A 72,089-nucleotide genomic window follows, 5' to 3' on the forward strand; every position below is an offset into this window, starting at 1 on the left:
CTTTCTGCAGCGTGCCTGATGGTAACAAGACATGCATTTTAAGATATTCTGTGCTCCCAAATCATAAATAATGCTCAAAATATTTGTTTACAACATATTAATGTCTAAGAAAGAGTGCTCACCAGGTGTACTTCTGCACTGGTTTTCTGATGAAATGTTGATGGATTTGTCTAGATTTTCAACATCAACACAAGACAGATCTTCAGGTACAGAATCCCTGAAACACAAGTGGTGATGCAACATCAGAATAAATTCTATTCAACAGTATTAACTAGTTAATATGGGTAAATTAGTGAGAATTGAATGGCTCTGCTGTGCTGTGCTAAATTTGTAACATAGCATGATGTCATCAAATAAAAGTTGAACTTTTAAAGTATTACTACAAGTTCATGATAGAAGATGAACTACTGCTAATATTATCCTCTCTTGATCTGTGTAGGGTCCAACCATACAAACAAAAAAAAAAGTGATAAAGTTCACAGTTCTAAAACACCACAGAGCAATTCAATTTGCACTAAACTTCCTATAATTAAGTGTGTACTTCTGCAAATTATTCTACTTCAGAAGGTACATGATTATCCTAAAAAATCAAGTATCTAAATCCCAAAGGTTAAGTTTGTACAAGAAAGAGTCATTCATCAGTTCGAATCTGGGTAGATCTTGAAGCTGGTAATTAGGCTGGTCACATGAGAATGCTGTCTGTTGAAAAGATTGTTCATGCAATCTTGCACATACATTTGAACTGCTAGACTGATCTTTATCATGCAGAGATGGTTCAAGCTCAATTTGATTATTGAATCTTTCTTCAAAGAAATCCATGATAAAAAATTGTTTAGGTGAATTACAACCTTCATTGGCACTTATTTCCCAGTTTGACCAATAGTCTGGTGAAGGATGTCTGTCCAATAAATCCTGATCTCTGGGTATATGATAATCATTAACCCCAACACCACTCCCATAGTACCAATCCATGATCTAGTATCTGCACATGGTGTTAAACAAAATGAAAATTAACTTGTATAAAATGACATTCATGCATAATTTTTGATTATACATGCATCAAAAGTGTTTGGCTAACATTGAAAGCGGTATATTCCAACATGCCTCTATAATCTTTCTACAAGATAAGCATGTCAAAATGTCACAGGCTGAAGAAAACAACAACATTCAATGTCAAGATCCTCCGAGAGAACCAAATTTTCCAACTAAAACTCATAGATTAATGAAATCTCGAATAAAACTTCAAACAAAAACAAGGCAAAAAGAAAAGTATGCAGATCAGTATTTTGTTTTATCTGTTTCACTTTCATTTCCAATATCATTGAAAGCTCTAATTCCGACCCCCTTTCCTAATTTCTCATTGAAACACCACAAAACAACCCCATTTGAAAAAGAACATGAAACCACGGGAAAACAAGAAACCGACTCAACATTACACACAAAACAACCTCATTTAAAAAGAACATGAAACCACAGAAAAGCAAGAAACCGACTCAACAATACACACAGTAAACCACAGATTCTTAAAAAAATCCACAAAAGATTGGAAACAGTAATCATGATCCAAAATAGTAAAACACTTAAAAGGATGAAAAGAGCATACCCTATTGAGAAAACTGAATTTGCAATTGACGAAAACAAATTAGAGAATACTGTGACACCCAGAATGAACAGAAATTGAGATTGGGTCGACAGCAGTTAGATAATATGATGAGAGGCTGCTACTGCGAGATTGCAATGAGAAACTGTGAAAAGAGTCTAAAATAGAGAGAGGGGGAGAAAAAGGTTGCAACTTGAAAGGTTTGTTGCACTAGAAATGAGAGTCACCAAAGAACAGAGTGTAAATAAAAAGGCAAAGGAGAAGAAACATATACACGTCATGAATTTGTGGTTGAGAATGTTCTGGTCCCAAACATTTGTGGCTTAAATTGGTCCATCAAAAGCAGCACCCTCATTGGTACATGTGTCAGTACGAGGTTTCGTTTTAAGATTTTCGTGCTTCATGGCCATCGCACCATGTGGCATCTGATGCCATTAAGATGGAAACCATGTGCATTGCCTACTATTAGGCCCCTGTTATTGACTCTTCCTTACTTTCTATTAATTATATTTTAAATCAAAATCATGCTTAATTTTTTTTTTAATTGAACTTCATTTTTAAATTTGATACTTATCAATAAGAGAAAACTAGTAGCAGTAGTACTCCCCCACCATATAACTTTTTAATTCAATAATGTATTTTTTTTAAATACTCTTAATTAGACATTTGAGATGATTGATGTAAAATTCCTCTGTGGAATCCAAATATTTATCAAAGGCACTTTCAATTATTTTAAATTTAAATATTTTCAGAACAATAATATAAATAACTGAAAAGTTTGTTACTTCTAATTAATTTAACCAATTTTTTAAATTATGTGAATTAATTAAAATAATGAATTTGAGAATACATTTAACATATTTACTCGTAAGCCATAACTATAAAAAAATAAAATATTTTTTAAATTGATTTAATTCTAAAAATTCAATATGTTACCATATTATATAAATTGTTTAGATATGTTTTTGATGCGAATCATATAATAATACAGCATTAAGTAATGTCGGTATGAATAAATGTTAAACAATATGTGTTTGACATTTGCTAAGGACATGTACCAAAAATAATTGTATTATATTTCTTTTCTAATTTTAGAATTAGAAATTTTATGTTTTAAAAATTGGGTCGTACTTCTAGACTAAATTAGAAAATCTATGAACCGATTATATGAGGGTTCAAATAAATATAATACTAATATGAAGAAATACAGCCAATGAATTGAAAAAACTAATAAAAAAAAAGCAGTTAAAATGTTTTAAAAAACAATAAAAACTGACTGAACACTTATTTAAAGCGAGTCATATAAAATATTTAATATAACATCTTTTTTAGGTTTTCTTTTAAATGACTTAAAATATATAAAAATTTTCTAATAATGGTTAACTTATTAAATCATCATTAATAAATTTAACTTGACAAATATTTCGATATATTTGCTTTGATATACTTTAAATGTAAAAAAAAAAAAAAAAAACTATAAAATTGTGTTAATTTGTAATATTTTGTGTTATTAAACTATACTTTTATTCTTAATATTATATTATGTATACTCTTTTAATTGTTATCATGATTTTAATTCTATCAATTTGATCATACTTAACAATGATTTAACTGTTGAGTTTAGTTTTTGTTTAAATTTTATTATTGTTCTTATTTTATGAGTGTTTGGTTTGATTTGTTATATTAAGTAAACACTTATTTCCATTCCAATAAGTGGTTATATTGATAGACTTTGTGACTATATTACTTTTTTTATAATCAGAACAAAACTAAAAAATATACTCTTTTTCTTTTTTGTTGTATAAAAATTTTAATAGTAGTTTCTATTAAGAAAAATTATGGACTAGAGAGAAAAAAAAAAGGTTAATATTTGTATACACATTATAATGTTATATGAAAGTTTATATATGAAAAATATATTAAAGCTAAACAAACTATAATTAACATAAACCATGGTAGAAAAAAATAAATGCATTGTTAATTTTTTACATCAAAGATAACTTTTAATTTTTCATTAGAAACATCAATAAGTGAATAAAGTAAAGCTAAATTTTATAAACACCAACAAATGAGTACTTTTTATCTAAAAATTAACACCAAATCAATGAAGTAATTAACATGTAATTGTTTACCATTAACTATTGAGTTCAATATTTTAATATGCACAATCTTTAAAGACTCAAAAGAAGAATTTTAAGTATGTTAATTAACAAAGTATTAGAATAATTAATACTCATTATTAAAATAGTTAAAATTATTCATAAATATACTAAATTTTAACTACTAACCTGTTTAAGAAAGACTCATACAGATTCATGATAAGAGATGCACAAAAAGCTTGAAACAAAGAAGAGGGTTTATAAATCTATAATGTTGATTTATTATTACACAGTAATTTTGCATGAATTTTACGACAGGTCATTACAAAAATATGAAAAAATAGATTAATAATGAATCATTCATGCGATAAATATTTCACTTTTTTTATCTTAAAATTGCATGATCGTCTAGATTATAATAAGCTGAAAATACTACGGGTTAAAGGACTTAAGAAAACAAAAATAAATCCAAAAAAAGAAGCTAACTTACGACATGTTTATTTTAATTATTGTAATTAAAATTAAAATATTAAAATTTAAAGTTCTGAAAGAGTATGTATTCAAATTGAAGTTGTATATTTGAAGCAAAATATTCTAATTTGAGTTTTCTAATAATTTATTTGATATATCTTTTTGGTCAAATATAATTTTTATTTTTCTGTTATATTGAATTACATTTATTTTTATATTAAGTGAATGTTGTCAAATGATTTTAATTATTACTTTAAACCGATAGGTTAAATTTATGATGAATCAAATTAGAATAAGAAAAATAAAACATATTCAGAAGAACTAAGATAGGATACAGCTGAAAAGTGATCTTAAAGGGAAAATAAGTATGCGACTTTATTGTCCATTACTTAATTTCGGTTTCATTGTACAACATTGCATTCAAAATCTATAACAATATACAACAGGTAGAAAAGGAAAAAGAAAAACATTAATGTTACTCTGAAGTTCAAGGTGATTCTGAATGCATTATGTACCTATTTGGTGAAACAAATCATTCTCCAAAATTATTGGAAGAATAATCAACCAAAATTATTTATATAGCCTAATCAATATAAAAAGTGAACATTGATTTTTAAAAATATGGGAAAAAGGTTTGAGATGGGTTTGATCTTAATCCATATCCATGTGGGTCGGATGAAAATAGTTTACAAAACCCATTTAATATAAGAAATTTTTTATTGGAACAAAATGTTAGCATGTCAATTTAAAGTAACAAAATATTTTAAAAATAAGATGAAAAATGAATATTTAAAAAATATTTAAAACAAAAATCATTTACATATTTTAAATCTAGATTCAATTTGAGGAAAGTCAGGTCAAATCGAATCCAGTTTAAGGTTAGTCAATTCAAATTAAGATGACTCATGTTAGGTCATGTTGGGTTCTGGTCAAGTTGAGTCTCGACAAAGTCACATGAATCAGATAGAGACCATGTTTGTTCAACCAATCCTAGGTGTGTATTTTCTTCTTCGAGAAACAAAAAAAAAATTCTCTCTAAAACCTAGTTTCTTCTTAAAACCTTTATTCTCTCTTCCAAAATTTTTTGATTCGTCTCTTATCCTTTTAAGATCCAACACTACGGGAGTAATCTACATGAAGAAATCTATCAAAGTCCCTTTCAATTTCTCTTAAGGTTGAGTTCGAATTCTGCTTTTTTCTAGTGAGCAATTTTGTTTTCTTTACATGCATGCCCCTTTTTAGGTTGCATGTTGTTTCTCCTCGTTTAGTGGCGGAGCACTGTTAGGGCAAGGAGGGGCCATGGCCCCTCCAAAAGTTTTAATTTTTTTTTATATTATATATTTTTTAATTTTTTTATATTATAGATATTAAAAAATATATTATAATTAAATCAAATATTTTATTTCTTTTATAAACATAATAATTAATGTTAATAAATAATAAAATTAAATATAATAAAAAATAAAGAATAAAAAGATTTATCAAGATATTTTTTATTTATTTATTTATTATGGTTTGAGTTTCTCACAAATTGTTTTCATATTCCATTCTCACATGTTTTTTTTTTTTGGTTTTGAAGAGAAAAAAATCTATTATTTTTGCTCTTATTTCTCCTTTGTCCTCTTCCATTCTCATGGGAGAAAAGAAGAAGGTAATTCTTTGTCTCAATTGATAGTGAAATATTAGTTTAATAATTTATTTAATGATCCTCTTTTATATTAATTGTTTATTTCATGAATAAATATTGTACTGTGTGTTTTTTTATAACCGAATTTAGTGGTTCCATTATATGTCTTGAGTTTTTCACAAATTGTCCTCATATCTCATTCTCAACTGTTTTCTTATGTTTTTGAAGAGAAAAAAATCTATCATTTTTTCTCTTATTTCTCCTCTATTCTCTTCCATACTCGAGGAAAAAAGAAGAAGGTAATTATTTGGTCTAATTGATAGTGAAATATTAGTTTAATAATTTATTTAATGAGCCTATTTTATATTAATTTTTTATTTTATGAACATAGAAGAAAAAATATTATACTGTGTGTTTTTTTATAACCGAATTTTAATTGTAGTTCCATTATATGTCTTGGGTTTCTCACAAATTGTTCTCACCTATCTTCTTTTGTTTCTAAAGAGAAAAATATCTATTATTTTTGCTCACATCTTTCAGCGGTTTTCTTCCATTCTTGTAGAAATAAAGAATAAGGTAATTTTCTCTTGTCTCACTTGATAATAAAATATTAGTTTAATCATTTATTTAATCAGCCTCTTGTATATTAATTTTTTATTTTATGAAAATAGAAAAAAATATTGTACTTTGTGTTTTTTATAACTGAATTTTAAGTGTGGTTTGATTATTATTGAATTTTCTTTTGACAATTTTTTAGATATGTGTGATTTCTTTTTTAGTTATTATTATACTAAATTATGTATTTATTTTTATTTTATTAGTGACAATAATTAAATATATAAATCTTTTATGTATTATTTTGGCTCCCCTAACAATTTTCGTCAAGATCCGCCATTGTCCTCATTCTTTATGAAACTCCATTTTTTTGGAGATTATCAAGTTTTGTCTTGATAGTTGTTTAGGTCTTTTTGTTGTGTAGATAGAGTGATTTGTATGTGCGAAGTTGCTAGGAGGAAAAGAGCAAGTCTAAGAAGAGTTTGTAAGGTAAGAAAAGCTAATTTAATTCAAAGTTTAACTTTTCATTATTGAATTTAAAGATACGTGTCATGAATGTTGTAGTTATATGTTTCTTGTAATTTGGGAATACTTTTAGGAGAAGGGTGATTTTCATGAATGTAGTTACTTGTGATAATAATTTGGATACTAGAATAGTTAAGAAATCTTGTGGAATGGTGATTTGATTTGAGTTGTGAAATTGTTATACATATGATGAAAAATTGTTGATTTAGATAGATTAATTGTGATTGGTACAATTATTCAAAATGAAGTGGGTATGAATGTAATTATAGGAGAGATTGACTTACGAGAAAATTTACAAATGAGTATGGTTTGATGATGGTATGGTGGAATTGTTGGACATGAGAAGTTTTATTGTGGTTGATAATGCATTAATGTGAAATTGAACAAGTATGTAGGAAGAGTTAGCATATAAGATAAAAAAAAAAATGAATGGTGTGAATTTGATGTTATTATGGTAAAGTTATTGTTTAGATTTTTAGGATTGAATGTTTTCTATGTTATATAATGATTTTCTTAAAGGCCTTAAAGTACTTGAATACCTTAATCTAAAGATATTAAAAACTTGTGAATTTGAAATATTGTTGCAAAAGTTATGAATATGTTTGACTAGATGTTTGTATTGTAATAAGGTAGTATTGCATGTGGCATTGTGTTTGAATTTTTAAGAATGTAGGATGATGAAAAATGCTCAAATTGCATAAAAACACATTTGTATGTTGCATTACCGATGGACGATAACTTTATGAAATCTCTCCATACTAGAAGTGGTTTATTTTTTGCTAAATGGTTTTCCTTGTTTTTCTCTATTATAATTATGTTTGTATTACTGTATGTTTGACAATGTATGTGTATGTGTGAAGATTTTAGTGTTGGGGTTGCCAGATTAGTTATTTCCAAGGGGAAAATGCTAATATAGGTTAAGTCCAAGTGTATTGAAAAGAATTTTGAGAGTGAGACTATCCTGACTCAATTAGTGTCTAACCCACATAGACTATGCCATCTAGGTGATGTGAGTTAAAAGAGACTCCATAGGGTAGACAATATGGTATGGAAAAGGATCATACTTCAGGAGCTAGTGGGGTTATCCCTGTTATGACTTGGTTTGGGGACATCAGTCATGAGTGTTGGACCATCAATGAAGGATTTGGTAACAAACATGTTAGGTGCAATGTTGTTGAGTTAAAGTAATGGATTGGTTTAAATGGGAAAACGGGAAGGACTAAGTGAAGGATTGATTTCCATCAAAGATTTGTTTTGACACTCTTTACCATAAGTTATTATCGCTTTTATATTAAGCTTTTTCTCTAAATGCATTTAGTGATTTTTTATGTTGACCTTTAAAAAGAATGCTCACTAAGTGGGCAATTTAGTAGTGATATATAAAAGAAATGAGACAAGATAATTTAAGAGTTTATTTTCCTCTAAAATATATTTTGATATTCTTCATATGTATTTTGATATGTTACTATTTCAAGCATATTATTTCTCATCATTTTTATTAATGCATTAGCTTACCCTTACTTTTACAAATTTTATTCTATTTCAAAATTTTAGTTGGACAACTTTTGTGATAAGATGAGATCTCTTTCTATTTGAGTTTATTCTTTTTAGAGTGAGCTTACACTTGCAATTATGTGTCTCTTGTTTCTTTTCTTATGCGATGATTGTATATTTGATATATATGGGAGCAGAGATAAGAGTTGATGGAGATAATGGCTTTGGAGTTAGACCAGGGATATAAAGAAATAATATAAGACTATCTTATATCATAGGTTTATCCTTTTGAAAAACTCCATTAAGTTCATAGTTATATTTTGAAGTACTTATGACTTTATTTTTGAATGTATTTCAAAAGACAAATTAATTTATCTAGTTATGAAGTGCAATGTAAATCATTTAAGTTTAATTGTTAATGTTATCAATAACATTGTGATATCAAGTACTTACTAATTGATATCTGTTAGAATTTTTTGGGTTGTTACACTAGGTCAAGGTGGACAACATTGGACTAGGGTCATGTTAAGTAAGTTGATCAAGTTAGGCCCAAGTCAAGCAGGGTCCAAGTCTAGCCAAGGTTAATAGAGTCTGCATTGTGTTGACTTGATTTAAGTTCACATTAGGTCATGTCGAACCGAGCACATCTTAGACTGAGTTAAGTAAAGCCGACATTCGGCCAAGTAAAGTTGAGCCCGCATTGAGCTAAGTTAATTTAATGTCAGATTGAGTTAAGTTAGGCCTACATTAGGCTGAGTAATTATCAGGCCCATGTTGGACCCATATCAAGTGGGGTCAAGTCAAACCCAAGTTGGGTTGGATGCTAAGTTTTCAATTAAGTTGCAAATAGTAAAAAACAATTAAGAACCAATTTATAATTAATGTAAAATATTTAGGAATCAATTTGCATTTTAGATTATTTCAAGTACTCATGTAATTTTGAAAAATATCTAAAAGTTAATTGAAGTCTTGTTGACCAAACTCACTTTGGCCATGACCCTAACCCATTTTATGTATACCGATATTCTCATTAGAATAGTGTTTTAGGAAAAAAAATGAGTATGCCTTGTGTTTGCAACGAGGAAGCTCTGACACTAATTAGCATGAACAAATTCATATAAGAAACTAGAATATCATCTTCAACCCAAAACCTTAAGGCAAATAGGTTTATGGGATCTTCTACATATATATTGTCCATCTTACTCATTTTTAATCAATGTAAAACTTTTAATTCACTGTAAATCCCTAACAATCTACCCATCAAGTGTGAGTCTCTTCAATATTAGAACACTTCTCTCTCAAGTACAAGTATCTTAGTGGTGACCCTTCTTTTGCATTATTGTTCTACAATGGGACACACTTTCTTGAAATGGAATACTTTCAATACATGAAAGCTGTAAACTTTAAGATTTTTCACATATTTTATATCATACTCGTTTGAGTTATCCTTAAGATGAACTTGACTATGATATCACTGTTAGGTTTCATAATAACAACATAAGAATGCATAACTATAACAAAAGATGAAAAAGAGAAACAAAAGAAACAATAGACCATGGTAGTTGAATCATGAATTGTATCGCGTATCGAAAAGCCAATATTTCGTATCGTGAATCGTAAGACACAAACATTTAAAAAATATAACATACAAACATGTAAAGTGTAATTAATATTTATTAAAAAAGAGTGGTTATATAGTAATAAGTTAAATTAATATTATAATGATTGAATTGGTTTAGGTTGGATGTCCAACTCCTTTGTTAAAAGAAAAAAAAATGGATTGATAAATATTTGACCCAAAAAATAAATTGGATGCAGTGACTATTTTCATAGTCACCTTTTTGTTTTGGGTGTAGAAGTAAAAGGAAGTTACTGTTATATTTTATATAATTTTATTATATAAAATTATTATTCTCTATGTTGTTATTATTTTGGATTAACATTAATAATAAATTAAGTTATTTGTTAATATTAATTATTGTATGGGTAATATATATATATATATATATATATATATATATATATATATATTTATATATAATTTTGGGTATTCTGATGAACGATCCGTGATGGGGTTGGATTGTTTAATAAACGGTCTGTGATGGGCTTGAATAATCAGATACATCGTGAGAGGTCCCTGGTATCTGCTGAGGGGTTATAAAACTGATACCCATTAGTCAGTTTTTAAGTAACAACGTAAAATACTCTTACGTTTGAAAATATCCATCAGAAAGAGAACAGTAACATCTCATACTACGTGCTTCCATGGATCCTTCATTAGTTTCAGGTACACAATTTTTAACTCATACTTGAATATATTGTATTATTGTATCTTATACATATTTTATTTCTATCAATTGATATCAGAGCCTATTAAGATACAAAATATAATTATTCATTATTCTTTTGGAAAGTGTATCATAATATTGGAAATTTAATAGAGGGGATTAATTACTGTTTAAAACCCTAATTATGTTTAAAACCCTAATTAAGGAAACCCCAATAATGATAATCTTCTCTCTCTCGGCAGACCCAATTTTGTGAGTTTTATGTTTGCACAGAAGAACCTCTTATATGTTTGCATAGTGCAAACCTAATTGTTCTTGAAAATCCTAATTGGTAGCCATGTGCAAATTGAGTTTCGGACCAATAAACTTTTTTTTGAACCCTTCTTCTTCCTACAATGGTGGACATGATTCGCGGTCAAAGTCTTGGTGACGCATTCTCAAGCGGCGTTGCAGTGGCTCCCAATTTGGGTGCGTTTTGGGGAGTTGCGATCTTGTTTGTGTCTAGTAATGTTGCAGGGAGGAAGATGAGGTGTTAGTCCCGTCTGCAAGGATCACGATGCTGCATCGGAGGTCGTTTTTGTTTGTGCACAGCGATGGTCATTTTTTGTTCGCGGCCGTGCGAAAGAATGATGATGGTCACTTTTGGTGGCACATATTTCGCACCTTAATGGCCACGTGCACTGTGCGTCAGTTTCTTTTTTGAATCTTTCAAAACATTAATTATCTATCAGTTCACCAGCCTCACTATAATGAGTGTGGCTAAAAATTGCAGCGGCACCTTAAAAAAATTAAATTAATAATAATAATAATAAAATAATTACATTTAATAATAATAAAATAAATAAATAAATAAATCATAATTAAATTAATAATAATAACGATTATTGTTATTATTATTATTATTGTTATTATTATTATTATTATGATTTCATGCATTATATAATTTATTATATTTTTGTTAAGCATGATATAATTTTATATAATTGTTAACTCACCTATCGTGGGTACACTTGTATGAAATTTTATGGAAATGATACAATTTAAATATTTTATTAATTAATTTGATATTACATTAATATTAATTATACCCTATTGGTATTTTATTATTAATGCATTTTACTTTTCTTGATACAATGTATTTTTTGAATTTTATTATGTTAATTATTTGTCTTGTACCCTATCGGTATTAGATTTCTTTTGACATGAGATGTGCATTGTATTTTATTATATTTTATATTTTATTTTATTTCTTATTTATTATGATTCGGGACCCTTAGGCGGGATCATAGTGAATGAGAAATAATTTGATATCATAGGCATATTTTGCTGTGTATTCAGAAACATTTATTTTGTTTATTTACACAATAAGTGTGTATTAAATGTTTCTTTGTTATTTTGATACCAGCTTCTTTGCCTATGCCATTGACTTCAGTCAAAACTTTAAATGGGACAAATTTTGAGGATTGGAAAGAATCTTTGGATTTGTATCTAGCAACTACCAACATGGATTTTTCCTTGAGAGAAGCAGAACCTTCAGCTCTTACGCTTGAGTCCACTATTGTCCAGAGAGCTTCTCGTGAAAAATGGGAACACTCGAACAGGGTGTGCCTGATGGTGATGAGATATACCATGGAGAAGTCTATTCGACAGAGCATTCCGGATAATGACAATGCTAAGGATTTTATGAGATCAGTTGGTGAGAAGTTTAAAACTTTTGCTAAAGCTCAAAAGGGTCAATATCTGTCACTTCTTGAGAAGACCAAATATGATGGTGTCAGTGGTGTTCATGAGCATATGATGAAGCTTGTGCACTATTATAACAAACTCAAATCTCTAAAGGTAGATCTTGGTGATAGTTACTTGATTTGGCAGGTTATGGAATCTCTTCCTTCTCAGTTTGATGTGTTGAAGACTTCTTACAACACTCAAAAAGGAGGAATGGACAATTGATGAAATGATAGCTATTATTTCTCAAGAGGAAGCATCGATTAAAAAGACCAAGTCTCATAGTGTGCAGTTTACAGCTACTACTTCAAGCACTAAACCTGTGAATAAGGGCTTCAAAGGTAAATCTCGTCTTGAAAAAGGGAACACAGGGAAAGCACCAGTGGTTTTGGAGCCTAAGAAGAAGTACTTCAAGGGAAATTGTGCCTATTATAAGAAATTTAGACACAAGATAGCTGATTGTTATATTCTTAAGAAGAAGAATGTTGATAAGGAAGGTATACTCCTATATGCTCTAGCTTGTTTTGAATCTAATGTTATTGATGTTCCTCCCAATTCTTGGTGGTTAGACTCGGGTGCTACTATTCATGTTGTGAATTCTTTACAGGGGTTCACAAGTCTGAGAAAACTAAGTGATGTCGAGTCCAAGATTATCATGGGAGATGGAGCTAGAGCACTAGTTGAAGACATAAGAGTAGTTTCTTTAAATTTACCTTCTGGACATGTTTTGTTATTAAAAGATGTTGTTTATGTACCTTCTATGAGAAGAAATTTGATTTCAGTTTCAATTTTGGACAAATGTGGCTACACTTTTGAATTTGGCAATGGTAAACTTGTTTATTTCAATTCAATTATTGTTGGCTCAGGAGTTTTATATGATGGACTTTACATGCTGAATATGAATGATATGTCTGTTAATTCTGTTATTGGACATAAACGTAGTAGAGTTGATGAAAATTCCTCTATGTTGTGGCATAGACGTCTAGGACATATTTCTAGACCTCTGATTGAGAGGTTGATTAAAGAGGGGATTCTGCATGATTTGGATTTTTCTGATTTTGATACTTGTGTTGATTGTGTTAAGGGTAAGCTTACCGCAAAAGTAAGGAATATAGGAGCAAACAGGAGTGATAATGTGTTGGAGCTTATTCATACTGATATATGTGGACCTATCACACCCACTTCCATGGGCGGATATAGGTATTTTATTACGTTTATAGACGATTATTCCTGTTTTGGCTGGATAGATCTCCTACAGGAAAAATCAAGTTCCTTGGATGCTTTTAAGTCTTTTAAAGCTGCTATTGAGTTGAAAACAGGAAAGAAGATAAAATGTGTAAGGTCTGACAGAGGTGGAGAGTATTATGGCAGATATGATGAGACTGGAAGAAATCCTGGACCTTTCGCTAGATTTCTTGATGAATGTGGTATTGAAGCTCAGTATACTATGCCTGGTACTCCTCAGCAAAATGGAGTTGCAGAAAGGAGGAATCACACTCTTTTAGAGATGGTGAGATGTATGTTGAGTCATTCCTCTTTATCGGATTTCCTTTGGGGAGATGTTTTAAGGACTGCTGTGTATATTCTTAATCAAGTACCTAGCAAGTCTGTTTCAAAGACTCCTTATGAACTCATGTCTGGGAAGAAGCCAAGTTTGAGACATTTCCATGTGTGGGGCTGTAAGGCGAAGGTGAGGCCTTATAATCCTCAGTTAAAAAAACTTGATCTCAAGACTGTCAGTGGGTTCTTTATTGGTTATTGTGTGGGTTCTCGTGGTACCAAGTTTTATTGTCCTTCTCACTCTATGCGGGTTATTGAGTCTGACCGTGCGGTATTCTTTGAGGATGATTTGGACAGTGGGAGCAATACACCACGACCAGTCACTTTTAGAGAAGACCATGTTGTTATTCCCGTGCCATCCATTTATCTCCCTGCAGATAATGTCGTTCCAGTTGTCCGTGATGAAAATGAATTTGTTCCAGATCTTGTGGATGCCACATCACCTGTAGTAGATGAACAAGTTCACGATGATGTTGTTGAAGAAATTTCTTTGAGGAGATCTCAAAGAGTACGCAAGTCTTCTATATCTGATGATTATCTAGTGTATCTTAAAGAGCATGAATATGATCTAAATAATGTTGATGATCCTACTACTTTTGAAGAGGCTATCTCTAGTTCTCATGGTGATAATTGGTTAAATGCTATGCATGACGAGTTAGCTTCTATGGCCCATAATGATGTTTGGGATCTTGTGGATTTGCCACTAGGTTGTAAACCAGTTGGGTGTAAATGGGTCTTCAAGACTAAGCGTAGTCCAGATGGAAAAGTTGAAAGGTATAAATCCAGACGTGTAGCAAAAGGCTATAGTCAGAGGGATGGCATTGATTATAAGGAGACTTTCTCACCGGTCTCTACTAAGGATGCTTTTTGTGTTGTTATGGCTTTAGTAGCTCATTTTGATTTGGAGTTTCATCAAATGGATGTCAAAACAGCTTTTTTGAATGGAGATCTATTTGAAGAAGTGTATATGGTTCAATCTGATGGTTTTGCTAAAAAAGGTAAGCAGCATTTGGTTTGCAGGTTGAAGAAGTCTATTTATGGACTAAGACAAGCTTCTAGGCAATGGTATTTGAAATTTGATCAGGTGGTCACTTCTTTTGGCTTCAAGGAAAATGCCTCAGATCAATGCATTTACTTGAAGAAAAATGGGAGCCATTTCATCATTCTTGTTTTATATGTTGATGATATTCTTCTTGCTAGTAGTAGTGTTGAACTTTTGATTGAGAAAAAATTTATACTAAATAGCCACTTTGATATGAAGGACTTGGTGATGCTTCTGTTGTTCTGGGCATTCAGATCTCTCGTGACAAGCATTCTTGGTTTGTCTCAAAGAGGATACATAGATAAAGTCCTCAAGAGGTTTAACATGCATTCTTGCTCCTCATGTGCAGCACCTGTTCAAAAAGGTGACAAACTCTCCAAATCTCAGTGTCCTCAAAATGATAATGACAGAGTTGAAATGAAAAAAATCCCATATGCTTCCGCTGTTGGTAGTTTAATGTATGCTCAAGTTTGTACTCATCCCGATATTGCTTTTGTTGTTAATGCTTTAGGGAGATACTTGAGTGATCCAAATGGATCACTGGAAAGCTGTTAAAAAGGTCTTTAGATATTTGCAGGGAACTAAGGATCATAAAAATACATAAGGTTAGATTGTGTCACCGTTAACCACCTGAAATCAATCCTAAAATATGAAACACCCTCCTGCACGTAACAAAAGCAACCCTTCCTACACGAAACAGAGGACCATTGCACCACCATGCGACCACCGCGTTGCAAGCGCGAGCACAAAGAGTCGTGAACGCATATAACTTGTGCACAGAGGCATGCGTGAATAAAAGAGGAGCAAAAATGAATCACAAATTTAATCGGATTCACTTGTTTCATGCGATTCAAACACGATTTGAGAGCAAAAACGATTCATCACATAATTCGTATCATAGTAAGACTGAATTGTATCGTACGATTTATATCATGAATCGTACAATGGACAACCTAAAGAAAAGAAAATCAAATAAATCCCATGGATCTCCATGAAAAAGAAATAACACTTGAAAAAATGAAAAAACAATTACAAGCTAAAACTTAAGAAAAAAATAATTTACTCAATTTTAATTTCAAGCACTAAAACAATAGAAAAAAAAGGAAGAGATTTTGATTTGTTGAACTAAGAAACCAATGTTTCTTTTGGGAGGAAATATATTTTGATCCCTCAAGTATTACGTAAAATTGAAAATAGTTTCTGGTCGAAATTTATATACTGTTTGCTCTCTTAAAATCTACTTTTAAGAATATTGATTTTAATTCCTATTTTTTGATGTCAAAGTTTATCTTACATGATAAAAGGTGTATCACGTGTTATTTTTTTTATAAAATAAAATACTTACGTTGATCTAACCCACCTTTTTACGATTAGTTAAAAAAAATTTAAAAAAAATTAAAAACCTGACATATTGAGGTGCAAATAGCAAAGATGGGAGTGCAAGAAAAGGAATGAGTTTACCCCAACCGCAATATTCCTATTATTATCATTATTTTAAATATATTATTATATTCTAGTAATAATAATACTAAAGTACAATAATAATATTATTAATATATAAATATTAATAATATTTTTATTATATATTGTTAGTAATAATGATATTAATAATAACAATAATAATATTATTATATTATTAATATGATCATTATTTTATATTATTAATATATAATATTATTATTAATATAGTTATTATTATTAATATTTTTACTAATATATTATTATTAATAATAATATAATTAAAATAATAACAATAACAATAATATTAACAAGATTCGGAGTGAAATAAAACCTTTCATTTTCTTGCACCTCTATATTCTCTCTTTGCACCTTCATTTGTTGAATATTTTAACTTTTTTTATTTTTTTAATTAAAAGCAACAGCTAGTTCAAAGCAAATATTTTATTTTATAAAAAAATTAAATATCACGTGACACATTTTCGGAACATAGGATAAACTTTGACACCTTTAAATAATAAAGACTAAAATCAATATTTCTAAAAATACAAAGACCAAATGGTATAAATTTCAACCAAGAACAATTTTCAATTTTACTTATAATAATTTTGAAGGACTAAAATCATATTTTTCTCTTATAACAAAAAGTCAGATTTAGTATATTTCATTCCTCTTTTGAGCCATATTCATTGAGAGAACCATTTTCAAATGACATTCAAACCAAAAGTCCACGTAATCTCCTTCCTGATATCAAATAATTAAAACAGCAAGTGTCTTTAACTATGTCAGGTGGTCAATGTTGTAGCTAGCTATCTTTGTCCAAAAAAACCATGATGCCAACATCATTCACAATGTTCATCATCCTTAACATGTCTACCCGCAAACTTGTCTGGCCTCAGCCAACAGTATCTAAATCAACATCTGCATCTGTCTCACCATCTATGATTCCGGCCTCGACTTCGGCATCTGCTTCTAATTGGCCGGCTTCCTGTCCTACATCAGTGTCTGAGCTATGCTTCTGAAGTTCTTCAGGTGTTGGGGTTCCACCTTGAGTACCAGGGACACTGGCACCATCAAATTCCATAGCTGCTGCTGTGTTATCTGTTCGAATGCCATCCCCATCCATCTCAGTTGCAGTTGTGGCAATCTATTATTTTAAGAGAGAAAAAAAAGGCATGAGCTAAAGTGATTTCAGGAACTCCTTTTAAGCATTGGATTTGTTACTACAGATGCAAAATAAAGACAAAAAGAGAAGAGTTGAGACTAAAAATTGATGTGTTACAATGTTTTTTGGTGTGTTTGATGTGTCATAAAACATAGAGCACTAACCCTTGTTTATTATACTAATTATGATCCTAACTAATAATTAAGGAAACAAATCATAAAGAATAATGTAAGATACAATAACATATTTTTTGATATTTTCATATATTCTAACACTCCTCCTAAACTTTAAGCTTGTTACAAATAAAACCTTTTAAATGAAAGCAATCAAACAGTATGTTTGTTATATTCATTATATTCATTATATGCTAGAGCGGTACCATCCTCCGTGACATGTTTTGTCACTAATCCTTTCAAAAAGGCTTTTGTGTGACACAAGAAAACCAACAAATTAGAATATGCTTAATTCCTAATGCATTAATCTCTGACATTAAAAGTGAATTGCGACCAACCGTAAATATGTTAGTTGAACTATAAAGAAATACAGAAAAATAGAAACTATTGAATTACAACCATCTAGCAACAATTGGAACCACCAAATTCTACAGTAATCTATGGTATTTCTCTTGAGCTGATGTAATTGAAAAAGAAATATTGAAAGGTGGATCTGAATCAAGAAACCTGATTTTCCTCAACTTGATGTGCAGAGCCTTTTGTTTCTTCCTTTTTGCTACGTTTACTTCTGTCGTTTGGTTTAGCTTGGTATTTAGATCGGACATCAGGTGGCAAAAGCTCTAGTGGGACAACCCCTTCAATGCCATGATCAGTAAACTGCAACCAAAATCTATGACTTTCACACAACTTAAAATAATAAACATACTGAATTGCAGATTAAAAAAACACTGTTACCTTAGAAAACCCCTCCAAGTCTTGTCGAGCAGCAAGCCGAAGACCTTTCCAACAATAAACCTGAATTGAAAAGGAAAATAAAACTTTTAAGATGTATATTTTCAAGTTATAGGCTAAAAAACCATCAGACAATAAATGTGCACCAACAAAATTTGGAAGAATTCTTCTGTTTAAATTCTATTCTGTTGCATGTTGCTATGTAAGCAGATGTTTTGAGACTTTGGCTACAACAAAATGCTTACATTTCTTAATGAAAATTGTTTCTTTTCAGACTCACTATAAGGATGCAGTTGTGATGCCACCCTTATCATCAAAGGGAGTTTCACAAGGATGTCTTTACTCTCTGAAGGATAATTGGAGAGCTCTTTAGTTTTAATTTTCTGTTTTTCCACTGGCTTTGCTTTATTTTTTCTTTTTCTTTTTCTTTTATATTCTTTCACCAGAGAGTACTCCTTACTCTCTTTATTTGCATTTTTTTCAGATAAATGTATTAGATGATTATTTTTTAATGCTTTTCAAGCTATACAACTTAACAACATAACGAATATGACTAATCTAAACGATTTGCAAGGTCCAAGTTACTTAACAGATGAAAAATTAAAGATATTTAAAAACCTTTAGTTCCTCTCTTAAATTCACATTCATGGTGACAAGGTTGTCAAGATCTTGGTTTGGGTTTTAAGATTTTTTAATACAACATGCAATTCTCATTACAGCCACTAGTGTTAGTGAGATCAGGGTCATATCATAGAGCAAGAGGATAGAAGTGGTCGAAATAGATAGCAACCAGACGTGTCTTTCGTAAAATAAGTATTAAGTAGCTTTGGACAGGCTTATATCTTCTGCTGTCTTCACTATTCTGCCCATGGCTGTTTCAATTGTCAAGGGAGTTTTCATTTCTAAAATGAAGAGAGAAATAGGCAGTCTAGCAGCATTAATTAATCCCCTTGTTCTTTATCACTTTTTATTGTTTGAAGTTTTTGAGGATACCTAATTCTCAAACTTTTACTTTCCTTATTTTTCTTAAATAAAACTTTTTTTTCCATTCAAAATAAAACTTTAATTAGAGGATTACCCTGTTATTCTTGTGATGATATTCAGCTTCTATTCCAGCAGAGGGATCCATCTGTAATTTCAAAAATGCAAAACAATTTTGATATTCAGTAAAATGGGAAAGGGGGGAAGGATAGGAACTCAACATCAAATTATAAGGAAAATTCATAACAACCAGTCTGGAAATATTAAACAGGGGTCTTGAAGACAGGAAGGGAAAATCAAGATGCTCACTGCAGAAGAATATGCAAGCTTACATCTTCAGCCAAGGGTTTCCAGTACTCCATAATTGAAGGTGTTTGAACACGTTGAGGATCAGTTAAAGCGTTCTGATTATAAAAAAATTGACAAATAGAAAAAATTCAGTCAATATTATATGACCAACGGAATGGAAATAAAGAAATGTCTTTTTACCATGAAAAAGAACACCAAGTAAAACATCAATGCAAACACAAGATAATTCATCTTAAGATTCTCATTCATAACAACCCACTCACGCTAGGGAATTTAATATAAAATGCTCAAAATTCTAGCTTCTTAATATAAAATGCTATCTCAGAAATACACTGTGTTAACTCCATATTTCTCTGTCCCCTAGAGCTTTGAGAATAATCTATACTGACAAGGTTACAAAATTGAGGGTTCAAATCATGAATCGTTAAGCTAAGTTTAAATTCTGAATCATAATGTGTGTCAAATAATAATATTTAGAGATAATGAAAAATCACTTCAAATATATGATAGAGATGCTTCATTTCCATCAGATAGATTTGACTTGAATGAATTGTCATTAGAAAAGGGGAATATCTACACAGATTGTGATGAGCTGACAAACTCAAAATATACAACCAGGGGCAAGGCCAATTTGATTATAAAGTACAGAATATCATGACAATATCTAAATAACCCTAGCGTTTAGCATCCACAATCATCAACTCCCGTAGAAAGACATTGCACGTTGAGAACTAGTCAAAATCTCTGTACAGAGTAACCTACCGGATTTTGATCTGCCCATTTCCATAACTGAGATAGCTCTTTATTACCCAGTCTCCATCTTGGCCTACTGAAAATAGCAACTCAGAACATGGTAAGCTAGACAATCATAGTATTGTGAAAAGAATCAGTATAAATTAGTAGCATAATAATAATAACAATGATAATAATAAAATAAATAAATAAATCTACAGTGGCTTATGGTCATATTTTTGTTTTCTAAATAAAAAGAATCTCACATGCCTGTCATTTTAGCCTAGTTGTATCCTGTCCACTTCTCACCTCTACACAGAAGTGGTTTTCTTTGTTGTGAGCAATATATATTTTATTTATCTTCTACCCAGAAGTATATTTTAAATTGACATGTACCTACCCAATGTTAACCTATGACCTTTAAGGATTTACAGAGTTCAGTTCCATGGCAGCTCAAAAGTAAACATTGACAGGTGTTTTTCCCCACAAAAGAAGTTTATGGACTTCTTTCAGTCAACGAGTGACATTGAAAATGACATCAGTAGTGGGACTGTATATTGCATGTAACCACAGTGCCGTGTTTCAATTAATCAGACATAAAATTCCCCAATTTAAACTGTCATTCAATTGGTTGTGTTAGATATAGTTTGATATTATTAAGATATTGTTAGAGCTTAAGTTTTTTTTTTCCGCTATCGCTGCCTCCACCTCTGCCGCCACCGCCGCTGCTGCCACCGGATCCGCCGGCGCCACTGCCGGCGCCGCCGCCGGCGTATTCGCCGGAGTAGTCGCCGGAGTAGTCGCCGGAGCCGTCGCCGGAGACGCTGCCGGAGCCGTCGCCGGAGACGCCGCCGAAGTCGCCACCACCGTTGTCGTCGCCGGAGTGTTAGTTCCGACCGGCGACCATACAGTTTTGATCATCCCTCACGCGCCATTCGAAGCCGCATTCGAAGCCGCGTGTCTTCCAGTTCCTCTATGGCGTCTTCCGCTGTCTCTTTCCGTTCTGAACTCTCTTTTGTTTCATCCGATATACTTGTTATGTACAACAAATTTCTCAAATGGTATAAGGATCAACAGTTTTCTAGTTCCACTGCATCTGTTGCTCACACAGGTACATCTTTTGTTGGTCTGACTCAATCTTCTTCTCCTGGTCCTTGGGTTTTTGATTCAGGAGCCACTGATCATATTACTGGTAACAAATCTTTGTTCTCTTCTTTATCCTCTACTAATCCTTTACCTTCTGTTACACTCGCTGATGGTTCTAGAGTCTCATCTCATGGTGTTGGCACTGTTAAACTTTTTCCTTCTTTAACCATTGATAATGTTCTTTATGTCCCTGGGTCTCCTTTTAACCTGTTGTCCATCAGTCGCCTAACTCGTTCTCTTGATTGTGTTGTTTCTTTTACCAACAATTTTGTCTGTTTACAGGATCGGAGTTCGAAACAGGTGATTGGCACAGGATATGAGTCTCATGGTCTTTATCATCTTCGTCCCTCTACACACATTGGTGCAGTTATGGAGTCTCCCTCTCTTATTCATGCTCAGTTTGGTCATCCAAGCCTTGCCAAGTTACAACAGCTTGTCCCTGCCTTGTCCAAGTTGTCTCGTTTGGATTGTGAGTCGTGTCAATTAGGCAAGCATACTCGTACTTCTTTTCCTCGTAGTGTCACACGTGATGCTTCGTCCCCTTTTGCCTTGGTTCACTCTGACATTTGGGGTCCTAGCCGCGTTAAGTCTACTTTAGGTTTTCAATACTTTGTTACTTTCATTGATGATTACTCCAGATGCACTTGGTTATTTCTAATGAAACATCGTTCGGAATTATTTCATATCTTTCAATCTTTTTTTAATGAAATTAAAACTCAGTTCGGTGTTTCTATTAGAGTTTTGCGTAGTGATAATGGCCGTGAATATCTTTCTCATTCTTTCAAACAATTTATGGCTTCTCACGGCATTCTGCATCAAACTTCTTGTGCTTATACCCCTCAACAAAATGGTGTAGCTGAACGTAAAAATAGACATCTTATGGAAACCACTCGCACTCTTTTAATTCATGGCGAGGTTCCTGAACATTTCTGGGGTGATGCCATTCTTACTGCCTGTTATCTCATTAATCGTATGCCTTCTTCGGTTTTAAAGAATAACATACCTCACTCCATTTTATTCCCTCATGAACCTCTTCATCCCTTACCTTTAAGAGTTTTCGGGTCTACATGTTTTGTTCATAATTTTAGTCCTGGTCTTGACAAGCTTTCTCCTAGATCACATAAGTGTGTTTTCTTAGGGTTTACAAGATCACAAAGAGGATACAAATGTTTTTCTCCTTTTCTTAACCGTTATTTTATGTCTGCAGATGTCACCTTTAATGAGTTCTCCCTTTATTTTAAGAGTCAATCTTCACCTCTGACTCCATCCAATCCTGACAACTCTTCTAATACCTTTAACGTTCCTATTGTTTGTGACCCTCTTACTGTGTCTTCTTCACCCTCGGTTCCTGCTCCACAGTCACCTGCTCCTCCACCACCTCTTCAGGTTTATAGTCGCCGTAATCGATCACAACCACCACCATGTGACTCCACTCCAGTGCCAACTACTCTGTCTCCTCCGGCTCTGACACCTGAGTCTGACCTTCCCATTGCCCTCCGAAAAGGTATGCGTTCTACCCGTAATCCCTCTCCCCATTATATTGCTTTGAGTTATCATCGCTTGTCATTACCTTTTTATACTTGTCTTTCCTCTCTTTCTTCTGTGACCATTCCAAAAACTGTTCGTGACGCTTTAGCCCATCCTGGTTGGCGTCAGGCCATGGCAGATGAATTAAGTGCTCTTCATAATAGTGGAACTTGGGAACTGGTCCCGTTGCCGTCTGGGAAATCTGTTGTTGGTTGCAGGTGGGTGTTTGCTATCAAAGTTGGACCTGATGGTACTATTGATCGCCTCAAAGCTCGTCTTGTAACCAAAGGTTATACTCAAATTTTTGGGTTGGATTATGGAGATACTTTTTCCCCCGTGGCAAAGATGGCTTCTGTTCGTTTATTTATCGCCATGGCCGCTCTTAAACAATGGCCTCTTTATCAACTGGATGTTAAGAATGCTTTCCTCAATGGTGATTTGCAAGAGGAAATTTATATGGAGCAACCTCCTGGGTTTGTTGCTCAGGGGGAGTCTTCTGGGATGGTATGTCGTCTTCGCAAATCACTATATGGCCTAAAACAATCTCCTAGGACCTGGTTTGGAAAGTTTAGCAATGTTGTTCAACAATTTGGTATGACTCGGTGTGAAACAGATCATTCTGTTTTTTATCAACACTCGAGTGCTGGATGTGTTTACTTGATAGTATATGTTGATGACATCGTTCTTACAGGGAGTAACAACCATGGCATCTCTCAGTTGAAACAACATATCTGTCACCATTTTCAGACCAAAGATCTTGGCAAACTCAGATATTTCTTGGGTATTGAGGTGGCATAGTCCAATGATGGTATTGTTATATCTCAAAGAAAGTATGCCATGGATATTCTGGAGGAAACTGGATTGATGAGTTCAAAGTCTGTTGATACACCCATGGATCCCAATACTAAACTTCTACCAAATCAGGGGGAGCCTATATCTGATCCTGAGCAGTATAGACGATTGGTTGGGAAATTGAATTATCTTACCGTTATTCGTCCTGACATTTCCTTTGCAGTCAGTGTGGTAAGCCAATTTCTTAATTCTCCATGTGAAGATCATTGGAATGCAGTCATTCGCATCTTGAAGTATATTAAAAAATCTCCTGGAAAAGGATTGTTATATGGTTCTAATAACCATACAAGAGTTGTTTGCTATTCAGATGCTGATTGGGCAGGATCTCCTTCTGATAGAAGATCTACATCTGGGTATTGTGTCTCCATTGGTGGTAACTTGATCTCGTGGAAAAGTAAGAAACAGAGTGTTGTAGCAAGATCTAGTGCAGAAGCAGAATATAGAGCTATGGCCTCAGCTGCCTGTGAACTTGTTTGGCTCAAGCAATTGCTTCAAGAGTTACAATTTGGAGATATTACTCAAATGACACTTGTATGTGACAATCAGACTGCCCTTCATATTAGCTCTAATCCTGTCTTTCATGAGAGGACTAAACACATTGAGATTGATTGTCATTTCATTCGGGAAAAGGTTATGTCTGGAGACATCAAGACTGAGTTTGTTAACTCAAGTGATCAGTTAGCAGATATTTTTACGAAGTCTTTACGGGGGCCTAGAATTGATTATATTTGTAACAAGCTTGGCACATACGATTTGTATGCTCCAGCTTGAGGGGGAGTGTTAGATATAGTTTGATATTATTAAGATATTGTTAGATATTGATAACCACAATATCAAACAATATCTTCTATTTAATCTTTTTATTTTCAGTTACTCTTTTTTACTTGTACCTCTCTCTATTATAAATAGATTACCCTATGTGTGGTTTATACACAAGGGAGATTAATCTCAATCCCTATCTTCTTTATTCTCAACAGGTTGTTTACTGCAACGTCCATGTATAGATAACAAGTTTTTAATTAATAAACAGTGACCTTAAGAAAATAAGGAAATAATTCTTCACATCTTCTTGGAGATTCTAAAATATTTCTATTCAATAATCTTAAACCATCATCACATCACATGCCAAACATTTTTGGTCAACAGCCATACCGCTTCTTGGATCCCTCTGGTACTGTTTTCTTCTCTATAGGTTGCTTTTCATATGGCAGACAGCCATCACGTTTCCACCAAACCTAAAAAGTACAGAATAGGATTATATGAAGCTAAATTCTAAACATAATCTTCACGTTTAATGGTAAAAATCAAGCAAGTGTTTATAGGGAGGAAGAGCTAAAGGAAGATGCTTACCCAATTTTTTTCTCGTTCCAATATATGCTCAATTTTGTGAAGAAACTCTGACCCTTTTGGTGGTGTCAGTTCAAGAAGTTTTTTTACACGTTCCTCGCATGATGTGATCTCTTCTTTCTGAATTAAATAAGAAAATACGCAGTCCAAGGTTACATTACATGTAAACAATTGCACTTCAATCAAAACAGAAGTTTCAAACAATACATTTAATGAGAGACGAGCAGTCTTGAAAACAAATAACAAGGTAAGAGAAAGCTCCTCTTTCCAAGAAGACCAATTCACAATTCATTTTTCCACAAATGGCAAGCAAAAAATAAAAAAGAATGTCTTGTTGACATACAACTTTATATCAATCTAACAAAATGATGGAGGATACTAATGTCGTAAAGAAATTAGCCACAAACTAATGCCAACAGCATCTTGATACTGCTACTTTCAAAGAAAACTATGTATTGAAATTGAATGAAAAATGGAAAACTAATACAAACATGAAACCCTGGATATAAAGAGAGAATGAAAATAAACTCAGCATGCTTAAGGTAGGTCAATCACATTCACATACTCCTCATTGTGATTCCGTAAAAAAATATTATTCAGTTATGTTTGATTTTCTTTCATATTCCAAGGTACCAAGATGAACATTTTATTCAAGCTTTAAAATGCTAGATCAATGATCTAAAGGGAGTTTCGAAAGGCCATTGCTGTGCCCACAAATTATAATATGAATGATCTATTATAATATGAATAGAGATCGGAATTCCCTCTTTCAAATTAATAATTTTCTCTTTTGTTTCCTTTTTAGTACACTTTAATAGCCCAAAGAGGATTCCTATGCTCCATTTTGTGCTATTATGAAATGTATTGCCAGTAGAATTCTAGCAAGGAAGGACAAATCTTCGATTATAAAACGTAGAAATAAATCTAGATATAACCCGTTTCAGTAATTTAAGAGGAACAGTAGAGATCATGTCTAACAAAGCAATGATAGCAATGAGTGAGCAGTTAGAAAGACATGCAGAAGGGGCTCTGATAGATAGTCAAAATATGTATACGACTGTGAAGACAATTTAGTATATATTACATAACTAAAGAAATCAAGGTAGGCAGCACTGACCATGTTTTCAGATGGCAAATCCTTGTCACCTTTTCCAGGGGCCTACATGCAAATGAAGTTGAAACCATAAACTAATATAGATTGTGTTTAATACATCACAAAGACATTAATCTTTTAAAAGGATTACCTTCAAGTAATCAAATAATATAAGACACTGTACAAGAACGTGACGTCGAAAACTTGGATCCTTTAACTATTTAGCATTCCCCCACCAAAAAGGAACAAAAGAATGAGGTGATCATGAGTCAAGACAAGAACATCTGAACTAAAATTGAACAGACAAACAGCTTACCTCTAGACCCATTAATTTGCTGCTTGTAAGATATTTTATACTAAAATTAACCGCCTCTTCCTCCAAATTATTAGCATCTCCTTCTTCGTCACTCAAAGGTTGTGCTTCAAATGTATTCAATACAACCTTTTATCCAACAAAAAATCAGACGTAAAAATGCAAGAATTGCAGCAATATCATATTCAAGAAAAAATTGCATATACATACATATACACAAACAAGAAACTATGAAGCAAATAGTTACCGACAAACTAGATGTGAACTTCTGCCACTTTATCGGAGCATGACTTACGGAAGCAGGGTTAGAAAAAAATTCCTATATCAAAGAAAATAAGACTGATCAAACACACATATTTTAAGCTTTTTTTCTGAAATATAAAGTAGTCAAAAATGGTATACACCAGCTTTAATATGAGAACTATCCATTAGAAAATTTTCGATTGAAAGACCATGAGGAAACAATGCATTTCATCCACTTGTTTAACTTTTTAAAATAGATTTCAAGCTACTAATTATATGATTGTCTAATATATTACCAAACAAGGACTATCGTGAATTTTAGATTTTGTCAAGATAAAATAACTTTTTGAAGAAATTGAGAAAAACAAAAAAAAAAAAATAAAGAACAGGAATTCTCCCACCAGCAACAGTGAAAAAAATTGTAGGCATATCCAGTCCCTTTGAATGTGCAACAAATAAACCCATTACAGACGACACAAAGGGATAAGTATCAAAATATGGTACAAAGAGCACATAAGAATTAAAGGTCTCCTCTCAATGATTAGATGGAAGGAAGTTGTAAATGCAGTTTATAAGTTGATGATTTAATTTTATTAATGATAAAGCATATTATAAATATGTTATTGCAAAACAAGTCGAATGAGTACTGTAAAATAGGGAGACAAGCTTAAATGTAAGAAAATGGAAGAGATCACTTTTCCAACTTCAAGAACTAAAATTTCAATGAAGACCCACCTGAAGACCCCAAAAAGTCTGATAAAAATTGAAATCAATGCATATGCCTGAAAAGTGAGGAAAAAGAAATTATTAGCTGGAAAGAAAAGTTAAACCTTACTTGTATTAATAAGAATGTATTCAAAATAGAATTAACATGTACCTTCCAAGGGTTCTTTTTCAAATTTTGTTTCATTTGATGTGTTAAAAACTCCTTTGATGTTTAAAGCTGCAAATGTTTATCAAAAACATCAAAGTGACAAAGGACTCAGGAAAAGGAAATTGACACCAAATGTGAATATAGGCTTACATTAGGATGTTCACTAGGTCGGATAACTCGATGACTCGATCCAACTCAAAATAGATTTGATTGAGTTTTCTTAGTGCCGACCCAATCCAATCTATTATGGGTTGGATAATAAGTTACGAATATTGAACACAAGACCCAACCCGACCAGACCAAAATTATTAAGTAATAATAATAATAATAATATAACAATTATTCAACTTACTCCATTATTCTATTAACTGAATCTGGGCTTTTGAAATATTAAATTTCAATTGTTCAAATATTAAATATATAGTCTATTTTAAAAAAAAAATATTCTAAAAAATGTTTTCAAATTACAAAATTTAGCAATTTTTTTTTCCAAAATGTGAAATAAAAAATAAGTCAAGGAAGGGTTGGATTGGACTATGTGAAATAAAAAATAATGCAGAAATCCAACCTAACCAACCCAAGATTGTTTTACAGGATTGGGTGATACGTTGGTAACCAACGAGAACAGACCCATGACCACACCTAGTTTACATAATTATACCTGATCGCTCGGATAATGGAAAGAAATGAGCTAAAAACATGAGAATTCTTCCACAAAAGACCACGTCATTTGCCTATAGCATAAAAAAACAACACATCTAAGTACAGCTGTCATCAGAAAAACCAAATACAGTAATTTCTTTGCACATAAATATGGATCCTCTGCAAACCTGACTTAAAACAATACTTATCGAATACTATAAAGCCCACGAAATGAACAGTTTATCTTATAGCTACAGCTTACAAGAATTTAACAAGAAATATAGAGCCTTTGATATTTGAATATCTCTACCGTCCAATAGGCAAGAAACATACAGCATGTAATTTTGTTCCTTAACTTGAAAGCAAGCAAATAAAACTTTGAGAAAAATCATCTGGTTAATTGACTAAGCCAAATAAGCTGTCAAAAGATGGTCAATTATGAATTTTATCAAAATGCAAGGAAGCTGGAGAAAAGAAAAGGAAGGAAACCAAGCTCCAAGCATGACTTTACTTACAACACAGGTGTTGAAATCCCACTGGAAGCACTTCATAGCTGGAATAAATGGTTACATTAGAAAGGGGATCACCACCACCCCCATATTGGTGTGAAATTCAGTCTTAGCAACCCCTCCCCACAAAATGGGAAACAGTAGCAAGGTTTATATACACATGACCTCCCCAAACAACGCTTTGGAGGGAGCCTCAGTCTACAACCGGTTAGCAATGTTCAATTTTTAAAGAATCCAACGAGTTAATGGTTAACAACTAACTGATATAATAACCATGTCTAGAGGTTAATAGTTTCCAAAATAGAAATATTTTTTAAATTTTTTTTAAAAATGGTCATCGTATTTCTTTGCTTGCAAGTTTTAAATTGCATACTGCATCATATGATGGTATGAATATAACAAATTCATCAAGCAAATGTCCTAAATATGCATACAATACAAGTCACCATTCCCTGAGAGATGAACATGAACAACAAAAAAGAAAGAAAGCAGAAAGATAGGGGACAAAAAGGGCACTTGACGTTGAAACAGAAATATAAAAGAAGCAGGAATAGTAAAATCTATTTGTTGTAGATTTTTTACTAAAAAAACAAACTTTATAAGAAAATACTCACTTTTAAAGGTTTTTTCATACATTTAAGTTTTCCAAAATAATAAGAATTTGAAAAGAATCTAAATCTAATTAAAATGATTCTCATAAAACTTACGAATTTCTTTAGAGTGAATTTTATGATTGTAAACAAATTCGCTTCTACTCTTTTATAAAAATCTCCAAACCTAATCACTAAATTATTTTACATCAAAATACCGTTTTTTATCTGTAACAAAGAGCTCATTGTTTACTACAGCCATTTTTCCATTAGGCCGTGTATTTGTGCTAAATGTACCTTTGATAGACGACGAAGAAGTTGATTGCAGGTTCTCAGCATCACAAGTTTTCCTCGAGCAAAAAGTTCTTGCTGTAAGTCACACAAACACAATGGTTCCAGAGTAAGACAGCCCATGATACTATATATAATCAATACACAAGCACAAAGAGCTAAAAACAACTGAGAAATATACTTTGCCCAATATATCTTGTTTACTCTCTATATAGCCAAAAATATCTTTGCAGTTTTTCATTGTAGACATTTCTGTCAAGTCTTCCAATAGCTGAAAAATCATTCCACCTTCAATGTGTTCTTTCTCACACAGATATAGTACAATATCTGAAAAGTGAAGGCCCACACACAACATGAGTAGGAGAGGAACACAACTTTGCATATTAAAACACACCTAAAACTCATAAAGCTTTTTTGGAGACCAAACCAGCAAGTTCTCAACAATGCAGAGCTAGTTAGAGGAGGAGAAATCCACAACAAAGAGAAGGGAAAAGATACAAAGAACGACAAAGAACAAAAACTCCTAAAACTAGTCAATTTTGCAGCTCTCCCAGTCTTGCTGCAGATTCAAAATAATTTAGAAGTCCTAACCAGTACATATAAAGTTGGCATTAACACATACAAAATAATTAGAAATATCAATTTGATGTAGTTATAAAGGATGCCAATCACAAAAGACATTACTATGGCAAATATTGAATGCTATGTTCTGGATAGCAAACTACCACTCTGCACAAAATAACTACTTGAATATACAATCAAACAAATTGTCTTCTTTATTTTTTTTCTCAAACTTTTTTATCACAAAATTCATTAATATTGTTGAATGTGTGCCGGCGTGTGGCAATATTAGTCACAAGTTTTACATATAAGTAAATGTATACATGTAACACAACAAAAAGTATACTTAATCCTAACTTTTCTTGCCAGGTTTATGGCCATAGTTTCCACATAATTTTCTGTTATTTTTCCTTTCACGATATTTATATTATATATGTGCTTTACAAATTTCTATAAATGCTCCAGTCAAAAAAAAAATTCACCAAGAAGGCGAGGAATGTAGCCCTGAGTAGTTCCACTAGAATCAATGGATTGCCCAAATTGCATTATTTTCTCAGAAGATGCTGCTGCTGACTGAAAAGAAAATAAACAGACATAACCAAGTAAATTATGAAACAGATAAAGGAAAATAAAAAAGAGAAGCAATACATAGACTCAATTCATAAATTATGTTTCTTAGAACACTCTTTTGGCTTTGAGTTCACTTTATATAAGCCAATTAGGTATCTAGATCACACTCCATATGGTACAACTCTAACATTTGAATGCAAAGAAAAAGAGTAATAAAAATACTCGGTCAAGTTTTTGCTGAGCATATTTACTGGTTTTGGATACAGTTTGGTGCATTTGGGTGTAACATAACTCACTGAAATAAGCAATTGTTTTGGGAATAAAGTATTCGTTTGTCTTGCATGTAGTAGAAAGCAAATTCATGTTGAGGGTTTGATAGCTTTATTACATCGATTTCCATTGTTCCTCAGAGAAATTCTAACAACACTTAACACTTTATTTTCAACATACTTTATTAAACACACTATTTACTACATTATTTAATATTGGGCAAAATTCAATGTGTTGTTCAGACTCCTCTTGTTCCTTAATGTAAACTATTGTTTCTTATTTTAAAACCTGTATAACATTCCTCACTTCGTCAAAAAAAATATTGCTTTTTATATGTAAGAAGATAAAAAGTAAAGAAAATAAGCCTATGTTTTTATTGTTTGTTTCTTGGTTACTTGTTACTTTGAGAAACTCAAGAAATTTAAGTGTTTTTGGAATTTTGTTGTTGATTTAAAGAGTTTACATTGATGTCATGGTGCAACTGGTATAACTCAGGCTGCAAATGCAACTAACACAGCCATGACCAATAGGAGTCCTGATTTGCCAACTTCACTGACGCTCTCTTTGTTTAGGTTCTTTACTTAACATCTTGAAATCCTTTGGCATTAAGCAAGCAGTTATTGTAGGTTAACAAAATATAGGTTTAAGTGTCATTTGGTAATTGTATTAGTATAAATATGGGAATAAGGACTTTGTTTTGTGTCACAAACAGTCCAGGAAATTAGTGAATTCCAATATTCTCAGTCCAAATGTCCTTTTTTTATCATCACTTGCTCGAACTCGTGTTTTCTAACGAGCCTGATACTTTTCAAATGTCCCTCTGTAAAATGAAATTAAATTAAAGTGCAGCAACTGTACATAAGCAAAAATACCATGCAATAGAGGAGGGGGAGGGGAGAGGGGAGCAATCTTAGAAAGCACCATTTATGATTGATGCACGGCGGTAACACTGTCAATGGTATTTTACAAGGAATCCTTGTTGTAGAATTAGATTATTGTTATAATTCAACAAGGACAGAAAAAACATATGATGAATTAAGAACAAGGGCAACAGTTAGACATACCACAAACTCCTGAAGCAGCATACGTAAAATATTTTCTAGGAACTGATTCTCATCTTGGGCCAACTTCGTTTGTTTCTGTTGCACACAAATTAATTAGCCGTTAACAAAATGACATGAAAAGTACCACAAGAGAACCTCAGGCCAGCGTTATCAATCAGTCACCATGCAAACATCATGGAAACGGAATATCAGACAGGCAATGTAAGTCATCAAAGAGCTGATTTTATACTAGAGGGAGAGATAAGATATACACCATGAAGAATGAGGACTAAAATGTTGGAACAACAATGACTTCTCTTTAACTTTGGGTATTTCTTTGTTTACTTTTCAGCATATATACATGTTTAGCATACATCTATGTTTTAAGGTTCACAGTTCACAAGAGTGGTCATACCACTATCCCACTATAGCATGTTTTGGCTTGGTTGCTCCACGTCACTATTTGGGGTGGACTACTATGAACAACAGTTCCTCCATTCTTTTCTAATAGTGCCTTAAATTCAAATATCTTCCTTTTCTGTACCTTTCAGACATCACCCCACCTGACAACTATCACTGACCTCTCGACAAGAACCTAAAGAAGCAATTATAAAACTAATAGACGCAAACAAATTCTAATAACCACCACCACCACCTCTAAGGTAACTCCAGGAATAAAGTGCTTAAACCATTATCATGTCTAAAATTTTACAAACTAGTTCCCCAATTCTCATTACCATGTACGTCATAAGAGTCAAATTTTCAAAAGAGTACACATACCTGGGGCTTTATTACTTCTTGGACTGTCTTCAAAGCAAAATTTTCAGGTGGCCCAGGCTGTAGTATGGCCTTTTTGAATGCTTCCTGAGTACAACAAACCAGGAAAGACACAACCAATGAAATTGAAAAAAATTAAAACAAAAATAATTATAGGGGAAAAAGCAAAAACCTAACTGCATTAAAAAATTTAAAAACTCAACAAAAGGGTAGCTAAGACATAATTTATTCTAGTTTGATGCTATAACTCTAAAAGATTCAATAAAGAAAACATCCAGTTGCATCACACAATCTAGCAACTAAATAAAAATACACAGAACATCATTAACGCCGTAGAAACAAATTGGGTGTAACGAATTCAGCATGCCCTTCGAGAACCACACACCCCGAACACAAAAAATGGTGCACGGATTGGACTTCTACGCTGTAAAAGTGAACCTCAGTGGCAAATTCACTGGAAAAAATTGAACACTAAAACAAAGCTTACCATGAAGTTTGAGTATAAGTCCCCTTTTTTTTCTACTGAACCACCAAACCTTCAACAATAAATGGGAAAAGAAAAAGAAAATTACAGAAGCACGACACCCCTATTGTGATTCTGCAGAAAATATAACATAAAAAAGGAATAAATAAACGACATTATCATTCAGATAAAACTTGGAAAATGGAACGAGGAAGGTGGAGGCACTCACTCACGTAAAGAGTATAGCTTTGAACACAACAAAATTTGGACATACACCGCTTAGAACTGGGATTGATCACTGTAACGAATAACTGCAAATCCAAATTCACACAAAACCTTTGAATTTGAACTGAATTCTTTGTGCTATGTCGTTCGGATGTAGTCACAGGATCCGTCGTACCAAGGTAAACCCTTAACACGGGTCGGGTTCTGACCCAAAAGACTCAATCCGAAAGTCTAAACTTACATTTAGATAAGAAATTTTATAACTTCGGAGAATTTGAATGCATTTTATAATAGGTTAGGTTAGCTTAAATTATTGGTTTTTTTTTTCCTTAATGGTGCAATGTATTTTTGTAATTATCAAAGGGGTGCAAGAATTTTAAAAATTCTAACAAAGGGTAAATCGTGCCAAAATGATAAGATTTAATAATAAAGAAGTTTGTGTCAATATAGTACGATTTTAATTAAAATTATTTGAAGTCGTGCCAGTATGGAAAGATTTCCTTGTTCTTAAGAAGTTGTGTCAAATCGAGACGATTTTAATTAACTGTCTAAGCAAAGTCGTGTCAATATGGGAAGACTTCAGTATTTTAAATTTTTAATGAAGAACTTGTGTCATATTAAAGAGACTTAAGTATTATATTGGTAATGAAAATGTCGTATCATATTCGGACGACTTCAGTTGGGTAGAATAAAAATTAAATATTGTTTTAGTGATATTAATTAGTTAAATAATAATGCATATAACTAGTTAAAAATTTCATGATGATTTTTTTATTATAATAGGACGTCAAAGTTATTTATGAGAGCTTGTGCACAAGTAAGTCTTCTTCGTTGTCGTCTAGGTCTTATTTGAGGTCTTATTTCAACCTGTTCAAAATGAAAATATTGGTCTACTTATACTGGTCCAAATTTTAACTGACCCTCACATGCGACACAACAAACCAGGAAGACAAACTACAACTCGTATCCATAACGAAATGACCGGTCACTCAAATAAACCAAAGAAATGTTCCTTTTGTAGAAGTATTGGTCATAACATAACCAACTGCCCAGATAGACATTGAAATTTTATTTTATGAAACTCTCGTAACTTTAGTTTACTGACTTTGTTGTTCACTTTTATTTTAATATATATCATCCAAAAAATTATTTGATTTCATATATTTGTTATACAAACATTTTTTATTTTCTTTACATTTTTATATCTATTTTATTCTTCTATAATTTATTATATACAATAAAATTTTAACTTCTTTATTCAATTTAATATTATCATTACCAAATAATTTTTTTTACAATAATGATTCAACTAAAGTCTTGCCATTATGAAAATACTTTTCTATGAATTCTCAGTGAAGTTGTGTTATTATGACAAAACTTCTCTTACAGCCCACTAAAGTCGTGCCATTATAACAAGACTTCTCTTACAGTCCAATACACTGAAGTCGTGAAGTGAAGTCGTCTCAATATCTAACGACTTTTACCAAATATATTAAAGTCTTTTTAATTTGGCACAACTTTAGCTCCGCTTAATTGAAATTGTCCCATTTTTACATGAATCCTTTCGGGATGAAGCCATCTCATTTTCACACAACTTACTTCTATTCGGAATTTTAAGAAAAAGTGCACCAATTTGAGAAATAAGGTTTCAAATTGCACCAATGGGAAAAAAACATAAATTATACGTATGGTTTCAAGTGTGTTGAGTTATAATATTTTTGTTTTCGCAGTTCTTAATTTTCATTTTTAATTGATTTTTTAATGTTGCTTAAATATTTAACGAACAGGTCATCTATTTATCATTTCTGATTATTTTTATTTTTATTTTAATTTTGTCAATTTAGTTAATATTTTATATTTAATTTAATTATATATTCAATATATTTAATTTTAGTTTAGAATTATAATTAATTTGAAATTAAAATTAAAATTAGAACAAAAATGGTAAGACGAGAATATTAACTTAACATGTAAATATATTTAAAAAATAAAAAATAAAAACCAAAAAAATCATAAGATAATACGTGATCAAATTAAATAAAATTAAAAAAAAGTTATAACCAAATTAAAAAAACCAAACTAAAATTAGAACTAAACAAGCCAAATTACTTTATGTAACCCATGATTGCTCTGTCCACCTTCGTGGAGCTGTTAGAAATATGCCAATGTTAAACAGTCAAAAAACACGTTTCAAATTCTACAATATAAAAATAAAAATATCTAAATTATATAATTTAAAATATATCTCTAAACTTTTTTGTTTTATAAAAATGTAATTCGAAATGTATTTTTATATTTTTTAAATTCATAATTCTAAATGAATTACGTAATTTAGTACATGCATAAATTTTTAAATTCCAAGTTATGAAATCTAAAAATTATATACTACACAATCAATAGTACATTTTCAAATTATAAAATATATAATATATTACATTTTTGCATTAGTATAACTCAATACATTTTTGTTATTTGGAAATGTATTTTGAAACACAAATAAATAAACTTTTGACCTTTGTTCTTAATCTAACACTTGCGAAATTGAAAGAAAAATTTGAAAAATATTACATAATCCGTATCAACTTTGGAATGGTCTTCTCATATACATATCCTCTTGGTAAAAGCCTACAAGGTTCAACCAGATAGTTCCTCCATTTGGCCCTGTTGATATTTCAGAAAACAGGAAAAATTAGATCACATTTAAAACCATAATGCTATCTAAATCTTTAGGTTCAAGACACTTAACCCGTGAGATAAATTGCTCAGCATCAGTTCGCTTCAGAAGATGCATTGAATGGCAGGCAAAATTTGCAGTCTTATCATCACTAAGTAGAATGCCGTCTCCAATGTCATCGAGAACCCTTACTTTGATGTAAGGATCTTTTGGTGGTACCATGTCCTATTAAATGCAGATTTTATGAGTGAAAACATAGTACTTTAATGCAAGGTTAGAATCCAGATTCATGAATCGTTGAACAATTTTTTGAATAGGAAATCATAATTCTGTATGGAAATATAAGATTCAAATACAATGAAAAAACACTTTAAATATAACATAGAGATGGTATGCAGTCTTCGATGTAACAATTTAAACTGGGAATTGATAAAAACAGCTTTAACAGAAATCATACAAAACAAAACTAGTAGTTTATACAAGTTTGTGAAGTCTTTATTTTATAAAAATATAAACAAAACAAATAAATGGCTAAATAGAGTACATGCATTGAATGAATGAGTGACAAATGCAGGTGGAATAATCAAATAAGATAAGTTCACAAGGGTTCTTTCCCAATTTCTTGTCAGTTAAAAATTTACGGTCACGTGCCCTCAATTTTTTTCATGAAAATTGGTGGAAAAGTAAAAACTAAAATAATCATTGAACAATGATAAGAAATTAAATTTAGATCCATTAAACATGGTTCTTAACCACCAAGATTACTATCAACCAATTTCCCCTATTCATTCTGCAAAATTTCTTAAGGTGCACCCAAACAAGTATCTGCATGATAACCTTACTTATATTATTAGAGCAATAACTAAATTCATACAAGTTTCCGACACAAACATGGAATTCAAAAGAGGGATAGTTTTATAGCACAACGAAAATAAGTTCCTTATCAATCAATAATCACATGCACCTGGGCTGAAATTACTTAACTAGGCATTTGATTACAGACAGCACATCTTAGAAACTATGACCATGCACATGTGTAACTGAACTCTGTATATCTCTTATGTGTGTATGCATGTGCATGTGCGCTTGTGTGTGTGGAAGAACAGGATTCAAGCAGGGGAAAGGGAGAGGTTACCACAGTCAGATCAACCATCACTTTCGACATATAAGATTTCAATGCTGTAGAATGCTTCTTGAAATGTTCTTCCTCCGCATGTGAAAGCTTCTCTTCAATTTCTTGAGGAAGCACATGCCCTATCTTCCATAATAAGTTCCGAATAATTTCCGCTCTATTATACCTACATAGAGACAAGTTATAGAATCTCAGAATGCAGATAGATTGCAAAATACAGTAATAACAATAACTATGCTTGATAGTAAATAGCATTTCAAAGAGATACTTACACATAAGCCATTAGGCAACGTTTATTTCGGACTAAAGCAAGATGATGGATAAGAGCTCCGTAGTGATCTGCATTTCTTGCTGTTTGGATATCCAAACCTTCTTCCTGTATCTTCCTGTTTACACAGAACAGCACATGCACAAATGGGAATGGATAATGAAATGAAAAGTGATGTTCAAGGAAAACCTACGAATGCGAGTTCATCATCCCTTGCTTCACTTTGTAATGTGGTTTCTCACACACAAGCTCGCATTCAAAATACATTAATAGCACACTCCAATGTAGAAAAGGGGGACACATAAAAAAGAAGCAGGACAGCACATTGATGTTACCTTATCAGGGACTGCAGTTCAAGGTGATGTTGACTGCATTCTGCAACTACTTGTTGAAACAAGTCACTCTACAAGATTATTGGCAAAATAATCAATACAAGTATGCACATAGCCATAACAATATAGAGTAGGTACTGAGTTACAAACCCACAGGAAAAGGTCTATAGAAAACAAAGAGCAAAGAAAATAAAGGAATCAAATAGCAGTATCATACATAAAAAATACTTCATCAAGGACGTGATGTCATAGACTGAAACATAATGACTCCCAATACACCAAAACCATTTCTGACTGCAATTAGGGTAGCTTCTCCAAGCCTTTTTACCCCCCTTCAGAGTGGGAGGAGATGTATGAAAATGATAGAAATGATTGAGAAATTTAAAAAAGGACCTAACACAAGCAGTTAATGAATTTAAGAAAAAATATTTCATACGTGAAATAGCTACTTGAATTCTGAATCAAATCAAAAAGATCTTATCCATGCAAACAATTTCAATTTTTCATCTCACAACTTCTCAAGGTTGTCGACTTGCTATAGCATTCAGAGTTCAATTCAGAGGTGAATTACACTGACTAACCCGAACCTTTGACGCAATGCAGTATTTAAATCGAAAGAAAGTAATGTAGATCCAGATACTGCCTAGTACAAAGGCAAAGGGAAGATTTAAGAAGAATTAAAGCACCCTCGGTTAGGTTAATGTAATACATTCTCATAACACAAATTGCCATCACCAAGCATAAGTAACATTGGCTGCCATTACATACAACTACAAATCTCTGAATGCATAAAACTCAAACGTGGTCCACGCAAGCTTTTCCAAATTTATTCCAAAACTTAATAAGAAAATATATCACACACACAAGAGTACCAATTTTAGAATTTGGAGTTAAGGTCAAACTTTATCTGACAAAACTAGTTAGCAAGGTGATAACTACACGAGCTTTATGAGCTCTATGTATGGTCTGTTAAGTACTTCTAGAGAAGTTTACCCAAAGAAGCTCTTAAGTCATATCTCTAGTCTATGAAACTAGATCCCCACCTTTGAGACTGCAACTAAAAGCAGGCCACAAAGAAACTAGGCGGACTAGGGGAGTATGCAATTAAAGCACCTTTCTAACATACCTGCTGATATTGTAATGTGTTTTCCACTATACAAGACGGTTTTCCAACATAACCCAACAATTGTAGAAAATAAAAATAAGAATAACCCACTAAAAATGAAGAACTGGGCTTACATTGAATGACACAAGCTGGCCCTTATCTCCGCTTGCAAATTCTTTCACAAGTTGGCAAGCTGTTCTCCCATACATGTTCAAAGCTCAAACTTCCACTACACAGCCTTGAAAACAGAAAAGAATAAAATTGACAAGTAATACTGTAAACAGCACAGATAGAAAACAAAAATTGTCTGAATGAAAAGGCAATAATTTAGCAGACGGTCAAAAGTGGTGACATAAAAACAAAAATTCCCAAATTCACATGTAAGATGAATCTCATAACATTAACCAAACATGTAATGTGCGTCTTATTGGAGGCTCAACAAATCAAGCTCGGGAGCCCAGAACAAAACAAAAGAACAAGAATTAAAAGAGCACATAACTTAATTACTAAGAAAATGGAAGCAGAGGTTCTCCTTGCAAATCAAAATGCACCTCGTCCCATGATATAGATGATTTCTGTTAGACAGTTATAACTGTCATCGTTACCATGTATTCTCCAAAACAATTCATTTCAAAAATAATAAAGCTAGCTATCAGTATTATGCAGAAACTTCCTTCAATATTTGCTCTCTGATCTCACATCCACTCAGCAAACACGAAACCCTATTCTCCACCAAAACAATTCATTTCAAAAAATAATAAAGCTAGCTATCAGTATTATGCAGAAACTTCCTTGAATATTTGCTCTCTGATCTCACATCCACTCAGCAAACACGAAACCCTAGTTCCACAAATATTTTATAAGAAAATTCAAAAATACTAGCACAAGATAAAGCACTGCAAGTAGCTAGCAGAGCTTATCCACATCAATACTAAAAGGAAGATTAAGAGCAATTCATGCCAAAACATTTTTCCTTGTTACAAAAAAAGTAAACAAAACTTATTTTCTAGATAAGCAAATTATAACTGTTTTTGAAATGGAAATCCCCAAAAGCTACTCTGAAATTCATCAACTTTAGGTCCACATGTTAATCAAGCAACAAAGAGAACCTAAAGAGATCTGCAGACAGGGGATGTGCCTACAATTGGTCACCTTTACATCCATATATTCTATCCCTTGTAAAATATTATCAGCTTTTTTATTCACGTATTAATATGTTCATTTGTTCACCAAAAGACAATATGTTTGTTTTAGTGCAATCATATGAAACTCTTCTTGAGTCCTTTCTTTAGCTATAATAATTATCAAAAGTAAGAATATAAACAGATAATAATTTTATTTACTTGTAAATAAAGGTAAAATGAGCTGTAAATAATTAGTTGAGACTTGCACTCCAGTTTAGTTGGATTGTAGTAAAAAGATTAAAGAATGTTAAATTATAAAGAGCAAAACATGTGTAACTAACAAGCTGAGGGTTTTTACATTCCTAATTTTTTTGCTACTTGTACCAAAATGATTTTGAGTATAGGTGATGAAATTAAGTAAATTCAAGTATGTCTTATGTGAACAAGAGGGAATACTTAAAGTTCTCCATGTATCAATGTGAACAAGATTGTAAATTGTTTTTATGTAATTTTCGTCTTTTACATTAGGAACCTGGGCATCAGGTTTAAAGCAGCAAAACCATCTATCATCTACCTCAGCTCTGGAATATGATAACGATGTGAAACAAACTGAAGATCTGAGAAAACCTACGCGGGAAAACAATTCTTAAGAATACCCGAACAGAGCAGCCTATTAAAAAACCCGATTCACTAAATCTTACTCCGATAACAAAATAAACCCCAAAATGCTTGCCACGAAACGAAAAGCAATAAAATCAATTCATACAAATGAACCAAAACAACAGAAAAACCCTGAAATTCGTAGGTTGAAGAACGAGATACTAACCTTTGTTCACTGTTCAAGAACTTCACCTCTGATATAGAGAGAGAGGAAGACGTTGGTCCTGGGAGGGAGACGATTGAATCTAAGACGAAGAAGTGGTGCGGCGCGCCGGTGTTGAAAGCGAGACGCAGAAGTGAGGCGGTGTGCGGTGGTGACGAGAGGGAGAGGTGGAATTGGATTGAAATGCGAAGAAGATTCAGTGCACAGTATAATTGAGAGGGAAAACGAAAATGTAAAAATTGTTGAAGTTCATAACCGCCAAAAAAACACAAACTTTGAAAGCTATTAAACGATTACTGGGTTTTAATATTAAACTTTTAAAAGCTGTCACAATTTAATATTTATCAAAAAAATTTATGCATTTAAAATAAGATTTCAAATAATATTATCATATTATTAAAATCTGCAAGTTAATATTTTCATCGTTTTGCTTCAATTATTTTTTATATGTTTACTTTTTAGTTATTTGACGATAGTAAAATTATATGGGGATTGGTTTATGCTAAATATTAATTATTGTGAGTATTTAATCAGTTTATTTATCCTGTGCGATGTTATAAAATTGTTAATTCATTAACTGTTCAGTTAATTTTGACGTGATACATTATTATTTTCGGTTTGATTCTGCAAAGAGCAAATTGAATTTTTGTTTATTTATAAAATAATATTACTTTTTGATACATTTATTATAATTACCACTAGCATATATTGTCTGTGTGTGTGCATTTTTAAATATGTGTAATATTATATTAGTATGTAATAATATTATAATATTATTAAGTTAATATATATTAAAATTATATTTATAAAAATAAAGTGAAATATATCAGATAAAAAAATAATCATTGATAAAAAAAAGAAGAAGAAAATAAGTAAAAACATATGATTTTATACAAAATTTATAAAAATAACGGTTAAAAATTTAATAAATTATTATATTTAAAAAATAAAATCGATATTTTAAAAAGTAAACACAAAAGGGAAATCCCCTTTATATATTGTTATAAATAAAATAAAATCTAATAAAATCGACTTTAATTCAACAAGAGAAAGCAAATAAAGATTCTGGAGTGATTATTCGAAAACAGGTATGGCAGTCAATTATCCATGAGGAAGATGTGAACACTCTCGAGTGTTTATTCGGAAAGGTACCTTTAATTGAATATGTAAAAGATGATATGGTTTTTTCTAAATATTTATTTTCCCTATAGAAGAAAAGACTATAAAAAAGAGACAAAAATATTTTTTGAATTTTTAGGTCTAACAAAGATTAATTCTCACTCCTATGTATCTTCACTTATCATGAAAATTAAAAGTTGCATACTTCTAAATGAAAAATAAATAGATTCTTTTTTTTTTCATTTTTTTTAAAGCGAACCCCATAGTAACTGACCTCACTCATACCATTCATAATAGATAATAGAAAATTTATATATATTTTGATATTTTTTGAATAGTTAAATATATTTTTGCTCCCTTAACTTTTAGTGAAAATTGAAATCAATCCTTTTAATCAAATTATTAACTTTAGTTGAAGTTGTTTCAAGTGTATTTCATGATAGCATTTAAGTATTTTATACCATTTGACACATTCTCATTTTAATGTTAGCTGAGAAACACGTCTGAAGAGTCAAATAAACTTAACAAAATTTAGTTAAAAGTATTAAATTCATACATTTTTAAAATTAAGAGACTAAAATAGACTAAAATTTTAAAAAAAAACTAATTTAAATTTTAACTAAAAGTCGAAAAATAAAAACATATTTAATCTTATTTTAATTATTAAAAAAAACGTGTCAGGCCTATAGATACAATAAGTAAAAATAGAAAAATACTTTTTAATTTTTTATAAGGTTTTATATTTTTTTATTAATTTCTAACATTTTTATTACTTTAAAAAAATGGTGCATGTGAAAAAGTGAAATTCCAAAAAGTAAGGGACGTAGGGTATGAAGAACTTCAATCAGGCATTTTAGAAAATAAAATAAAGGCTAAAAAGGAAAAAAAGAAGAAGAAGGATGTATGTAGAAAATATGTGGTTTAATTAGAATGAGTGATAAGATTAGAATTAAATAATTTGAAAGTGTATGAGTAAGTGTGTAGGTGTAAAAAGGAAATAGGGTGTTAATGGCGTGGGGTGCAGCTCGTAAATCATATGGTGCAACGAGTAACAACCTGAGAGTGAAATAAATCATACAAGAGAAAAAGCGGGGTGCGGTAAGCAATTAATATGAAACGTGTGCGGCGAGCAAAAACAAACAAAGACAGAAGGAGTACATGAAATAAAATCTCATGGAAACAACTCAACAAAAAGAATTAAAGGCGGTGTTAATAAATTTAATTGTGATTAAATTAAAAGTATTATACTCATTAATTTGTAAAGTTTGACAAAATAGAAGTTTTAGACAATAACAAATTATAATTTTATATCAAAATTTATGAATTAAAAATACATTTAACTTTATATATTAATGTTTGCTTTGATGAGTGCTTCGACACATGACTTCTTAAAAATTCAAACTCACCTCATTGTATGTGGTCGTGGGGTGTCACATGTAAGTAAATGGTACAAATAAATGTACAATAGTGAAACGGGTGATTAGGGATGTCAAAAAAATTCGTATTGTAGGTATCACAAATAAAACTCACAATGAATAAGAAATGGATATTTATAGATAATGGATACGAATATTTGTATATCCGCATGTTAACAGGACAAATACGATTATGATAATATCTGTACATGTGAATATTCGTATCCACTATATTATAATTTAAATTATGATTAAAATATTAACACATTGATTTTGAATGAGTTATTTTTTATCAATTGATTTTAAAAAATCTTATTGTAAAATGTCATTCAACGTTATTTAAATGGATTATTTGGACTTTCTTTAAAATTTATGAATGTTATATATTGTATTTATTTAAATTTATAATTAAAATATATTGTTAATTTTTTTTTATAAATACCCACGGGACCATGGATATATGTAAATATTAAAAAAGTATGTCGGTCGGTACCTACATAACAGGTACCCATATAAATATGAAAACGAGTACAAGACGAATAATTATCTATCAAAAAGAATAGAGGAGAGTTACTATCCGAATATTACCCTTCTCTTGACATCCCTAGTAATAGTTTATTTAGAGAGGAATTGTTATTTAAATATACAATTTTTGTATTGTATAAATCTTCAAATATCAGTGAAATTTTATAATTTTTGAGTGTTTAAAACTATGATTTCTCATAAGATACTTTAAATACATTTTATATACATGTATATTTGTTTGTGCTCATTATTAATTATATAAAGATATAATTAGTACTATGATTATAATGATCAGGATCGCTATAAATAATGTTCATTATTAAACAATTTCAAATATTATTAATTATAAATCACATATTTTTATTATACTAAAAATAATATTTTTAAAATAATACTATATTACATAAAAATAATTAATAATTTTAATATGTTATTTCATTAAAAGTAAACTAATTTAATATAAATTTTCATAACATAATTGACTCATTGAATTTACTAAAATAATTACGGTATTTATTAACTTTGTAAATTTTATTTGAAAATATGCTATTTTAGAATAAATTTCATGACGATAAATATTAAACAGTGTTATTTAAATAAATATTATGAATTATATGCTACTTAAACAAAAATTGATAGGAAGGAAGCTACTTTAGAAAAAAATTAAACTAAAAACATGATGATTTTTTTTCCTTTTTTTTTTCTTACGTAGTTTCAGTCTTTTATTATTACAATAACAAATAAATACACGCAAAAATTATTCTAAAAGCAACCATAAATATTTTATATTGTTCACCTACTTTTTATCTATTTGATTTCCTCTGTTTCCTTTCAATCCTTCTTCTTCTATTTATCTATTTTATCTTTTTCTTAATCGTGCTCTCGTATTTTTTGAATCAACATTTTCCTTAATAATAAAATGTTATGAGAAAAATTGAAACGATGAACAGGTAGACGTCGTTTTCTTGATGCCGTTGTGACGGAGCTTTCCAAGAGTAACGGCCACTTCAGGTTTCTTTTTGCGACAAATGCAAAAGAGAAAACAAAAGCAGCGACATCACACAAATCAACGCATCTTAACCTCACTTAAAATCAACTTTTCTAAATAAGTCCGTTTTTCCCGCTTTCAAGTACTTTTCCGCTTTCATTTCTCCTTCGCCCAAATTATTATGTCATTGTTCACACACCCAGACACTTCTCGTATAATATGTATCAGTTAAAGTATTTAATTTAAAAAATATTTTTTTATTTTTAATATAATTTTGACATGACTCTAACACAATATTAATAACTACAAATTCAATAACTTTTTAAAAAAAAATTATAAATTTGTAAATTTATTACATAAATTTTTATTATGATTATAAAAATAAAGAAAAAAAATATTATATGATCATGCTTTTCACTTTTTTGGATATTAGATTGATAAATTACATTTATTTTTGTATTAGTTAACAATTTGTTAGTTGAAAATTTGAAACTAATATGTATATACATAACGTGTTTCGTGTTCTATGTTTTTTAATTTAGTTGTATCTCTATGTCCATGTCGTATATGTATTCGTGTCTGTATCCGGACTTCATAGTTCAAACATAATAATAAAAAGTAATTTACAAAGAAATTCATAAAATAATATCATTAATGATACAAATTTATTTCCATTTTTTAGGACTCAAACCTTAATTCATTTTTTTTAATTTAAACATATAAAAAAATGTTAGAATCCATCTTTAAATGACTCTTAGTCTTTACAAATAATTTTATTGGTTATTTCTTTTTAAAGAATAATAGAAACAAATCTCTCCTTTCATAGTAAGGTCGAGAAGTTTCCTTAGGTAAACAAACAAGTCCCTACGTTTAAGGGAACCGTTTTTTCAACTAGTCGTTTCCTACTTTACGTCACATTTATAACGGAACGGATTCAACGTGAAACTTTCATACCAATAATAAAAAGCGCAAAAAAAAAAAAAAAAGCAAAGAAACGTAGAGAACAGTCTCTCTCACCAACTCACCACCGTTCATTCACACCGCACATCTTCTTCACCACACACCTGTCCACGTTTTCGTGGGGCCCACACGCATTTCCCAACACTATAAATACCACCACCCTCTCTTCTCCCATACATCGCGAAAATAAACGCAAAACCTCACAGCACCTTCAACACTTGATTCTTCGTTCTCTTTCTCTCTAAGCTTTTTTGAGTCATGGCCTCTCAAGCATTCTCCGTCAACGCCTCCCTCGTGGCTCTCGTTGCCGCTCTTTTCTTCGCCGTCGCCACCGCTCAAGATCTGTCTCCGGCGCCCGCACCAGGACCTGATGCCGGAGCAGCTGGATCTGTTTCAAGCTCTGTGGCCGTGATCGGAGCTTCGATTGTGCTCTCGATGTTTGCCATTTTCAAGCACTGAATCTCGCTTTTCTGACGAGTCTATTCCGTATATTAATTTTGTTGTGGATTTGGTGTGAACTATATTTATTATGATGATTATAATGAGTTGATCTATGTCTTATGCAAAGTAAAGAGAGAAAGAAAGAGATTACTGTTATATATTAAACCATTTATTGTAGGTGTTAGTGAGAAATAAGAGGGATTTTTATATTCCTGTTATTGTTTTTTCTCAATTTTACCGTGTAATATTATTATTATTAATATAAATATACTCCATTATTTTTATTGTTCGTTCCTTTTTTGTTCTGTTACTTTTCCCCATTTTCTGCACGTCAACATTCATTTTTCCCTAGGAACTTACGATAACTCTGTTGATGTCATTTACTGATTTTGATATTTTGAAGTGTATTAAGACCTTTTTAATATATAAAATCAATATATTTTTAAAGATAGAAATAATCTAAAAAATTACTGATAATTTATATTTGTAAATTTAAACGTTTTTAAATAATTTATTTAATGTCTCTGACTAAAATATGTTTTTAATATTTTGAAAATGTTGATGTTATTTAAAATTGTTTCGTATGGCATTTTATAAGCATAGGTATTTATTATAAAAGATTGGCCCACCGTAAGATAGAAACCGGTTTATCCTAGTATAGTGTTGTAATTGCTCTAGGGCGGTGACGCAATTATCAGCGTGTTAGATTTTTAAAAAGCTAAAACACCTTCACAAAATATATTTTATTGATTTATCTTAAAATAATACTAATAAAAATACATGTGTCACTTTTGATGATAATAAAAGATAATATAATAATAATTATTATTATTATTATAAATTTATTAACATTGTCACGTCAAGTATCATTGTTTTAGTATAATTTGGTATGTATTTTTATTTTGTTTTGTCTCAATATTTTTAAGTTATATAATTTCATTTTCCCTCAAATTGAATTAAATTGAATTTTATATAAATATTATATAATTAAATATTTTAAAAAAGTTATATTTATTTAAATTTATATTTTACATTAAATTTTGTTTAAAATTATTTTTAAATTTTAAATTTATTTCTTTTAAAATTTTATAAAATTGTTTAAATTATTTTAAAAATTTACATTTGAATTTATAGTTTTTATTTTTAAACCAACTTAAACATTTTGTATAAAAATTATTGAATTTTACATATTTTTAAAATACAATTATTTGAAATATAAATTGAAATAAAAAAAATTAAAGTATGATGTAATAAAATATAATACAAATAAAGTTCAATGTAAAATATAAATTTTAAAAGAATTGAAAAAGTTGAAAAGTTTATTTTATTTTATAAAATGCAATCGATAAAACAAATTTAGCATATTTTTTAGTTGAAATAATTTTAATTTTTTCTATTAACATTGCTTCATATTAACAATTTTAAAATAATTTTACATAATATTTAATGTAAAAAATAAATTTAAATAAATTTAATCTTATTCAAAAGATTTAATAAAAATATCAATTATAATAGAAATATTTATATAAAAGTTAAATTTGTTTCAATTTAAAGATGGATAAAATTACTTAATTTTAATAAAAATTGAGATAAAATAAAAATGCAAGGACCAAATTGAAAATAAGGTAATGAAACCTTGCGTGACAATGACACAAGGTATTATTACTATTATTACTCTCACATCACATTGTCATTGTCACGTGACAAATTTTTATTTCTTAAAACACTTAAAAATAAAATAAAATTAAATTAAAAAAATAGAAAAAAATCATGAAGTGACACGTGACACCTCTTTAACGTTGTTAGTACAGTACTAACGGAAAGTACCTTATTGTATCAAATCTTCCAAAATAGGAACTAAATTGAATCACGCAAAAAGAAAGAGACCTTATTGAGATTTTCAAATAAAAATGGGGACCAAATGCATAATTTAACCTAAAAAAATCTTCTGAATCTATTGTGATCACCAACTATGCTAAGAAAAAGTCTGATTGCAAAAGTGGTAGTATGAAAATGTCCCTAAATATCACAGTGGATAAAATAAAAACATTCATTAGAAAAATGATTATGAAGATGAAAAGGAATACACCTTTGCTTAGTTAAAGGGCAAACAAAACAATATTTTGCCCGAAAACTAACTAGGAAAATTCTAATTACTATTATAATGAATCAATTGAAGAACATCATTACAAGAGTGTTCACATGATTATGTATATTGGTAACAATATTAGGAGAAAAAGTCAAGAAAAACCTACAAAACTTATTGTGGGTTTGTGGGAAAATGTAAAGGCCATCCAGGATGCTACCCTTGTCAATCACCATTGATTCTTGGGATCTTGTATGACAAAAGAAGAATAATCAAACAAAATCTTGTACTGACTAAACCAAGTTAGAAATTATAGATATAAATTTGACTTTAAAGTATTGTATAATAAACAAATTGATCTTTTAAATTGCTATAACAAATATAATTATCCAAAGAACGTGTAAATGTGTAGTTGCTCAGGAATGTAATATCCAAATAGAGGAAGGTCCTATATTGGGATATGTAGTGAAAGCCAAGTTTTTTTTAAAAAAACTAAAGTATTATATGTTTGTGAGTTTGAAAGAGTGGGTTGTTGGGAATTTTGTGTTGGTGATACTTGATTATGAAGAAGAGTGAGCCTTGGTCAATTTTATTGGAGTTTCTCTGGTGTTAAAATCAACAACTTTATGAACAGCGGAAGCAAACTTCTTGTATCCTACAGGATAACCATGCTTCTTATAGCATTTGCTTTTAGTATGACCAAGCATTTTACAATAGCTACATTTTGGTATTTCTTTCTTGACAGGGCCAAATTGTTATGATTCGGGTTGGGATTGAGGAGCAAGAAAAGTAATGGGTGATGATTGATGTGTAAGAACGCCAACTTCTTGTCGTTTTTCTTCTTGAACCACAAGCAAAAAAAATGACTTATTGAAGGTATAAGATCCATGAGTAAACTCTAACCACTGATATGGAAACAATTATCATTTAGAAAGGAGCAAAGAAGGAGGGCACATGGAGAGGAAAAAGAAGGAGCAAAGATTTACAAAAACATCTAGAAAGGAGGACCACATGCCTTGGCCACCAAGATGTCTAGAACCATCTAGAATGAGCATCCACCTTGCCTTAACCGCGAAGGCTTCTAGAATGTGTCCATGTGCTCTTTTGTTGACCTACCTTCAAGATTATAGGTTTTGTTATTTGTTATATAACCCTTTTGAGACTTATTTGTTTTTCTTAGAGGTCCCTAAACACTACTATAAAGGGGACCTTTAACACTTGTAAAAGGGTTGGTCATTTTGGGAAATTTAAGACACCTTTGTGTTCAACTTTGTGAGAGTTCCTTATCTTAGAAGTGAATACTTTTAAGCCTTATCTTAAGCCTAAACTCAAGTGGTGGCACCATCCACTCATCTTCAAAGGATCCATGGCTATGGCCTCTCCTTTGTAGTGGTGTGCTTCTCACATTCACTCATTTTTCATCCTTCCATTTTTATGTTTTCTTCTTACTCTGTTGGTCTCTATTTTACTTGTTATTATGCATTGACATTTCCTTTTGCTTGAATCAATCCATTCTCTCATTCTTTAGAGCTTTGTGAAATGAACGTTTACATCTTGATAGTTTGCTATCTTAATGTCCAGTGGAAATTTTCACTTAACTTTCTTAAACAACTCATATCATATTCACAAATCTTAAAAGGAATCAAGATAATCCTACATCAAAAAGCTGAAACATGGAAATGGTAATACTTATTGAACCTCATGCTTTTGAAAAAAGATGGTCCAAGAGTTTATATAACAAAGACTAAACAAAAACTTAGACTTAATTAAACTAGTTAAAGATTAATTAGATAAAACATAATAAACACATATGATAAAAATTAATAAAATTTCAGAATAAAAATGACTCAAAATTTAATATAGAAATAAAATTTAATTTTACGTAAAAGTTCAAAAACTAAAAAACATTAAATTTTCTTAAGTTTTTTTCCTAAAACACCTACATTAACACTCTTATATATCATTCTACATTAACAACTACGTGAGTTTCTTCTGCAATTAGAAAAATGGACATGGAGCAAAGTAAAAACCACACAACAATACTTTGGAAGTTCAACACCATCTACATATGGTCTCAGGTATGCCGTAAAATTTTACACAATAATACGTCGTTGAAAAGCAGTTATATGTGTTCTGTGCTGTCAAAGATTTTTTTTTTCAGTTGGGTGGTAGTTTTGATATTGTTTGTTCCCACTATATCATGCTCATTCCTCAACTTAAATTTCCCCACCCTCCCTTTCGCTTCCCTCTTCACCACTTCAACTTGAATCTCGCTTTCGATCCATGCGAACTCCACCCTCTCAACACCCGTTGAATGTTTATGGCAGAGTCGGTTTTGCTGTGGTCTGAACACACGAAGTGAACCAGAATGGATTAAATAAATATTTAATTAAGTTCATCATCTCCTCTCTAATTTGATTAGGAAAACATAGAACAAATATTTAAAATTTGGGAACACATTTGAAGTTCTTTCAAGTTCTGAAGTTCCTACTGCTTTTTTGGTTCAAACTTTAGGAACAACAAATAGAAGTATATGTGAATATGTTTGTGTTGTTGGCGTATGATGAAGTGATGCATTGAAATTACAGAGTAAAAGTTGTTTATATTTTTATTTATTGTTGGAAATTAATTTAGTGTGTTCATTAATTTGTAGCCATTTGGATATGTCTATCGACACTTTGTTGTTGGTTATGCATATGAATTAGGTCCATAGTGGCACTTGATAGATGTAAATGGTAAGAGCACGATAGTTACCTATAACATGGATTCAGATAACCCAAGAATCACTGAAGGTTGGAGTAATATGAGAAATTTGTATGACATCCAAAGTGACTCTCACATCCAGTTTCAGTATTTAGGAAATTGTTTATTTTAGCTAACAATGTTTAAATGTGGTTGTACACCAAGGAGTTTGACAACGTTTATTCATAGTATCAATTATCAAAATACAATATCTATATTTTCAATAAAATTTACAAAGTATCAAAGCAAATAAAATCACTTGGTACGTGCCTTCTCATTTATTTTTATCATTACAATTATAATTTAATATCAATTTACATAAAATTAAATGAAAAAACTGAATGTACTAACAATAAACTTATCAATCATTATTATTTAGGAAAGAATTATCTAAACAATATGATTTTTGCATTATGTTGAAAATAAAAACTTCTACTAATAACTTTAGCAAAAACTTTTATGTTCCATTAGATCACTTAGATAGCATTCTCATTCTTCTAGGTCACTAACTGTAATTATATTTATCTAAACTCAACATTTTAGACATTAATTTATACTTCATTATATTATATTTATTATATTATTTAATTAATAATGAAATATTAATCTACAATTTTTCTTACACAATTATAATTTATAATCAATATTTAAAAAAATAATAATATTATGCATATTAAGGATATCTGTTTCACTTTTTACTCCAATCACACACTTACTATAAACTGAACAGCACTGCCTCTATAATTAATAACTTTGGTAGATGAGAAAACATGTTTTTTAAATGGACAATGATATTTTAACTCACTTTTTACTCACTTTTAACCCACCACTTTAATCATTATTAAATCATCACATCACATCACTAAAAAAAAATCAAAATAGATGATCTAATGATAATTAAAGTAGTAGATTAAAAATGAATCAAAAAAAAGTAGGTTAAAATATCATTTTCCTTTTTAAAAACCCATTCTTACCTACATAGGTGTCAAATTTCAACTAAACATTAGAAAAATATAGTTTATAACTTACAAAATGAGTTTCGAACTCCTAATGAAAAGGTTCTCAAGTCTTCTTAGCTTTAAATTAATGTGTATGTTTTAATTTAAAATTTGATTTACTTTGTTCAAATGCACTATTTAATCAAAGTATCGAATTTCAACACAACTCATATCAAAGTTAAACTACTTTAATATATTATTCTAAAATTAATAAATTTCTACTTTAATAAATGCCTCAGAAAAGTACGAGCCGATTCCACCTAACGAGGTTTGTTTAACAATTCAACCAACGAGTTAGAAAAATTCCAAACATGACGACACAACAACGAGAAAAGCTCAAAAGGAGAGAACAAACAACAACGTCGGCGATTTTTGTTAAACCAAACCAAACGTACAAACAAAACCTTCTCTCACAACTCACTGCCATTCGTTTACACCACACATCTTCTTCATCACCCACCTGTCCCACGTTTTCGTGGGGTCCACGCGCGTTCCCACAACACTATAAATACCACCGCTCTCTCTTCTCTTTTTCATCGCAGAATAAAACCAAAAGCCTCACAACACCTTCATCGTCACTTGTTTCTTCGTTCTCTTTCTCTCTGCGCTTTTTCGAGTCATGGCATCTCAAGCATTCTCCGTCAACGCCTTCCTCGTGGCTCTCGTCGCAGCACTTTTCTTCGCCGTCGCCACCGCTCAAGATCTCTCTCAGGCGCCGGCACCAGGACCCGATGCCGGAGCTGCTGGATCTGTTTCAAGCTCTGTGGCCATGATCGGAGCTTCGATTGTGCTTTCGATGTTCGCCATATTCAAGCACTGAATCATGATTATGATGAGTTCATCTGTGTCTTATGCAAAAGAGAGAAAGAAAGAGAGATTGTTCTTATATAGTAAACCATTCATTGTAGGTGTTAGTGAGAAATAAGAAGGGTTTTTCTACGCCTGTTATTATTTTTATTCATTCAATTTCACTATGTATTATTTACAATTATTATTATTATATTATATAAATATTTCCCATTATTCTTATTCTCCATTGTTTTTTTATTCTGTTGCTTCTAATGTTTTGTTTTTTATGAGGATACTTTATCTCAGAGAATACATATATGGTGAAAGAATGTTTTTATTTAATTTGGTTCCATTATTAATAATGATTGAATTAGGTTTCCTGAATTTTAAAAGTATATATGATCACTTTCTACCTAATTAATTATGAAATAGCTAACACATAAATATGTTGATGATTTTAATCTATACATGGTACAATTTATAATCGGTATATGATGAAAATTTACAAAATCGAGACACTTTATTATAGGATTACAATAAATTTCATCATTATATTATTAGAATGGAGGAGAGAGATTAAACATTTCATTGATAAAGAAATTTAATAAAAAAGGACAAAAAGTTAATCTTAATTAAATTCAATTATCTAACCAGCGCGTAAGAGATAATTACCAGAACTGAAAAGAGGAAAAACAATTACTTAGATTACCTCATTTATCTACGCATTTACAATTATTTAAAGTTCGTGCAACTTTAATGTAATATTATTAAATTAAGTAGTTGAGTAATCACATAATGCACACTTTACAGCAGTTCGACTTATGAAATTTTTACTTAATTAAATAAGATAACAAACAAAATTTAATTAAATAAAGAACGAAAGTATTCTTTTAAACAAAATCATTCTATATATATATATATTTTTTTTTTTTTTTTATTTTTTTCATCTACAAAACATTAAAGGTAGATATATGGATTGAATTATCTTTTTTTTTTAATCTTTCCTTTTAGTTTTAAAGCCATTATCTTTCTAATTAAATGATGTATTTAGAAAACATGTCTGAAATTATTATTTTTATTAAAGGAAATAATACATCTTTATATGACTATTTCACTATGTCTTGTTTAGAACTTTTTTTTTAACTCACTGCGCCACTATTTAAGTTGAAAACATGTCATGAAATAATTTTGTTATCATCTTTATCTCATGTAACTATAAGTATAACAACCCTTTTAACTCTAATTCAAAATCTGTATAAAATTAGAATTTAATTTTTAATTCTTCTCAAGAAGTATTTAAGAATAATTTTAATCACTTTTCATTATTTTTTTTGGGGTTTGCTTGATATTGATTAACTTCACTAAGTAAATATTGATATTAGGACATGTAAAATTTATGGTTTTCACGATAACTCCCTCCCACTATGTTATTGTAAGCACTCTCTCTCTTTTTATAAATTTTAGGTAAAATTATAACAATTAAGAGTAATTTCAGTTTTATTGACAATATAATATTTTTTTATTTTTCTAAATCACACTTTTTAAAGATGAATAATGTAGATAGATTGAAGGAGTCCAAATAACTTTTCAAATTTATTTCTACAAATCTCTATCTTTTGAAATATAAATTGTGTTTCTTAAATCTTTCACTGAGAATTGTTGTTAAATCTTTTTATTTTGTTATGCCCATATTCCCAATGTTATATATGTTATCTATATAAAATACCAAGAAAATGACTATGCTCATATTAATCTTTTTGAAAACACAAGGTTCTTTCTCAATCAAGAGAAACAAACATTTCAAGTTTTGTTAAAGTAAATCTTCCAACTTTTAAGTTAATTTTATAACAATATACACAGATTTTTTTTGATTAATTACTATTTGCCCCCAATATTTTATATTTTCGTTTTGATCCTAATGAGTCTTAATGATTTTTCAATGTTATTAGTGATTTTATATAATAATTAATTATAAGAAATAAACCATTTTAATTATATAAAGTAAACGAATATAAACATGAAGAGAGGGTAATGAATTATAAAGAATGAAGAAAATATATATTAATTGATGAATGAAAGAATGGAGGAAAGATAGAAGGGAATAGAAAACCCTCTTAGATCTCACGCACACCTACAATGAATGATTCACTTTACATCATATCAGAATCTCTTTCTCTCTTTCCATAACACAAAATCACAATCACAACACCGTTTCAATCAACTCACTGCTTCAATATCGCAAACATCGAAACCACAATGGAAGCTCCAATCACGGCCATCGAGCTTGACACGGAAGCGGCTGCTCCGGCATCAGGTCCCGGTGCGGCTGCCGGAGTCAATTCCTCAGCGGTGGCCACGGCGAAGAAAAGTGCTGCGATGAGAGCAACGAGGAAGAAGTTGACGGAGAATGCTTGAGATGCCATGGCTACAGAAAGTGTTGAAAGAAAGAGAACGAAGGAACAAGTGTTGAATTGAAGGTGCAGTGAGGTTTTATTTTTATTCTGCGATGAATGAATGAAGAGAGGGTGGTGGTATTTATAGTGTTGTCAAAACGCGTGTGGACCTGTCGTTTTGGCTAAAAGGATGCCGAAATTATTGCTTCTTCTCTGTTTTTCCGATTTTCCCGTTCAGCGCGTCGTTTAGTTCTCCGGTAATCACGCTGTTTCTATTTTTCTAAATTCTAATTAAGTTTTATAATTGAACTTACCTAACTCATTATTAGTTGAATCATGTATCATTTTTTTTTAAATCATGTGCAGATAAGTTAATTTAAATTTTGAAAACAATGTATTACTGATTGTTACAAAAATTAAAGAGAGTCACAAAAATTATAATTTATCCGAATAATACTTTTATATTTCTAAAGTAAAATAAATATAAAAGCATGATATGAAGCCAGTTGTCTGATATTTCAAAATTCTAGTTTGCATTTGCTTACTTGGTTTATTTCACACTTAATATACACGTGCTCTCTTATGTAATTTTTTTCTTCTTTATTAAGGCGACAAAACTTAGCGTGCCTCTCTCCCTCTTTTTTTTTTTCTCTTCACAAAAATAATAATAAAAAATCATTTTTTTAGTCAGAAGAAAATATATAGATGTGAATAATATTAATTAGCTACATACTTAATTTATCTCTATATTCATCTATATTTAAACTATTATAAGAGTTTTTTTTTTCATATTTTTTTAATTTTATCTATCTCTCAATAAGATTTTCTTAAATTAAAATAATTGTTTTATTAATTTTACTTTTTAAGTTAGCATTTCTTTAAATTTAACCGATTTCTTTGATTTAACTGTTTTTTAAACTTAATCAATTTTTAATTATAAAATTATCTTTAAAATAAATAAAATTAATTACAATAAATTATACAAATTATTTATATTTAATTTTATAATCATAATAGTGTACGATTAAAATAATAATAATTTTATTACTTTTTTATCATATAAACGAAGGTGAATACAAATATATGTGTTTTCACTGGTTAATAATAATTTATTTTCGCTGTTCATTCATTTCATTTTAAAAACATTTATTTTACTTAACCCAACTTTACTATCCTCTTAATTATTTAATTTATTCAAATACTATTAAGTTTCTTTCGATCTATAATCTAAATTACATTTTTTTTTCTTTTATGTGGTGTCATAAACATAAATATCATTTTTATTAATTAAATGTTGATCAATTTTTATCTGTTAATTTTTTTTTCATATATCTAATTATCAACGACGAATGTTGAATCATGTAAATTCTTATTTTATAATAGATAAAATTTATTTCTTTTCTTTAGTATTCTTAGTTTTTATTATATTTAGATATCGTACTGCATGGATCAAACGGCAACCGATCGGTGTTCATTTTGTTGTACCATCGAGTGGCAAATATACGAACTTAAAAGAACATATCATGTTTTGGATGTAACGATCAAGTTGTCTTGAATGTGACGATCACTTTCGTAATTATGAAGATTTATGTGTCAACGATTGAACAGCCGTTTTAGCGGCATCATACAATAGGTAATATTGGACGGTAACATAAATAAATAGATACTTTTGTAATTATGCTAAACAGGTCAGTAGGTTTTAAAAGCAATTGGGTCCTAGATACTTTTGTTCAAAGGCCCGCAAATAAAATTATAAATACATGTTAAATGTATGGTTGTTGGAACTTTTCTCTCGCATTTATTACAAAATTAATTGCCATTGTCGATTACACCATTGTTAACCTAAGCATTAGAGCCTTTTTAGTAGGTACACCGAGCTAGGAACACCATATGAGCGACAGTGGAACCAAACAGAAGAACGGAGCGAGGAGTAGAAGACTGGATAAAATTGTTTAAGTAGACATTGTAGTAAAAAAATTGATGAGAACACGAGTAGCTGAATTCATGAGGCATGTTGAAATACTGTCCTTAAGGATTTATCTGCGGTGTGTTGCGCTAATCCTTTAGGATACAACAGGATTTTCCTAGATTGTCTGAGGATCTCAAAACTAGCAAGAAACTACTATTGAAAGAGTAAGTAACCCATGATACTAGAAGTGCTCTTGAAAGACTTAGATCGCTACACCCAAAACATTTTGGCGTTCACCATGGGGTCGAGCGTTAGTTGAACATAAACCTACATGGTGACAATAAGAAACATGACGAGCAACGTTGTCTTACAGATGCTTCAGATGACCAAGTTGACACCAGAGATGATAAGGATGATGCAACAGTGGATGGACGATAATCAACAGAACTACAAGATGCAACAACGAATATTTGTACAATTATTTGTATAACTTGCGAAGACTAGGTAAAATCAATATTCAATCAATGAAAAAGTTAAACTATAAACAAAGTATCTCTTATTGAGTCATAATACAAATTCAGCTACATCTCTCATATGATTACTTATGAAAATTTAATGTGCTATGGTTGTCACATTAGCTATTTTTGAGGAGAAATACTAATCTTGGATAGGTCAAATGTATTGAAGGGGACTTGTGATGCAAAACTATCTTGACTCTACTAGTATCAAACTCACATGGAGGATAATAACTATGTGGAGAGAGTTGAATGAAGCTTCATAGAGTAGACGAAATTATATGAAAGAGTATCATACTTACATGAAGTTAATCCTATCAGTATTGAGATATATGATGTTCCACTAGAGTTATTATTGTATAAAAGGAGGATAGGAGGGTCAGTATAACATGTACAAAATCTGACAAGTCCATTAGATATACTAGTCTTTCAAAAGCAAGAGTCTCAATCTAGAATATTTTATGTAGTTTGATGCTTGGACTTTAGTTAACTGACTTTAATTTAATATTTTGATGAAAATTATGGTATCTTTTACTTATAGATTATTGTTGTGATATTTAGCTCATCTTTGCATGTTGTATCTTTTGTTTCTCTTATTCTTGGGATGATTGTATATTGTGTATATACGATAGCAGATTTAAGAGTTGATAGAGATACTAGCAATGGAACTGAAGCTATCTATTAAAGAAGTAGTATAGGAATGAGTTAGCTTTTTGAAAGACAAAAGACTATATTAAACTTTTAATTTTTATTTTGGAGTACTTATTTGTTATGTTAACCATATTTTGAAATACACTATTAATGAATTAAGAACTAAATTGTAAATCAGTTTAATTATAATTACTAATGTTATTAATGAGTTATACTTACCAAGAGAATGATGAAGCAAATAAGATTATTACAATTATTAATAATGAGCTATACATCTCTCTTTTAAATGTTGAAGTTAAAAATATTTATATATCAAAATATGATAATAAATTTGAATTATAACTTTTAACTATAAATTTATTTAACCTATTTAAGAATATAAGAGAAGCATATGAAATTATATATATATATATATATATATATATATATATATATATATATATATATATATATATATATATGATTTAAGACTCTAATTAGAAATTATTTGGATCTTAATTCAACAACCTTTTAATGTCAAAATTTAGGAGGAATAAAATTAGAGAAGACAAATATATAAAATGAAAAAGACTTTTTTTCAAATATTTGATACTAGTTTTAATAAAATTAGAGACTTATTTATACACTTTCTGTCAAAATATATGTAACATCTCATTTAATAGCTTTTAAACTAGGTTTAATTAGTCGGATGATACCCACTTTTGTCTATATGTGTCAATTTGGTACCCGCTTTTTAAAAGGTATCAATCGAGTCTCAACTTTTGAAAAAGTGACTCAATTAAGCCTCTTTTAGACAAAAATTATTAACGTCATTAACTTTATTCATGACTTTTACCACTAAATTTTAATATAAATATAAATACTTAATTTTGTAAGTCATTTCAAAAATCAATGTCGTTAACTACATTATTAATCCTTTTCTAAAATGGACATAATTGAGGCATATTTTCAAAAATTGGGACTCAATTGACATATTTTTAAAAGCGAGTACCAAACTGACATATTCGAATAAAACTGGGTACGATCCGATTAATTAAACCTTTAAACTACTAAATAAAGCATTATATAGTGATATCACAGAACAAATAACATAGGGGTTAATATAGAGTATTAATACAGTCATCCAAAAACCATAATAATAACTATATGTACAAGCCTACTATGAGTAGAGTTAGACAAGTTCTAACTCTAAACTCCAAAATAGAACAACTATCTATAAACAAGTGCAGGTCCTACTCCGCAGTCCTTCTAACAACCACATGGGAAGCATCCTCATCTACAGCTTTCTCTGCTCGCACAATTTAGTGATCATTGCAAAGAATAAACCAAAAACCAAGCAAACACAAACAACACAGGGTAAGCTAATGATAATTAAGGAAAAGTTCAATTATATCAAACACATTGGCAATTTCTTATTTCAGGCTCATACAAGAAACAATTTAACACATATCAACATTTGACTCTAGACTCAATTATCTGGATATATGCAAGTGACATCAGACCTCTTGGCGGCTTGCACTGGTGTTGATTCCCAAACTCTGTAGATTTTCAAACTCTGCAGAGGTTGGCCTCAAGGGATTATCACCCAATCACACATCAGGTAAATCCCCTTCACGCCTAGAACTTGATCGAGTCTAGTGACTAAAACCTCCTACTACTTCTCACGACATAGCTCATTATGCTCTATGTGAGCCTTAATCACTATTAGAGTGCCAAGATTCCAACCAACAATGAGTCCTTATGTCCTTGTATACACTATCTTACCAACACATAGAATTTCTCCATGAAACTCTTCCATTGTCTACACAAATCATGCTTAAAGCCATTAATTTCATGCATGACATAGTAATAAAGTTATATAATCCATTTAGTAATATTCAATGCATTCACACAGATAAAAACAAAAATCATTCAAAATAGGGCAATTCAACTCTCAACACCAACGCTAAGCGCCATTTGCCTCGCATTTTCCATTGCTTAATGCCAACTTCACCGCTCAATTGCAACACTTAAAATCCCTTCCAGACCTGCAGAGGTCCCAACGCTCAGGCACCGCTCGGTCAGCGCTCAACGCTAATCATCTCGCATTTTTCAGCGCTCAACGTTGATTCTGACCCTTATCATCACACCGGATATCAGCACAAGTTTTGGTTTTTCTTGATAATTCTGCTACCTGTTTTCATGACTCTAATTAACACTTCCATTATAGATTTTTGATTAAAAAAATGGTTCTAAATTGAATATGGTAATACAAATTAGATTATGTCCCAGGAATCCATCTTTCTTAATTTACCTCAACTTCAAATAATGCATTCACATCTCAATTCATTGAAAAACACCCATCAATTCACCAATTCACAATAGACCAGCCATCAATTCTAATTATACCCCAATTATACCAAAAATGAAATCATCAACTCAAACAAGTATTAGCTTCCCTTACCTGGTTGATCAAGCCTTAGCCTCCTATAACGAAAAAACCCTTTTTTTCCGCTTAAAACGTACCACTCAACCTACAAATCAAATTGATATGATCAGGAAATATCATTAGAACAACTAATCAACAGAGAATCCGAAAGAAGACTTACAGACCACATGCGTCCCCTAATGGACCACATGCAAACCTAAGAACGTTTAATGGAGAAAAAGAGCAGAAAATCAACTTACTATATGGAGCAAATTGATCGGGTAGAATCAGTGAGCGTTCTACAAGGATCACCTCATTAGTTTCTGATCGTCAATCAGATGAACGTACGGTCAGATACTGTGGAGAGAAGGGAGAGAGAATTTCTAAAACCTTTATGTAGAAAGATAAAGAATTTTTAAATAATGAGATCCTTTGATAAAATTTCTATTTATATTTAAGCTTTATTATTAAAATATTACTAAGGTCTTATTATTTAAAATATTGACTCTTTCTCAAAACAAGATTTTATAGAGTCTCACAATATATATATATATATATATATATATATATATATATATATATATATATATATGAGAACGATTGTATAAAAAAAATCCGGAGCATATGTTTCTATTTAATAAACATTTACCACAAAAGTATTTAACTTTTTTTTCATAAACTTTTAACAATTTTACGATAACAAAAATCAATCTAAATCGAAATATAAAATGTTAGTATTTTTAATTTTACATTAAATTAAAACTAAGCTAAACCGCGTTTTACGTCAAATATCTTTTAATGAAAAACTATACCTAACTAAGTTGAAATAATCCTAATATCATAAGTGATTTTGATAATCCAGTCAGCATGATTTCGATTGTTATTCATAATTTTGTGTAATAAACATTAAAAATATTCGTTTCAAAACATTTTTTTCAATTAAACAAATTTTCTTTACTTCTTTTTATCAATTTCTTTTTGTCTTCAACAAAAAACAATCTGTATTTGTATTTTATTTGTAATAAACTAGAAAAACGTTAACTTGATTTAACTCAAAAGGTCAAGTTATGATGGAAAAATAACCATTTCTCCCGTTGAAAGAAACCTATTTTAAACCGTTGAATGTTTGAATGGATAACATCTTTTAATTATTTTCTTTTAGTTTTATTATTTTTCTTTTTATTTGTGATAAAAATTAGAATTAGTCCATCTTTGAACCTTTGACCTAAATTAGTCTTTAAACTTTAGAAATACATAAATTTAATTATTTTAACTAAATTTTGTTAAATTTATTTAACTTTTCAAACATATTTTATGATAATATTTGAATTAACATTAAAGTAAAAATATATTGAACTGTATAAACAATTTAAATACTATCATGAAATACGCTTGAAATGTAAAATAAATTTAACAAATTTTAATTAAAAAAATTAAATACATGTATTTATAAATATGAAAGACTAAATTAAAAAAAAAATTAAAAAAAAACTAACTTCAAAATTCATGTGAATTTAAGAGATAAAAAGATATTTAATCATTTCTTTTATCACTTCTTACTTTGAAAAATATTAAAAACAAATAAAATTATTTTAAGTAATTATATTTAAAACAAATATATCCAACGGTACTAAAGCAGCGTTAGTCTGAGTCTCGAAAAGAGTACCTAACAGCGTAGATGACGAGTTCCTCGAGAAATGTTCAAACCGACAGAAGAAGCGACAATGTCGTTTAACCAACCAAACACACAAAAACAAAAACAACTGTTTCTCACAACTCACTTCCATTCATTCACACCTCAATACATCACAACACACAGCTGTCCATGTTCCGTGGGCCCCACGCGCGTTTCCACACTCACTATAAATACCACCTCCTTCTCAGATCTAATATCACAAAATAAAACATCACACCTCATTACACCTTCAAATTCTCATTCTCTTTCTCTCGAAACTCTCTCTCTCGCCATGGCATCTCAAACATTATCCTTCAACTCCTTCGCCGTCGTGCTCGTCGTTGCACTCTTCTTTGCCGTCGCCTCCGCACAAGATCTGTCAACGGCGCCCGCACCAGGACCCGACGCCGGAGCTGCCGGATCCGTTTCCAGCTCCATGGCCGTGATTGGAGCGTCGATTGTTCTATCAATGCTCGCCATCTTCAAGCACTGAAATAATCTGATCATTCTGAATTTTCATTCATTTATGCTATTTATGTATAATAGAGAGAAAGAGATTTCACGGAATTTATATACTGATTCATTTATTTTAGGTGTTAGTGAGGAATAAGAAGTTTTCTTTTTGTATTCTTTAATAATAAATAATAATATTATAATATTATTGATTATTATTATTAATCGGTTGTTATTAATTTTTCCTTTGCATTTTTTGTTTTTATTTCTGTTCCTTTTGTTGTTTTTAAATAGTGTTCTTTTAGTCACACTGTTACTATTCTTTATTTATTTAATTTATTTAATAAAAATGTTTGATGATTCGAATACAGATAACATCTATTTAATTACCATTGTTAGATAGCATGAAAATATTAATAAAAAGATTATATTTTTCTATCTTTTATTTATTTATAAAATTCAATTTAGTGCCCTTTGGTTTTTATTTTTTCAAAACATTCAAATGTCATCTGCGTCCAAAATAAAACTAACATGTATGACATGGAAGTTTTATGTTTTGAAGTTCAAAATCGTCAATAAATAATTTTCATTAATCAAGGTTTTCTTTATTTAAGTTATAATAATACACCATCACTCCCTTTAAAACTCTCAATCAAATTTTGTTCATTCTTAAATATTTTATTTAAACAAAATAATTAAAATATTTTATATCTCAATGTTTTTATTTAGATAAAATAGTTGAATTTCTCCTTTAACTAAAATTTCATTTTAAAATATATATATTATAAGTTAAATGCAGACTAAAATATTAGTTAAATATTTAAATAACATTTAACAATTTAATATGTATATGTGTATAATGTCTAAAATGAGTGTAATTGTGAATTTGGCCAAACTTATATGATTTGGTCTAGGTCCACGAGTTGGAACATGAAAAAGTTCACCAAATTTTAAAAAAATAAAAACAAAAAGAGAAACAAAAATTGAAATACCAAGTGTGAGTCGAAAGTTGGAGCACGTTGGTTCGAATCGAAAATTGAATCACGACAGTCTAGGACGAAGGTCGAACCAAGTTAGTTAGGGGTCGAAGAATCGAGTTGAGCTAACTCGTACCGAAGGTCAGACCAAATTGGTTGGGTTAAAGAATTGAGTTAAGCTAAACTAGGCCAAATGCCGAGTCGAGTCGGATTGAGCTAAAGGTTGACCCAATAAGGCTAACTCGAAGAATCAAGTTAAGTAGACCCCAGTTGAATGTCAAGTTAGGCCAATTAGGACCGAAGGTCGAGTTAAGTCAACCTAAATCAAAAATCAAGTTGAGATAACCTAGGCCAAAAGTTAAACAATGTTGATAGAGTCAAAAAATCAAATCGACCTAGATTGCACCCACGGTCGAGCTAAGTCGACCTAGTTTCAACGTTGACCTGAATTGACCTAGGCCAAAGGTCAACTCGAAGGGTCAAATAATAAATTTTAGTATGCCCAAGCTGAAAATTAATTAGAGGTTGCTCGAAAATGAGTGGCCCAAGATGAAGGTCCCATTGAGTCAATGTTGTCAAAACTCAAGCTGAGTCACAGCAAAGTCAATCAAGTTGGTTGAGCCAAAAAATCGAGTCGATTAGACTTGAGCTATAGGTCTAGTAGAGCCAATTAAGGTCGAAGGTTGATGCAAGTTGGATTGGGCAGGAAGTCATCTTGAGTTGGCCTAGGAGAAGGTCAACACATGTCGTCTTGGGTTAATAGTAGAATCAAGTCGATCGGACTGAAGAATCGAGCTAAGTTGGCTCAAATCAAATGTCTACCTGAGCCAATTCGGACCAAAGGTTGAGGCAAGGCACCAAAGGTTAACCTATGTTAACTTAAACATAGGTTGAAGCAAGTCGACCCAGGCTGAAGGTCAACCTGAGTTAATTAGGGCAAATGTTGACCATAGTCGGCACTGACCAAAGGTTGACTTAAGTTGGCTGGATCGAAAAATTGAGTCAAGTCGACCTAGGCCAAAGGTAGGTTGAGTTGGCTTGGGCTAAGCGATTAAGGCCAAAGGTCAAGCCGAGCCGGTTAGGGTAGAAGTTTGAGTCGAGCTGGTTAGGGTAGAAGGTCGACCGAGTCGATGTAAGGTATGCATATATGGCTCCCATTCAACTATATCATGATAATAAAGTTGTCCGGGATATCACTCACAACCTTCTCTAACATGATCGTATGAAACATATGAAAGTTGATAGTTTCTTCATATAGGAAAAACATGACCACAACACCCTAAACTTTCAATTTGAAGACCAATCTTACCAAAGATGGGATAAGTAAGGGTTTTGGGCTATTATTAAACAAGTTAGGAATGTATAACATCAATTTACCAACTTGAGGAGGAGTGTTAAGATGAAAATATTTAATTAATTTGGTCCTAATTTGCGAGAGTAAAATGCTATAAAAACATTGTATGCACAAATATGTGAATTAAAATTATAGAATGAATTTTGTTTTTCAATCAAAGGTTCCATTTTTGGACAAAGGGGGACATTTGATTGAAGCCACAAATTTTAATATGATTTTGTTGCATTACTATGATTAGGGATGGTAACAAGACGGGACGGAGACGAGTTTCGCTATCTCATACTCATTCCTATCGAAAAAATCCATCCCCATATCCATCCCCAAACCCAACGGGTATCAAACTTTTGTTCCATCCTCATCCCCACTAGGCAATAGGTATATATTTGTACCCATACCCGTACCCATTTTATTACTTTTCAATATTAATAAATTAATTTTTATGAAATAAAAAAATTTACCGTAAAAGACATGATATTATCAAATATTCAATATTAAGATGAGGATTATTTCTTTGATATCAAATATTTAGAAATAAATTATAATTGTATACATTTCACATTAGAAAACCAAATAAAATTTCATGAGAATTAAAACATTTATTAAATTTGTAAACGTTAATGAAATCTAGTTGATAAAATTAAAAAATATTTTTTAAAGAATACAAAAGGAAAACAAATATTCAAATTAAAATATTTTTTAAAAGTTTGTTTACTTCAATTTTTTAAATTCTAATGAATCTCTTATTTATACATTTCACATTAGAAAACCAACTAAAGTTTCATGAGAATTAAAACATTTATTAAATTTGAAAACATTAATGAAACCTAGTTGATAAAATTAAAAAATATTTTTTAAAAAATACAAAAGGAAAACAAATATTCAAATTAAAATATTTTTTAAAAGTTTGCTTAATTCAATTTTTTAAATTCTAATGAATCTCTTATTTATACACTAATAAAAGTTATAATACATAAGTTGATCAAAATCACACAAAGAACAAAAATTAAAGTAATAATAGTAAAATTTTAACATAGATCATGTATCTATTGAACATCATGGTGATGAAAAGAAATTCATGACAATTACATTAAATTTTTATATTATAGTAAACAATATTTATTTATACAATTATAATGACAAAATTACAGTATGATAATAAGTTAGAAAATAAAAAATAATTATAGAAAATATATAAAAATAGTATTCTACATATAAACAACAAATAAAAATATTAAAAAATTTATCAAATGTGTGTCTTAGGAATAATTTGAGAGACTATTGAATGAGATTGCACAAAGGAAAACAAATGTATAATTATGGGTATGATGAAATGAAAAATACTTTAGAGATCTAAGAAAACTTTTCACTCTACAAAAAAAATTAATTTTAATGGAGATTTGGTAACGGAGGTTATAAAACCTCTGGTAATTTTTACATATAGTAAAAGTTGCCTAATTTTTAATCTAAACAAGTGTGATATGGTATAATGCATTCCCAAACACATGCATTCTTACATAGCAGACAAAAAATTGTGAGATCTTTTTCATCTGGGGACTAAACCAATCTACTGATGGACAAACTTCTATATAAGAATCAACTACAACTTCTTGTAAAACTCATGCATTCAATGCATTCAATACTTGGATCTCTCTACTCTATGCCAAATATCTATGATAGATTTTGATAATTAAAAGGTAATGAACAGATCTCTTAAAATCTTAGAAATAAGTTAGAAAAAAAAAATAAAAGAGACAAAAGTTTAGAGGGATATTAATTTTCTTTTACGAATAAAACTTGAATAATTATTTTTTCTATTTATAAACTTTATATCATAGATAAACTATCTTCACTTTTAAGTAGATTTTTACGAACATCACATTAGACAAATGTAATTGATTATACGATGATATGTTAGGCCTTTTACTTTAGGATATGACTTTTTTTGTAGTAATAGGAATGGCTTTTTCTATTTCTTTTATTTAATGATTGTTTAATGATCAGTGAAACATTGTATTAACGGTTTATGTTTCCGATGTGTACAAGATTTGTTTTTTTTTTTCTTTTTGTCTTTGGGTAGTATAAGGAGGTAATAATAAGGGTAAAGAGGAAGAGAGTGTTGAAGAACATGAGATAAATAAAGTAATAAGACCCACTCCTCAACCTACAACTCTTCCCACATCTCTGCAAACCTGGCATGCAGAATTAAGATTAGAATGAAGTGACTCCACTCCTTCATTGTGCACGCTGCATCAATGAAACAATATAGTATGTGTATGTGTATATATATATATATATATATATATATATATATATATATATATATAATAGATATAGATATACTAACAAGTTTGGGGACTGAGCTCCAACATCCATGACCATGTTTGGTGATGTTCATATTTACATTTAATAAAACCTAGTAATATTGTGTTAAGGCTCTTCCTCCATTACATTTTTCTATTCTTATATCATTAGTTACATTTTTTCTTTATTAAATTTATTTTTGTTCTCATTAACAGACTATTTTTAATGGATTTGGATAAGTCTTGGATTGATTTGCCTCGAAATACACAACAATACATGGATGGATTGAATAAATTTTTGGACTTTGCATTTGCTAATAAGAGCGTTGAGGGTAAGATAATTTGTCCATGTCCGAAATGCAATCTTAACAAATGGCAAACTCGAGGAGCAACATATGAACACTTAATTCTTCATCCTCTTCCAAAAGGGTATACATTTTGGCTTCTACATGGTGAGACAAATTATGTACAACATACGATTTCAACACCTCCAATTTTCCAATCGAGTGAGGATACATGTTTTGCTAATGATCCCATATGTGGCATGGTTGATGATGCATTCGGGAATTTTGTAAACAATGATGAGAATATGCGACCTGAATCAAGCCACATGATGCCTGATGAAATTGCTCAGTATATGAAGTTTATGCATGAGGGACAACAAAGTTTGTATGAAGGATGTGACAAATATTCTAAACTTTCTTTCTTGCTCAAATTGTACCATATCAAATGTCTATGCAGAATGACTGACAAAGCAATGTCAATGATATTGGAGTTGTTAGCAGATGCTTTTGATTATGCTAAAATCCCATCTTCATTCTATGAAGCTAAGAAAATCATTAATAAGCTTGGCCTTCATTACACCAAAATTGATGCTTGCCCAAATGATTGCATGTTATACTATGGAGAAGATAAAGATAAGGAATTTTGTATGAAATGCAATGAATCTAGATGGAAGAAAACAAAGAAGAGCAATAGTATTGTTGGTGTTACTAAAAGACAAAAGAAAGTTCCAGCTAAAGTTTTAAGGTATTTTCCATTGAAGCCGCACTTACAACGAATGTTTATGTCTTCTAAAATAGCTGAGCATATGCAATGGCATGCATTAAGAAGTACACATGAAGGCATATTAAGGCATCCAAGTGATTCTGAAGCATGGAAGAACTTTGATCTAATGAATCCTCAATTTGCTTCAGACCCTCGAAATGTCAGACTTGGTTTGGCTACTGATGGGTTCAATCCATTTGGTGATTTGAGTACATGTCATAGTACTTGGCCTATTGTACTTATACCTTACAATCTTCCTCCTTGGATGTGTATGAAGCAAAGTTCATTCATTCTTTCCATGATCATTCCTGGTAAAAGAGCACCAGGAAATGATATTGATGTATATTTAAGGCCATTAATAGAAGAATTAAAAGAGCTATGGAACACTGGGGTTGAAACTTTTGATTCAGATAAGAAAGAAGTGTTTCATATGCATGCAGCTATATTATGGACTATTAGTGATTTTCCTGGTCTTGGAACCTTATCTGGGTGGAACACACATACTGGGTTGGCTTGCCCTAGGTGTAATTTTGACACAACTCCTAAGAAGATTCAGGGTAAATTTTGTTTCATGAATCATCGATGTTGGTTAAATGCAGGGCACAAATTTAGATTATGCCGCAATCGTTTTGATGGAAGTGTGGAAACTAGAAATCCTCCTTTGAGAATATCAGGAACAAATGTCTTACAACAAGTTCAGAATTTTAATATTGTATTTGGGAAAGAACCAGAAGTTGAGGAATGGGGGAAAAGACAACGGAAAGGTCACCACCCTATTGATGGCCCTCTACAATGGAGAAAAAAGAGTATATTTTTTGAACTTCCTTATTGGGTGAACAATTTATTGCACCACAATCTAGATGTTATGCACATTGAAAAAATGTATGTGATAATGTGGTTTATACATTATTGAACCAAGGTAAAAAGTCAAAGGACAACCTAAAGGCACGAAATGACTTAAAAGATTGGGGTGTTAGACCTGATCTTTGGCCTGATGCAAATAACAAATATCTTCCGGCTATATATACATTGACAAAAGAAAATAAACATATATTTCTGAAAACATTGAAGAACATCACTGTTCCAGATGGCTACTCAAGTAACATCAGTAGATGTGTTGATGTCAAACAATCTAAGCTTGGAGGATTGAAAAGTCATGATTCTCATGTTTTGATGGAGCAACTTTTACCTTTGGCAATGAGGAAAACGCTCCCTAAAGAAGTGTGCTCTGTTTTGATTGATCTGTGTTCCTTTTTTAAGCACTTGTGCAATAAAGTTTTAAAAATGGATGAACTTAACCAATTGCAAAATAGAGTTGTTCTTACATTATGTCACATGGAGATGTTATTTCCTCCTGCATTTTTTACAGTCATGGTTCATTTGATTGTGCATTTGGTGGAAGATGCCAAGATTGGAGGACCTGTCCAATATAGGTGGATGTATCCCATTGAGAGATATTTGGGAAAATTGAAGTCTTATGTGCGTAACAAGGCTCAACCAGAAGGCTCAATAGCTAAAGGCTACCTAGCTGAAGAGTCCTTAACCTTTTGTTCTAGATATTTAGATGGAATTGAGACTATATTTAATCGAATAAGGCGTGTTGATGACGAACCTGACACCATGGCATCTAGTGTAAGTGGTTTGTTTCCACCAGTTGGAAAACCAGTTGGGGGTTTTACTTACTTCTCTTTATCAACAAAGGAAAAGTTACAAGCACATCGTCATGTATTGACTAATTGTGCCCAAGTTAACCCTTTTCTTCAGTAAGTACTTTATCTTTACAACTTTTATAATTCATCTACATTGAGGACTAACCATGTAATTATTTCATTTATTTAAATTAGAGAATTTAGAGAAATTGTACGAAGACAATTAAGAAGTCATACACGATCATCCTCTATGATAGATAAGAGGGTTCATAGAGAATTTGTGCAATGGTTTTCTTGTCGGGTATGTCTAATTTACATTCTTAAATTTGATAATATTAAAGATATCCAATTATGTTGATCATATTTTTCTTTTTTTTTTAGATAAAGAATGACTTAAATGGACCTTACTCAGATGATTTGAAGTTCTTAGCTATGGGCCCAATTGATTGTGCAAAACGCTACAATGCTTACAATGTTAATGGCTTCAAGTTTCGTACGTTAGAGAGAGATCATGGACTTAAAACACAAAATAGTGGAATATTTGGTACTTTTGGGACAAGGAGCTATGCAAGTAGCATTGACAATCAAATGCAATTTGGGGGTGTGCCTTATTATGGAAAATTGGTAGACATAATTGAGATCAACTATAATGGTCGATTCTCTGTTACTTTGTTCAAATGTATGTGGGCTGATACAACTACTTCTAGAGGGATTATAACAGATGACTTGGGATTTAGATTAGTAAACTTTACACGTTTAATACACATTGGTGATAATGATGATGACGAACCATACATTCAGGCTGCAGAAGCTCAAATGGTTTATTATGTAGTGGATGAATTAGATAAAAATTGGAGCATTCCTGTGCATTTAAAGCCACGAGACTTATATGACATTGGTGGAGATAATGATGTCACTTTCCATGAATGTGAACCATTTGAACAACAAAATTTGGAAACTTTATTTCCAGATGGAGAAGGGAATATACCATTAACAAGGTCATAGAGAAATTGAACAATTCTATATTAGTTTTTGTTTAAATTATCATCCATATTACTTATACATGCATTATATTAGATAATCATAATTTAATGAATGTGAATTGACTTGTATTAATGTTATTGTTTATAGAATTCTTGATGATGAAGAAAATATGCATGAAGAAGACTAATGACCAAGTTTCAATCCCTACCCAAAATAGAAGTGGCCAACCATCATCTACAATGTGTCCACCTGTGCCTCATCCATCTTGCCCAAGTAAGTTGACTAAGTTTCACCACGGGTTTCACCTACAGTAAGATTTGAAAAGTTTCACCTACTCATACTCCAGGGCCTAGTAATCCACCTCAACTTTCGTTTCCGCCAC

General features: G+C 30.8%; 5 protein-coding genes across 8 annotated transcripts in view; 2 read left to right on the forward strand and 3 right to left on the reverse strand.

Annotated features, from left to right (window-relative positions):
* Positions 1–1,829, reverse strand: part of LOC114176222 (protein LNK3-like) — a 3,520-nt gene extending 1,691 nt beyond the window's left edge. Inside the window, exons 1-4 of the mRNA XM_028061184.1 lie at positions 1,604–1,829; positions 623–982; positions 123–217; positions 1–15 (exon numbers count right to left, since the gene is read on the reverse strand). The exon at positions 1–15 is cut by the window's left edge and continues 62 nt beyond it. Coding sequence (XP_027916985.1) covers positions 1–15; positions 123–217; positions 623–972 — 460 coding nt within the window. The 5' untranslated portion in view covers positions 973–982; positions 1,604–1,829. The remainder of the gene's footprint in view (positions 16–122; positions 218–622; positions 983–1,603) is intronic.
* Positions 1,830–11,054: 9,225 nt separating this feature from the next.
* Positions 11,055–12,609, forward strand: LOC114182003. The gene is made up of 2 exons (XM_028068745.1): positions 11,055–11,190; positions 12,065–12,609. The coding sequence occupies exons 1-2, from the start codon at positions 11,055–11,057 to the stop codon at positions 12,607–12,609; spliced, it is 681 nt and encodes a 226-aa protein (XP_027924546.1).
* A 4,524-nt stretch (positions 12,610–17,133) lies between these two features.
* Positions 17,134–34,130, reverse strand: LOC114188485 (THO complex subunit 1). Of its 4 annotated transcripts, none has more exons than XM_028077058.1 (22): positions 33,877–34,130; positions 33,672–33,782; positions 33,188–33,271; positions 32,429–32,503; positions 31,007–31,097; positions 30,145–30,290; positions 29,970–30,041; positions 28,593–28,665; positions 27,935–28,000; positions 27,793–27,839; positions 27,062–27,133; positions 26,818–26,943; positions 26,653–26,718; positions 26,526–26,567; positions 25,412–25,528; positions 25,214–25,296; positions 20,567–20,633; positions 19,828–19,899; positions 19,593–19,643; positions 18,518–18,577; positions 18,290–18,439; positions 17,134–17,591 (listed from the first exon to the last, which is right to left on the reverse strand). In XM_028077058.1, exons 2-22 carry the CDS (start codon positions 33,672–33,674, stop codon positions 17,340–17,342), a joined length of 1,815 nt encoding a protein of 604 aa, XP_027932859.1. In that variant the 5' UTR covers positions 33,675–33,782; positions 33,877–34,130; the 3' UTR covers positions 17,134–17,339. The 4 variants fall into 4 exon arrangements, with proteins under 4 accessions (XP_027932859.1, XP_027932864.1, XP_027932870.1 ...); XM_028077063.1 differs by having other exon boundaries at positions 33,881–34,119; XM_028077069.1 differs by having other exon boundaries at positions 33,672–33,720; positions 33,877–34,105.
* Positions 34,131–36,295: 2,165 nt separating this feature from the next.
* Positions 36,296–41,597, reverse strand: LOC114178773 (probable DNA replication complex GINS protein PSF1). The gene is made up of 7 exons (XM_028064862.1): positions 41,334–41,597; positions 39,518–39,621; positions 38,282–38,349; positions 37,951–38,064; positions 37,682–37,844; positions 36,619–36,771; positions 36,296–36,533 (listed from the first exon to the last, which is right to left on the reverse strand). The coding sequence occupies exons 2-7, from the start codon at positions 39,590–39,592 to the stop codon at positions 36,507–36,509; spliced, it is 600 nt and encodes a 199-aa protein (XP_027920663.1). The 5' UTR covers positions 39,593–39,621; positions 41,334–41,597; the 3' UTR covers positions 36,296–36,506.
* Positions 41,598–68,253: 26,656 nt separating this feature from the next.
* LOC114182038 lies at positions 68,254–71,728 on the forward strand. Its single transcript, XM_028068782.1, has 4 exons — positions 68,254–69,631; positions 69,674–69,880; positions 69,994–70,799; positions 71,105–71,728. Exons 1-4 carry the CDS (start codon positions 68,254–68,256, stop codon positions 71,726–71,728), a joined length of 3,015 nt encoding a protein of 1,004 aa, XP_027924583.1.
* Positions 71,729–72,089: the final 361 nt, after the last annotated feature.

This window comes from Vigna unguiculata, chromosome 1 (genome assembly GCF_004118075.2).
Source record: "Vigna unguiculata cultivar IT97K-499-35 chromosome 1, ASM411807v1, whole genome shotgun sequence".
In the NCBI taxonomy this organism is placed as follows: Eukaryota; Viridiplantae; Streptophyta; class Magnoliopsida; order Fabales; family Fabaceae; genus Vigna; species Vigna unguiculata.

Coding starts and splice junctions, on each gene's coding strand:
- LOC114182003 (XM_028068745.1), top strand. CDS start 11,055: ATGGTGGACATGATTCGCGGTCAAAGTCTTGGTGACGCATTCTCAAGC. Junction 11,191..12,064: donor TGCAGGGAGGAAGATGAGGT/GTTAGTCCCGTC, acceptor TTTTGATACCAG/CTTCTTTGCCTATGCCATTG.
- LOC114188485 (XM_028077058.1), bottom strand. Junction 25,529..26,525: donor ATTTGCCATCTGAAAACATG/GTCAGTGCTGCC, acceptor TATTTAATTCAG/AAAGAAGAGATCACATCATG. Junction 19,644..19,827: donor GGAAACCCTTGGCTGAAGAT/GTAAGCTTGCAT, acceptor TTGAAATTACAG/ATGGATCCCTCTGCTGGAAT.
- LOC114178773 (XM_028064862.1), bottom strand. CDS start 39,592: ATGTATGGGAGAACAGCTTGCCAACTTGTGAAAGAATTTGCAAGCGGA. Junction 37,845..37,950: donor CGTTGCCTAATGGCTTATGT/GTAAGTATCTCT, acceptor GTCTCTATGTAG/GTATAATAGAGCGGAAATTA. Junction 36,534..36,618: donor CTGAGCAATTTATCTCACGG/GTTAAGTGTCTT, acceptor AAATATCAACAG/GGCCAAATGGAGGAACTATC.
- LOC114182038 (XM_028068782.1), top strand. CDS start 68,254: ATGGATTTGGATAAGTCTTGGATTGATTTGCCTCGAAATACACAACAA. Junction 69,881..69,993: donor TCTACAATGGAGAAAAAAGA/GTATATTTTTTG, acceptor TATTGAACCAAG/GTAAAAAGTCAAAGGACAAC. Junction 70,800..71,104: donor AGTTACAAGCACATCGTCAT/GTATTGACTAAT, acceptor TTTTTTTTTTAG/ATAAAGAATGACTTAAATGG.